Source organism: Salmo salar, chromosome 18, assembly GCF_965601325.2.
Source record: "Salmo salar chromosome 18, fSalSal1, whole genome shotgun sequence".
Taxonomy (NCBI): domain Eukaryota; kingdom Metazoa; phylum Chordata; class Actinopteri; order Salmoniformes; family Salmonidae; genus Salmo; species Salmo salar.
The window spans coordinates 22,843,235-22,908,196 of record NC_138308.1 but is presented as its reverse complement, the minus strand read 5'-3'; the positions used below and the strand labels follow the sequence as shown (position 1 = coordinate 22,908,196).

At 42.8% G+C, this 64,962-nt stretch overlaps 2 protein-coding genes across 8 annotated transcripts; one reads left to right on the top strand and one right to left on the bottom strand.

Annotated features, from left to right (window-relative positions):
• Positions 1 to 4,397: 4,397 nt before the first annotated feature.
• Positions 4,398 to 34,982, bottom strand: LOC106577048 (pleckstrin homology domain-containing family A member 1). 7 transcript variants are annotated; one of them, XM_045700872.2, is made up of 13 exons: positions 34,810 to 34,943; positions 21,661 to 21,871; positions 19,340 to 19,396; positions 19,186 to 19,231; positions 16,088 to 16,185; positions 15,574 to 15,705; positions 15,293 to 15,433; positions 15,103 to 15,171; positions 11,574 to 11,638; positions 11,421 to 11,484; positions 11,184 to 11,273; positions 10,718 to 10,788; positions 4,398 to 6,370 (listed from the first exon to the last, which is right to left on the bottom strand). In XM_045700872.2, coding segments are annotated over exons 1-13 (1,269 nt in total). In that variant the 5' UTR covers positions 34,812 to 34,943; the 3' UTR covers positions 4,398 to 6,147. The 7 variants fall into 7 exon arrangements, with proteins under 7 accessions (XP_045556828.1, XP_045556827.1, XP_014010210.2 ...); XM_045700871.2 differs by having other exon boundaries at positions 4,398 to 6,373; positions 34,810 to 34,938; XM_045700873.2 differs by lacking the exon at positions 4,398 to 6,370 and adding an exon at positions 9,263 to 9,443 and having other exon boundaries at positions 34,810 to 34,948.
• A 3,450-nt stretch (positions 34,983 to 38,432) lies between these two features.
• On the top strand, positions 38,433 to 43,587 carry vkorc1 (vitamin K epoxide reductase complex, subunit 1). Its single transcript, XM_014154731.3, has 3 exons — positions 38,433 to 38,733; positions 39,778 to 39,887; positions 40,853 to 43,587. The coding sequence occupies exons 1-3, from the start codon at positions 38,546 to 38,548 to the stop codon at positions 41,062 to 41,064; spliced, it is 510 nt and encodes a 169-aa protein (XP_014010206.1). The 5' UTR covers positions 38,433 to 38,545; the 3' UTR covers positions 41,065 to 43,587.
• Positions 43,588 to 64,962: the final 21,375 nt, after the last annotated feature.

Below are 64,962 nucleotides of genomic sequence, written 5' to 3'. Positions count from 1 at the left end.
CGGGTGCCGTGGGTGTCCTGGAGGGCAGGCAGTGTGCCCACAATGATACGTTGGGCAGACTGTACCACAATCTGGAGAGCCCTGTGGTTGTGGGCAGTGTAGTTGCCGTACCAGGCATTGATACAGCCCGACAGGATGCTTTCAATTGTGCATCTGTAAAAGTTTGTGAGGGTCTAAGGGGCCAAGCCAAATTTATTCAGCCTCCTGAGGTTGAAGAGGCACTGCTGCGCCTTCTTCACCACACTGTCTGTGTGGGTGGACCATTTCAGATCGTCAGTGATTTGTACACCGAGGAACTTGAAGCTTTCTTCCTTCTCTACTGCGGTCGTCGATGTGGATAGGGGCATGCTCCCTCTGCTGTTTCCTGAAGTCCACGATCAGCTCCTTCGTTTTATTGACGTTGAGGGAGAGGTTATTTTCCTGGCACCACTCCTCCAGGGCCATTACCTCTTCCCTGTAGGCTTTCTCGTCATTGTTGGTAATCAGGCATACTACTGTTGTGTCGTCTGCAAACTTGAGTTGGAGGCGTGCGTGGCCACGCAGTCATGGGTGAACAGGGAGTACAGGACGGGGCTGAGCAAACACCTTTGTGGGGCCTCTGTGTTGAGGATCAGCGAAGTGGAGGTGTTGTTTTCTACCTTCACCACTTGGGGGCGGCCCGGCAGGAAGTCCAGGACCCAGTTGCACAGGGCGGGGTTCAGACCCAGGGCCCCAAGCTTAATGATGAGCTTGGAGGGTACAATAGTGTTGAAGACTGAGCTATAGTCAATGAACAGCATTCTTACATCGGTATTCCTTTTGTCCAGATGGGATAGGGCAGTGTGCAGTGCAATGTCGATTGCATCGTCTGTGGATCTATTGGCGCGGTAAGCAAATTGAAGTGGGTCAAGGGTGTCAGGTAAGGTAGAGGTGATATGATCCTTAACTAGCCTCTCAAAGCACTTCATGATGACAGAAGTGAGTGCTACGGGGCGATAGTCATTTAGTTCCGTTACCTTTGCTTTCTTGGGTACAGGAACAATGGTGGACATCTTGAAGCAAGTGGGGACAGCAAACTGGGATAGGAAGAGTTTGAATATGTCCATAAACACTCCAGCCAGATGGTTTGCGCATGCTCTGAGGATGTGGGCTAGAGAGGCTGTCTGGGTCCAGCCAGACTTGCGAGGATTAACACGCTTAAATGTCTTACTCACGTCGGCCACGGAGAACGAGAGCCCACAGTCCTTGGGAGCGGGCCACATCGGTGGCACTGTGTTATCCTCAAAGCGGGCGAAGGCGTTTAGCTTGTCTGGGAGCAAGATGGTGTTTTTTCCCCCTTTGTAATCCGTGAGTGTCTGTTGTCCCTGCCAACAGTGGTGATTTTAGCATGTAAATCTTGGTGGGGCAAAAAAAATATGTGGCATGCAAGGCCACTACACAACACTAAACAATACATTATTGCACTATAACGGTGACAAACGGTGCCCACAAACTGTAAAGCTGTCCCAACAGCAGTCCCAACACCTTACCACTGCTACACCTGGCTATCAGCAGAGCCTTGTCTGGCAGCGAAACAGTTCATTCAGCCTCATTTATTGCCTTTTAAAAAAACATAGCTGATTTGGCTGACTTGCTTAAACAAATGTGGTTTGTACTGACAATTAAGATGTACAAACTACGGCATACGGGGACAACAAGCTGTAATTTCGATTAAGACATTAATGAGCAAGTTAGGACGGAAGTAGTCAATATAACTATTTGTTCAGCACTTTTGAAATGTACAGCGACAGAATTCAGAACATGGATGTTCTCCCTGTACACCAAGTCAGAACCGTAGGATAAATAAAGGGGGCATATAAGCAGACAATGAAAGCTCTTACAATATTCGATGATTACATTTCTCTAAAACAGGTTATAGGCTACATGTACACCACCAAGTCAGAACAGTAGGAGAAATTAAGAGGGGATAATAGACCAAATTATTAGGGTGAGGAATATGGGCTAATATCAGCTTACTACACAACATACACTTAGTATTACTTTCTTAGCTATGTACTATGCCAGGGAGTATACATATCTCCCTGGCATAGTACATCATTTATGCAGCAGCATACAAGACATTTTTGGACTCACCTTGTTGTGCTGTGCTCACTTGAACAGGAAGGCAACATCTGGCATTCTCTGGAATTATGGTGCTTTCAAGACAATTGGGAACTCTGAAAAAAGGTTGAATCATGATGACATCATTGATCTTCAGGTCGTAGCTCTAGAAACATGCCCGAGTTCCCGATTTACAATTCCGAGTTGGATGACTGTTCAAAACGTATTTTCCCAGTCTGAGCTATTTTTTCCCCCGAGTTCCCAGTTGTCTTGACTCACTGAAGTCTGAGATTTCCCAGTTCCGAGTTAACAGTTGTTTTGAGCGCAGTACAAATCATGCTTCATTGACAGCATGGCCAATGTTGAATGTTTATAATTTTAAACTTGGAAAAAAGACCCTTAATCCCAGACTTGGACCACACAGCCACTCCACTGAATAGCACGCTCTTCTTGAACTGCACTGTTGGTTAAGGGCTTGTAAGTAAGCATTTCACAGTAAAGTCTACACTTGTATTTGGCGCATGTGATAAATAAAGTCTGATTTGATTAGATTTGATTGCTTTGCAATGCTTGCAGTTAGACACTGATTCGTTCCAAACCACTTTGTGTTGAATTTGCGATTTCCAACTTGTTGTGTAATGTTTATGTCCAATGGTCGATGAGCACCGATACGTTTTATCTATCATTTCTCTTCATTATTTATCTTCATATGACAAGGATTAAAAAGGATTTGCCAGTAGATTGTCGGCTTGATTCATGATGATGACTGCTAGCTAAGATTTTGAAAGTATGATGTTGACACGATCAGTCCAATCAAAGCTACAGTAGATATAATGTGATTTTGCGTAATTTTATCTGTGGCCAATGACCTTACCTTGAGCCTTCTAGGATGGGCACTTCTAATGTAACTCTTCGGCAGCACCCAAGGGGCTTGAATTTTTTTAGCTCTACCCTTAGACACGGCGGTGACGTAGTGTCACCATGAGTGACAGAACACTGAGCCAATCACAGCGCAAGTAGACATTACCAACCCCCTACGCTCCGTATTTCCCACTGGCTGCCCCACCACCACAGAAAGCACTGGGCTAGGCTGAAACACCTGCATTTTGGAGCTGCCTTTCTCAAGAAAGAAAAAAAGAGACCATGTTTGCTGTATGCGGCTTCATTAACTCAAGGATTCTTTTTTGCATTATTTGCAAACTGATATGTGACACTGTTGCAGGCCAAAATAACATGAAAAACAGGCAAGCCCCCCAATTTTTTGTATATATTTTTTTTTTTTACTAAAATGTGGGGAGCCCCACCTGCCCTAAATGACAGGTCGCCACTGCCTGCCACATACGTCTCGTGTCTGATGCGTTGAATTGCGACTCCACTTTGTCTCTGTACTGACATTTTGCCTGTTTGATTGCCTTACGGAGGGAATAACTACACTGTTTGTATTCGGCCATATTCCCAGTTACCTTTCCATGGTTAAATACGGTGGTTCGCGCTTTCAGTTTTGCGCGAATGCTGCCATCTATCCAGTTTCTGGTTTGGGTGGGTTTTAATAGACACCGTGGGAACAACATCCCCTATACGCTTCCTGACGAACCCTAGTCACCGTGTCCGTGTAAACGTCAATGTTATTCTCTGAGGGTACCCAGAACGTATCCCAGTCCGTGTGATCAAAACAATGTTGAAGCCCAACAAAAGTCACTGTTGCTGGCCAATAAAAGCATATACAGACTGGGCTACCTCACCCACTTCTTACTGGCCCTGAGTCAATCCAGATGTAGTCGTTTTTGTTTTCCACAAGCAACCGTATGGCATCATCATTGGTCACTGTGGGACCCCATTCGACTAAACACAACTCATACCACCACACCCTGTTTAGACTTGACAGGTCAATGATTGGACACATAGATAATGCTGACTGACCATCATTACCAAAGTTCAGGCTGTATAGGAGTGAGTCAATAGTGGCATTTCCACCCTGGGAAGAAAGTTAACTGTTTACATTTCACCACCAGGGGGCAGAGTAGTCATACAATTAAGTGTGAGGCTACGTAAGAGCTGTTAAACCATTTCTTAATATTTAGCAGTTTATTCCAGTTTTTTATGCATTCATAGAATTGTCTGCTTTATCTGGATTTAGTCCTTGATTTTATTTCAAAATGTGTTAATTAATGACCAGTGGGAGTTGTATGAGCAACTGCTCATCTTGATTGAACTGATTTGCAATAATTAAATCAACACATGAACATTTTTAAAGTATTTCTTTCAAGTCATCCACATAATAAATAGCCACATAATTAAAATCTAGTACACAAGACAAAAAGGGTTAGAATAACTTTTATTTTTATAGAATTTATGGCACTTTAGCAGCTATATGGTTTTGCAAAACCACTACTGAGAGCTATTGAAATAAGACCTTTGAGTTGTATTGTTGGGTTAACCTCCACTACCTGGCAATACAGGCACAGGGAAGTTCAAACGGAAATATACATCTTACCACATAATTTTACAACATAAAATAAAACCATCCCATAATAAACTGTTGAACAAAACCAATGTTTTCACACACACACACAAAACAGCAGCTGTCATTGTCATAACTCAACAAATAGGGCAGCAGTCACTAAAATGGTTGAAGCCACTGTACAGTATACAGGTCTGAAGAGGTCAGGCAGGTTTGGTGACCAGTATTTATTTAAACATCATCTCTGCAAGACACTCTGGCCATCCCTTCCCTAGTAGTGACTGCTGTTAACTTTGGTCCCGTACTGAAGCCACCTTTACTCTGTCGCTCAACTCACTCCCCCACTGAAATCCTATTGGTACAAATCCGAAGATAACCCCAAAAACAGTACCCTGCAGGATTAGGCAAACATCTGTGGATCGTTGCACGAAATGAGTGCCTGTTGCTTCCCTTTGAAATGTTAAGTAAAAATTGTGCACCAACATCACATTTAAGTCTGTTCAATTAAATGAAGTAGCCTTTAATATAGACCACACAAAGAATACAATAAATCAGATTTTTTGCATCTGAATAAAGACTTGCTAAAGTTGAAAATGTGACAGAATGCTAAATAAAAGTGAAATAAATGTTTTTTTTTTCTACCAATTTATACTTCTCAAAAAGGCAGAATTGGTGGAACGACCCACATGGCTTGCTTTGGAGCTGCACAGTCCTCTCGTACCAGTCCACAGTGTGTGCCAACAACTTTCTAACTGTAATATTATGGTGTGGATCTTCAGTGGGATTGTATGTAGGTTTTAAAATCAGATAAAGACAACGTTCAATAAGAACAACAGTGAATGTATGAAATGACCAGGCATGATTATTTCTGTAGCTTGACAACTATTCCCTCAGAGAATATAGCTTGCTCCCTTAAAATATACACTCATTAGCTCACAAATTGTTAACTTAATCTTTGTGTCTAGTCATGAGTTGCAGGTAAAACTCTTCATTACATTTTTTATCTAATTAAATCTAAATGAACATTAACGTTTCATCTGAGGTGGGAGAAAGTGGCAAATGACGAATCTTTGGCGTATAACTCAGTGTGAATCCCACCCTCCCTACACACACAGACACACAGCTGATTGCATGACTTTATGTATGTGCCCACAGGCCTCGACTTCAACTGAGCAGATGAATAACAATGAAACACCAGGAGAGAACGCAACCCCCTGTCCCTGAGTGACTTTCAACTCTAATATCTGACCAGGGTTGACTAGTTGGGTTAGGTAACATGAGATGGATGGAGGTCAGACATATTATACAGTCATTCACTTTGGCATGGAGTCCAGTTCCTGCTTTCTGCCATTTCTATCCAGATGACTTCCGGTCAGTTTGGTGGAGGAGACCAGCAGCCCCCTGGTTCTGCTTCTCTTGGTTATTCAAAAGCACTCCTCTCATTTCCTCCATTATCCCTGTTGTCACACATCATCTCCTAGTTTATGGGTAGGGGTCAGACTTCACTGACCGCAGGTCGGCAGGGTCCAAGTCAAGTGGGGGTTCTGGTGGGTAGCCCTCAAAGGTGCTGCACCGTCTCCATGGCGACTCGAGGGTGGTGGCAGCGGTCACTTGGACAGGCGTGTCTCCTGCAGTGACAGTCGGGCGTGGCTGGGTCGTGGCAGGAGGCTCATGAAATGCTCGCTGTCCCACGCCAGGCTCCGGGCGTGCACCGCCCGCGACAGCAGGGCACCCTGGGTAGGGTGGCACTGCAGATATGGGCGAGCGAGGGACGGGGGGCCCCGGGTGGCTGCGGTAGAATGTGGAAGGGGAGGAACAGCCACAGTACTCCTGCTGAGAGAGGACAGAGGGGTGTGTCCCACAGAATCACAGTCAGACAGGGACCAAGGGCGGTGACGAAAATCTAATTTGGAAAACAGTTGTGAATAGAGTCAGTTGCAGACTTGTGGTGTAGCGGCTGATGCAGCAGCAGTGGTAGTAGTAGCAGACAGTAGAAGTGCTGGTAAAGCTGTGACGGTGGTAGTGCAAGCAGAAGCAGTAGTGCTTGTTTTTTTTTAAATTAGTATTTTAATGTCATTTCACTCTCTGTAAAAACAAGAGGAGGTGAAGAATAAAGAAAGAACATATCAGTGACCAGTTGGTGGTGTTGTTACAGATCCGCCCCCTTTTTAAAATGTTCGCCTAAAATGACATAACGAAATCTAAGGTCAGGCCCTGAAGCAAGGATATGTATATTCTTGGTACCATCTGAAAGGAAACACTGAAGTTTGTGGAAATATGAAAGGAATGTAGGAGAATAACATAATAGATCTGGTAAAAGATAATACAAAGAAACCAAAAAAACTTCATTTTGTATAATCATCTTTGAAATGCAAGAGAAAGGCCATAATGTATTATTCCAGCCCAGGTGCAATGTAGATTTTGGCCACTAGATGACAGCAGTGTATGTGAAAAGTTCTAGACTGATCCAATGAACCATTTCATTTCTGTTCAAAATGTTGTATTAAGACAGCCCAAATGTGCCCAATTTGTTCAAAATTGTGCACTCTCCTCAAACAATAGCATGGTATTATTTCACTGTAATAGCTACTGTAAATTGGACAGTGCAGTTAGATTAACAAAAATGTAAGCTTTCTGCCAATATCAGATATGTCAATGTCCTGGGAAATGTTCTTGTTACGTACAACCTCATTCTAATCGCATTAGCCTACGTTAGCTCAACCATCCCGTGGAAGGGACACCAATCCCGAAGAAGGTTTTAAGGAGGGAGCAAGCCAAGTAGCACGTATTAGTTGTTAACCCAATCCATTCACCCAGCAAAAACAGTTTGTGAACCTAAATAAAAGAACACCTGATTGCCCATGCTGGCATTTCAAAATGCCCCCCCATCAGTTCAAAATTATATGGAAAACATCACCAAAGTCATCATAATTCTGTACCATTAATTCAAACATGCAGCCGGACAGAGAACATGTAAAAATGTGCAGTACCAGCCGAAAGTTTGGACACCTGCTCATTCCAGGGTTTTTCCCCTTTACTATTTTCTACATTGTAGAATAATAGTGAAAACATCAAAACTATGAAATAACACATATGGAATAATGTAGTAACCAAAAAGTGTTAAACAATCTAAATATATGTTATATTTGATATTCTTCAAAGTAGCCACCCTTTGCCTTGATGACAGCTTTGCACACTCTTGGAATTCTCTCAAACTGCTTCACCTTGAAGGACTTCCCACATATGCTGAGCACTTGTTGGCTGTTTTTCCTTCAATCTGCGGTCCAAGTCATCCCAAACCATCTCAATTGGGTAGATGTGGGTGATTGTGGAGGCCAGGTAATCTAATGCAGCACTCCATCGCTTTCCTTCTTGGTCGAATAGCCCTTACACAGCCTGGAGGTGTGTTGGGTCATTGTCCTGTTGAAAACTAATGATAGTCCCACTATGCCCAAACCAGATGGTATGGCGTATTGCTGCAGAATGCTGTGGTAGCCATGCTGGTTAATTGTGCCTTGAATTCTAAATAAATCACTGACAGCGTCACCAGCAAAGCACCCCCACACCATCACACCACCTCCTCCATGATTCATGGTGGGAACCACACATGCGGAGATCATCCGTTCACCTACTCTGCGTCTCACATAGACATGGCGGTCGGAACCAAAAATCTCAAATTTAGACTTGTCACACCAAAGGACAGATTTCCACTGGTCTAACGTCCATTGCTCATGTTTCTAGGCCCAAGCAAGTCTCTTCTTATTGGTGTCCTTTAGTAGTGGTTTCTTTGCAACAATTCGACCATGAAGGCCTGATTCACGCAGTCTCCTCTGAACAGTTGATGTTCAGATGTGTCTGTTACTTGAACTCTGAAGCATTTAGAGGTACCTACCTGCAGCAGAGGTAACTCTGGGTCTTCCTTTCCTGTGGTGGTCCTCATGAGAGCCAGTTTTATCATAGTGCTTGATGATTTTTGCGACTGCACTTGAAGAAACTTGAAATTTTCCTTGAAATCCTCGAAGTCCTTGAAATTTTCCAGATTGACTAAACTTCATGTCTTAAAGTAATGATGGACTGTTGTTTCTCTTTGCTTATTTGAGCTGTTCTTGCCATAATATGGACTTGGTCTTTTATAAAATAGGGCTGTCTTCTGTATACCACCCCAACCTTGTCACAAAACTGATTGGCTCAAACGCATTAAGGAAAGAAATTCCATAAATTAACAAGGCACACCTGTTAATTGAAATGCACGCAAGGTGATTACCTCATGAAGCTGGTTGAGAGAATGCCAAGAGTGTGCAAAACTGTCATCAAGGCAAAGGGTTGCTACTTTGAAGAATCTCAAAAATAGAATATATTTTGATTCGTTTAACACTTTTTTGGTTACTACATGATTCCATGTGTGTTATTTCATAGTTTTGATGTCTTCACTATTATTCTACAATGTAGAAAATAGTAAAAATAAAGAAAAACCCTGGAATGAGTAGGTGTGTCCAAACTTTTGACTGGTACTGAATGAGCAGTTTAATTGCATGACTTGAAGCAGGCCATTCAACAGAAACACCGACACCATAACGGCCTGTGTGTGAACAAACAAAGGGCTACGTGATTCTTCAGGTATGCTAGGTCGGTTAGTTCATGAGCTTCCGAGTGTACATACACAGAGGAAGTCATCATACACAACGCAAACAAACAGCTAAACAGTTATTTATGTCAAGATGATTGTGGTTTAGCTCCCAAAGATGAAGTTTATTCTCATTTTTTTAAATAAAGTTTGAAGTTAACTGGGTTATGCAAGTCGACGGTGTGAGAGAGTAAACAGAAATACAGGCAGCGGACAGGAAGTAGAACTAGAGACAGGCAGGATGTGAGACATCTAAGACAGGTACACAGCTGCAGGAGACTGCAGAGACACAGAGAGAGCGAGAGAGAGAAAGAGAGACAAGGAGAGTGTGAGAGCACATATGAAGTGATATAGACAGAAACAGGAAACAGGTTTGTACAAACATTTTTACACAACACATCTTAGAGAGGTAGCGTCCCAATTCTCCTGAAGTGTGCATTCATACACTCCCTCCCTACGACGCATTTAAAAAGCATTGGGTGTTTCCACCATATTGTCCTTTACTTTTAAATCCATCAGGGGAAGTGAACAAGTGCACACTAAGGTAAGATTCAAATCAGGCTGGCTCCATTATACACTCATTGAACAATCAATACGAAGACCATCAAAAGGGGAAACAAGTGATTTTATACCTTTTGTAAATTGTGCTTGTACCAGAGATGCGTTAGTACAGATTTCAAATGTGTGTGTGTGTGGTAAGGGTTTTCGAAGTTGCAGAGGGATGTTTAAAAAGTTTAGTCATCTTCAAATGGTAACAGAGCCACAATAGCAAGTTATATTTTATGAATTTAGTAGACGCTCTTATCCAGAGCGACTTACAGGAGCAATTAGGGTTAAGGTGCCTTGCTCAAGGGCACAGACACATTTTTCACCTAGTTGGCTCCTAGCAACCTTTTGATTACTGGCCCAATGCTCTTAACCGCTAGGCTACCTGCGGTTAAGAGCGGGATGAGTGGGTGTGGAAGTGAATGGGAGGCAGTGACTAGCTGCAAAGGTCCAGGGAAGTTAAAGGGATACTGGGAGATTGTGGTTCTACTTAGTCAGATGAACTCTTGGATACGATGTTTATGTCTCTGCGTGCTGTATGAAGGAAGTTAGCAGTAGTATTGTGAGCCAATGCTAACTAGCGTTAGTGTAATGATGAAGTCTACAGGTACGGTAGCATTGCGAAACTACCACAAACATCCCTTACACAGAGATCTAAAAATGTATCAACGAGTTCATCGGACTCTAAATTCCAGAATTTCGCAGTATCCCTTTAAGCTACATTAAATCAAGGGAATGAGTTTATGGGACTAACCCCAGAGCTGAGGTATAGCATGAACAGGATGACAGGAAAAGCAAAGAAGCAGAGGTAGAGGAGAGAAGGTCTGAGTTGGAGTTACAGAATGGGCAGCGGGGTGGAGAGGTTAGAGCCCACACAGGGAGGTCATTTACAGTTTTTAGGGAGGCAGAGTGGTGACTCTCCAGTCCACTCCAAGACATCAAAAACCAAAGGTTAGTGAAAAACAACAGTACAGAGAAGGAGCTTTGGGGAACAGGAGCTGACATACGTGCTGCACTCCCCGATTCGGGCCGTATACCTCTGTATACAGGGGTTCGACAGCCGTCTGGCTTGCCGCATCTGCAACAACACAGTGGACAGCTGGATTAGAGCAGGTTGGGAAGGGCCAGGCTTGCCCACAGTACAGGGGGAAAAGAGAGGGAGTGGAAGAGAAAAGAGGAGATGTGGCGACTGCATTGCCTATGCTGTGCCAGGGGGGCTAACACCTACAGTAGGAGGGGGACCAACCTCTACCCTCCGTAGTGAGTACAGAAAGTGACACATACTTTACACTCCTCCCTGCATCCCCACTGTTTGTGTGTGTGTGTGTTGGGCTGCCATGAACACGTGACACAAATAGAGAACAGATCAATTTGTGTTTCTACTAAGGACCAGACAGACGGGAGACTGAACATAAGAGCCAGATGGCATGCAGTAGCCCTATAACCCCAGTGACATGGTGGGTGGTTACGTACTGTGGCTGCAGATCTCCCAGGTCCCCGCAGGGCTACGATGGCCCCAGAGACAGCCTTGATCCAGCTGTGCATCTCCTCTGGACTGTCAGCCTGCAGGGAGAGAAGAGACAGGGGACAATGGGGCAAATTGTAAAGGGGGAGAGTCAGAGGTGAGAGAAATACATATACTGAGTGGGATATTTCTTAATATTAATCTAGACATATGTCATAGAAAAAATATGTTTAATCTCTTCTCACTTGAATGTAAAAGGTCCTAGATGTGGTGACAACCTCAAAGAGATTATCCCTCATCATGATGTCACTGGAAATACAAATATAAACAGTGATCAAAGTTACATGCAAATGTAGAGGCTTCCTTCAACCATGACAATGCTGAGAGTTGTGCAGTACCTCTGTTTGCACTCCTGAACTTTGTGGACGTCCTTCAATGGAATAATTCTTAGAGGGTCCTTCTCCTGGAGGGGGGGGAGGGGGGGCAAGAGAATTTAAGAACCCAAAATGTATAACGTGTGCTATAACTCAGTTCTGGCGACTTTTTAAAAGGACATTCTACTCCAAAATGACTGAAATGCTGACAATCTAAAATATAATGTCCACCTCTGGAAATGAGCTAAAGAACATATTGGTTAAAGTATTTGTAAAAAAAATATTAGAACATAGGAGGGGGAGCAACTCTACCCTCTAACCTTAAATCCATATTAGCAATAAGCATTATCACCTGTAGCCCTACTAATGCAGCATAGTGGCTATAAATAAATAGGCTGAAACATGGGGTTGCCTATCTGCATTTGCACTATTGGGCTAATCATTAATAGAGTCCTGCATCTGTTCGGATACCCATGTTCCCGTGAGTGAGCCATAACAGTTTTTTTTAAATTGCGCCGAAAATCCCCCCCTTCGCGTTCTTCATTGCTGCAACTTGCATGCTAGTTGAGATTTCTGCTCTTCACTCCGTTGTCAGTTTAGCCTACATTTCACTGATCTTAGTAGCAGAAAGCATTTTTATCTGCAGTTTTCGGTTTGGCTATTTGTTTCAAGTGTATGTGGCGGTTCTAGCTTGTATGGGCGAACCCCCCCTTCAGCGCCCGCGCCCGGGGGCACCCCGTGCAGATGCAACCCGTACCTAAATCCGCTTCTGATTTTGTATTAGTCTATAAATAAATCTCTTTGCCAAAATTCGTCATCTCTCCCGTGTCTTATTCGACTAGTATTTTTGAAAGTGTAAGGATAATAACTCAGCCATAGTTGTTCTGAAATGTGTATTGACTGGCAACATTTTACTCCCTCCTCTACGTTTAACATAACACACATACATTAAATGATTCATTTCGGTTGCCTATCCTGACGTGAAGTTTGTTCTATTGAAAGTATTTGACTGATATTTGCCACAGAAAGTATTTGATTAGCCACAAAAGTATGGAAATTAGAAGGGGGGATTCTGGCAGGGGGGAGATTTTCGGCACAACACCGGGAACTGTCCCTTATTTGTGTGGTGCTACAGTTTTCTAATTTGTCCACGCGCAGAGCTTATTTTGACTCTCCCCACGTGAGAATACGACACATTGCCAAGTTTACTTTGCCTGGATAGACTAACTCATGCAAAAATGTCTAAAGTAGGCCTAACCGGCAAAATACATTTTGATACGGGCTGCGCAAGTGAAATACCCAGTTTGGAAGCACAACGCCGGTCAGGGCTTTAAAGTGCGATCAATTTGGCCGAATATGCAACGAAATTGTTTGCAGTGCGACCAGGAGTTTTATTTTGTGCGCACTGTTCGACTATTCAAAATATTCTCAGATAATAATTGTTGTAATGTTAACCTCATCTGCCCATTCCTGCCATTTACAGGGTTACCATGGAGATGGTGATGATTTTACTAAACCAACCCCCCTCCCCACACACACCAATTTAGCTTCTCTTTCAACATGATGTTGCGTTACAGCCTTATTATAAAATAAATTACACACAATAACTCAATGACAAAGCAAAAACAGTTCATTTGAAATCTGAAATATCACATTCACATAAGTACTCAGACCCTTTACTCAGTACTTTGTTGAAGCACCTTTGGCAGCGATTACAGGCATGAGTCTTCTTGGGTATGAAGCTACAAGCTTGGCACACCAGTATTTGGGGAGTTTCTCCCATTCTTCACTGCAGATCCTCTCAAACTCTGTCAGGTTGGATGGGGAGTGTCACTGCACAGCTATTTTCAGGTCTCTCCAGAGATGTTCGATCGGGTTCAAGTGCAGGCTCTGGCTGGGCCACTCAAGGACAAAGCCACTCCGTTGTCTTGACGGTGTGCTTAGGTCGTTGTCCTGTTGGAAGGTAAACCCTCACCCCAGTCCGAGGTCCTGAGAAGGTTTTAATCAAGGATCCCTCTGTACTTTGCTCCGTTCATCTTTGCCTCGATCCTGACTAGTCTCCTAGTCCTTGCCGCTGAAAAACATCACCACAACAGGATGCCGCCACCACGTTTCACCATAGGGATGGTGCCAGGTCTCCTCCAGACATGACACTGGGCATTCAGGTCAAAGAGTTCAATCTTGGTTTCATCAGACCAGAGAATCTTGTTTCTCATGGTATGAGTCCTTTAGGTGCCTTTTGGCAAACTCCAAGAGGCTGTCATGTACCTTTTTACTGAGGAGTGGCTTCCATCTGGCCACTCTACCATAAATGTCTTATTGGTGGAGTGCTGCAGAGATGGTTGTCCTTCAGGAAGGTTCTCTCATCTCCACAGAGGACCATTGGGTTCTTGAGCACCTCCCTGACCAAGGCCCTTCTCCCGCATTTGCTCAGTTTGGCCAGGTGGATCCAAACTTCTTCCATTTAAGAATGATGAAGGTCACTGTGCTCTTGGGGACATTTAATGCTGCAGACATTTTTTGGTACCATTCCCCAGATCTGTGCCTTGACACAATCCTGTCTCGGAGCGCTACAAACAATTCCTTTGACCTCATGGCTTGGTTTTTGCTCTGACATGCACTGTCAACTGTGGGACCTTATATAGACAGGTGTGTGCCCTTCCAAATCATGTTCAATCAATTGAATTTACCACAGGTTGACTCCAAGTTGTAGAAACATCTCAAGGATGATCAATGGAAACAGGATGCACCTGAGCTGAATTTCAAGTCACATAGCAAAGGGTCTGAATACTTATGTAAATAAGGTATCTGTTTGGTTTTTTTATATATATAAATTTGTAAACATTTCTAAAAACCTATTTTCGCTTTGTCATTATGGGGCACTGTGTAGATTGATGAGGAAAATGTGTTATTTAATTCATTTTAGAATAAGGCTGTAATGGGGAAAAAGGGGTCTGAATACTTTCCGAATGCATTGTATATTAGATTCTGGGAATTCCCTCCCTATGGCACTCGTAACTTGAATGCTCCTCGAGAGGAATATTTCTCTCACATTGAACACACAAGCTGACTAGGTAAATAGATCAACTATTTTACAATGGGGTTGTCTGATTTTTCTATTCATTACTTGTTATGTTTGCAGAGGAAAAGTAAATGTGGACTGTTCTAGCCACTTCAAAGTGTGCCTTGGACAATTAAAAAAAAGTTCAATTTTTTTAATGCACTGGTCTTTTGGACTCCTTTTCTGTTGAGCAAAATGAACTTTCAAGGCCTTATTGATACAGTATTATTTGGAACACAAAGACGACAAGGGAGAAAGACTGTCCTTGGGCACTGTTGATGATAAATAGACATGCTGGAGAAAAATATGGGCAAGCATGGAAGCTCTTCGCTGAGTGTGTGTAGTAGGGCACATAGACAGGGACATGCTAGGACATGTGTAGCAGAGGCACAAGATTCCAGGAACATGAGGTGGAGCATGCCAGGACAAGCGAGTGTGTGTGAGTAATAAGTCATTCTAGTATGCTTTCCAGTGTTGATGAAAAGGACTTACCAGATCTGATTTGAAGTAACTCATTGAGTTCTCCTCCAGTAAGAAATATCTCCTTTTCCAATTCCTCATCTGGGTAAAAGAGCATAAAAACACACATTCCTTCTTCATTCTACTGCCCCCCTACTGTAACACTCCAGACCTCAAACTAAGAGCCCCCCTACTGTAACCCACTATAGTCCCCTGCACTCACCACAGCTCCCTGCTTCACACAATAGCCAGACTTGATGACCGTCTTGTCTTGGGTCGGCCTGCCCAGGAAGTATGGCAGCTGGTTGTGGGATCTATGCAGCAACTCTCGCTCGGAACCCTCCTGGCCCTCTCCCCTTTCCTGCTTTTGGGGGGGGAGGGGGGTACACCTGAGTTGTGTAGTCCCCTAAAAATGGTCTGCAGATGCTCAAACTATCAACTGCAACTCTACTGAAAATGAACTAGCTAGGGTTAGGGATAGATAGGGGGGCTGGCCTTGCCTACCTGCATCTGGGTTATGATGGGAACTCCCCCGATGATGTCAGTCCTGTAGGAGACCTGCTTCTTGGGTCCCAGGTTGTCCAGAAGGGCTTTCTGGGTCTCCACATTCTGTTGGCCATCATAGGACTTTGGCACCTGCAAGAGAAAATGGTGTGAAAAACATTCCTAACATGTACAGGATACCTTGATTCCTCCTGTTTTACTACTTTTACTGATTACTCCTGTTTCTAGCTCTGTGGTCAAACCAGTGACCTTTCGGTTACTTGCCCAACGTTCTAACCGTTAGGAGAGACCTTTCTGGGCGGCAGGTAGCCTAACAATAACCATCCTGCCAGTCACCCTCTTGACTATCACACACACAGGAAATCTTGAGATTTTACTCACTTTACTAAGACTCTATGACTTCAGTCATTAACAGGAAGTCATAGTTTTCTAAAGAGGACTAGGCTATGTCTTCTTGTGTGTAAAACAAGTCCTCAGCAATAAAAGACAGTGCAGCATTTAGTGAGAGACTCACAGTGATTTTGGTGGCCTTGTTGAGAGCGTTCACCCAGTCCACCAGGTCCTGCTGATCATTGGCCTGGAGGAAGAATTTCCTCATGCCAGCGTTTATGACTGAGAAAGAGGAAGGGAAATACCAAGAAAGAGATGGAAGACATCAAAAATAGGCCTAATGGGGAGTGACACATTCAAAAGAGAAGAACAAAAAAATATCACAAATATATATACATATAAAAAATAAAATTGGGTCACTGGTGACAATACAGAAGTTAAAAGGCTGTATCTTAATTACAGCTGGTTGAGAGGAAATAGAGTGGATTGTCCAGCCTGCTCTCAAACTAGATGTAACATAGCAAATGTAAATCCAGGATACTAAAATTAGTATGAGATTTTCCATTTGGTATGGTTACATACATTAGACAGGTTACTTAAGCCAAAATAATAGAAAATGCTCTGACCAGGTTGGATTGTCTGCTGTTCGTAATAAGACAGGGCATAGCAGGAGCATTGGGTCCATTATATGAGAGTGGAGAATTGCATCAAGGCAATCAGCAGCCCATTCTAATGACCTTCCACCAATATGTTAACAAAAGGGGCTCAAGACTATTACAAATTACACACACCAATGACAAAGGGGTTTTAGGTCAAAGCCTGATTAGCTCTGAACCAGTGATTCTGGCACAGAGTGCTCCTTTTGGCATCTTTCATGATCTCTTAATTATTTTATCCCTCCCTCCCTTCACTTTCCCGCTCTCCCTTCAGATCGTTGGGTTAAATTACATTATAGCCTGGGTGATGGTGCAGCGAATAGCTCTAAGCACTAGAACTTTGTGACACAATGGCCACCATTCTTTTAAGTTTCTATATGAGCGTGGGTGTGCACGTGTGTTGCTTGCGCCAGTGACTGCAGGGACCAAACAGACTCACACTAGCTAGTCAAACTTGTACATGCCATAGGTTATCATTCCATCTGGTCGTGCCGGTATTGACAGCATCAAATCGATGTAATGAAGCTAGCTAAGACAACCAGCTATGTTAGTCAGCTAGCTAACTTAGCTCGCTACCAAGGCTACTTGAGGCTATTTTGACGCACTTCCCATCGTTGTCTACAATTCCATTCAAATTAAAACAGCCTACCTGATGGTTGCTCGTTGTAGCCTACTCCTTTTCATTTAACTTAATTCCGTAGTTTTTATTCCTCCTTGCATTCATTAGAGATATCCCACATTGCTTGCTACACATGGAGCCACTGACTGTAGACAGCGCCACTTTTATTGGCCGACAATAACAACAAACATGTGAAACCGGTGTAGGCTACTACGAAAGGCCTGTGTCTTTATGGGCCGCATGTCATAAAAACTACATTCAAAAAGTTTGTTTTATGAATTAAGAATTTCAAATGTCATGATATATTGTGTGTAGCAATGTCACATAGATCATTTCATTTAGACAGCCTTTTCATTGTTAAAATAGGCCAATTCATTTTTTTTCTTCCCGTAACTATTCGAATACCATCGTCCATTCGGATATTCGAATAACTATGCCCATCCCTAAGTCCCACTTGTTCTGACCACACAAAAAACCACAGTGATGGAAACTGAAAGGAGACATCGTGACCATTGACTGAACATTAATGGTGTGGAATGAATGAGTGACTCAATGAGTGGGAGATGATCAGTAAGAGGCTGGCATGCCATGGGCATTTTGTTAAACATACTGAGACAACGAGATCATGGGAAAAGAAAGACGAGGCTATAAATCAATCCATTAGTGACAGCATTGAAACAAGAAGAAACCAAAATCGTACCAATGTGGCATACACGGGTGTGTATGCCACATTAGCACGTACAATTTACCCCACTATAAACTGTAACAGTCTGGCTGAAGGGGTGTGTAGACCAAGTGGTGGGGGCTCTCAAAGGAAGTGAATAATAAGCTGGGAGGGCGATATCTAAGATCTGACTCACAGCTGCGATCACACACAAAACATGTGTGTTGTTGAGTCACATAGCTGGGCCGCAGCATCAGAGCCACACACATACACGGACATGAATCATAGCTTGCCACTCTGATCCTTGTTTTACTGTAAGCATGACAGCCTTTCCCAAATGACTTTTCCTGAAAACACCAATTAAGAGCTACTTTTAAAAGACATGGGAGTTAGGAAGGGGTGCGATGGTAATAAATGTGGAAATCAACAAAACATGGCATGCAAACAGTGGTTTAAAAATATCCCAGACTTTTGAGAATGGGTTCCGATTCGGATGCCAGCATCCTGTCAAAACCCCAACACACACACACAACGGTGTGGTGATGACGGGGGCAGTTCTGTCACACACACTAGTGTTTCCTTCTATTGAGGGCGAAGGGGGGAATGCTGACACACACACACACAGGCCAAAAAGAGATTGTATTTTAAAATAATAATTTCAAACCTTTTTATTATATTGAGACATGATCACATAGGCCTATGTCTGTTTTTTTGTTCATGGGAGTACTTGGGAACAGAAAAAATAAAATTGGTCTGTGGGCCGCCAGTTGATGACCCCTGATGTACAGTATCCTGATCAGCTGCTATCCTGCATATCTCTTTTGGCTAAACAGCTGAAGCTATGCAGGGTTATTCGTAGCGTGGAGACAAGCCACATGAAAATCAGGCTGAGATGAGAGAAGGGCAAGAAGGATGCATTCCTCCCTTAGGTTCAAGTCAATCTAAACGACCCAGCCTTGTGTACATGGTGGCATCTGTCAGGGCAGACCTTGAACTGAGAAAGTCTGGCTCTTTGAGATGTCACTGTCATGTCAATCCTGAAAAAAGCTGGATTTATTGCTGAACAGAAACATGGACTCACCTACCCCCCATATCATTTAGTCATTTCAACTCATGCAAATGGGAAAAAGAGCCCATGGTCATATAAATAACGGAACGTTTGGTGTCCACTAACATTCTAAATCTAGAAACTAAGTTGGCCGAAATCTGTATATCTATAGCTGTGGTTTGGTATGAGTTTAAAAATACTGAAGGTCATGAAAAGTTGAGCCAAGTTACAACCACTTCCCTATTAATTGAGGAGAGGAACTGAGAGGAAAGAGAATAGTTGTCCTCAATCTTACCGAAGCAAAACTCTGCCTTTGGTCTCTGCTTAGTGGCGTCGCTGACCTACGAGGCAAGAGAAGTACAAAAACCTCAATTATTGAATTTAATATCCCTTTTCCAACAAGCACCTATAAAATCAATTATATGCATATTCTTCAGCAAATCTCTTACCTTGGAGATGTAGGTGAGCTTAAGTGAGCCAACACAGTGGGCACTGATGGGCAGGTTCTATAAGGGAAAAATGTGGGTGAGAAACTATTAGATACCATTGAATACTGTCCATTGTTGCAAACCCTGACCTTATAATATGCGGGGTGCTCCATATTATGTATTTGGATTACTCTAAAGAAGAGTGACTTGGTGGTTGGGGGGGACTGGATGGGGGTGAGAACTTGAGTAATCAATTCAAGGTTATTCCATTGTTAATAATCTAATACAAGAACAAATTTTTTTTGCAGATTCAATTTATAAGCACTAACAGAATTTCAAACTCTAAGATGTGTTTATTATTTGTGGAGTGTCAGTGCAGTGGAAATATATGAAGTCATTTTCAGAACCACCAGTAATTGGAACAATGGCATACTGCTAACTTTTTTTGCCTTCAGCCCCGTTTCACACCAACAAGCATACTTAACATTATATGTATACGAAACAAAAATAAAACATAACATGTAAAAGGTTGGCCCATGTTTCATGAGCTGAAACCAAAAAAATCCCTGAAATGTTCCATACGCACAAATAGCTTATTTCTCTCCAATTTTGTTTACATCCCAGTTAGTGAGCATTTCTCCTTTGCCAAGATAATCCATCCACCTGACAGGTGTGGCATATCAAGAAGCTGATTAAACAGCCTAATCATTACACAGGTGCACCTTGTGCTGGGGACAATAGAAGGCCACTCTAAAATGTGCCGTTTTTTCACACAACGCCACATGTCTAAAGTTGAGGGAGAGTGAAATTGGCATGCTGACTGCAGGAATGTCAACCAGAACTGTTGCCAGCGAATTGAATGTTAATTTCTCTACCATAATCTGCCTCTAACGTCATTTTAGAGAATATGGCAGTACATCCAACCGGCCTCACAACCACGCAAGCCCAGGACCTCCACATCCGGTTTCTTCTGAGACCAGCCACCCGGACAGCTGATGAAACGGAGGACTATTTCTGTCTCTATTTCTGTCTCAAACTCCTTTTGTGGAGAAAAAAACTAATTCTGATTGGCTGGGCCTGGCTCCCTAGTGGGTGGGCCTATGCCCATCCCTACAAGTAACATCAACAAACCTGGGTGATTCTCATGTTGAAACCAGTACCCTATTTTTTCAATCCTAGTTATATTAGCAACCCATGCTAGTTGTTGCATCTTTAGAGCTCCACTCTTTCTAAATTTCTAACAGATATTTTAATCTGTCACATGAAACTGCTTGTATGTGTGCAGTGTGCTTTTGACAACAGTGTTTTCCCACTAATTGCATTGTACCTTGTTGATCTGTGCAAGAAAATAGCCTATTCCAAACAGACTCTGGGACAATAGAGCCCATATTCATACAAGCAGTAGGCCTTGGCTACATCAAAAACAAACTTTAAAAAGCAAATGAGGCTGACGCAATCGATCACAATGTTTTGCTGAAAATGTTGATCAACTTATTTCTTCACGTTATAAGCGCAGCAATGCGCACAAGGCAGTAGACTACACACAAATGTTCATTCCATAATGCAATTAGCGGGAAAACACTGTAGTCAAAACCACACTGCACATACAAGCGATTTCATGTGACAGAGATGAACCTATAGACAGATAAGCATGACCGGTCAAATGTATTTCTATTGACTGGTATTTCCATCAATGAATAGGCTACAAAGCATTATTTTGCAATGGGATTTTTTCCCCCATTATAGCGGACAATTGGTCGGCAGCAGTTTTACTTATCGGCTTTTCATTTTTATTACCGGCTAATGGAAACCCTGGTACAAACACTGTCTGAGGACATGAGTCTCATTACGTAAAACACATTTTCAAGTTCCTGTAAAAACTCCAATCAGTTTTTAAATAACGTTTTATTCACCTATGATGCATCATCTAGAGTAGTAATAGTTATTCTATTCGCTTATATGCCTTCAGAATGGGGTTCTTATGTTCAAAACACCCCTTTACCCCACTTGGCCTTCTCATCACCGAAACGGCAAAGAAGCTCAAGTTGGGGGAAAAAGTCTGATTTAAAGTTATAATAATGTTACTATTTTATTTGGTTTTATGTTTACCTCAGGACTTTTCTTTAGGAGAGCAATGTTGAAAAATATTTGAAATTGATTTGTGTATTACTTTTTTGGACTGTTGCATTAATGACAATGTTGTGGAAATTGTGGTCAAATGCATATTATCTGATCAATAAACGTAATTATGAAATAGATAAGAACATATGCTAATCTCAGTAGTGAAAAATGACAGTTTTGTGAGAGTGACCCAGCTAATGCTAGCCATCGTACTGTGTTACCTGAGGGTTGTCCATGTACCACACCAGGCTGCCCGGTTGGGTGTCTAGGATGAAGTAGCGGCGCAGGAACTTCCCACTGCTCTCGTTTTCCTCGATGTCCAGGAAGCCACAGATCCGGTTCTGCCGATCCACGTAAGGCATCTCCCAGCCGGCACATTCCCTGGCCCAGGGGCCGGGAGATAGGAGGGGAAGAGGGTAGATGGAGGATAGCCTGGAGGGAGGAGAGAGGGGGTACTGAAGAGTTGCAGTGTAGTGTTAGAAAGCCTTGCCTGCCTCTGCTACTCTGCCCCCTGGTACTAGCTACACTCGGGATCATGTGACAAACTTCAACCCCGCCTCCTTTATCCCTTTCCATCTAGCCTAATCAGTTTCCCTCAGTCACCCATTCTACCATCCCCCTCTGGCTCCTTTTTTCTCCTCCCTCCCTCTGGCTCTTCATTCACATCTGGTAAGCCTTTGCAGTCTTCCCAAGCCTTTCCTTCTTTAACCTCCACAAACTCAGAGCTGAGAATTATTAGCCCAGGTCTACTTAAGTTATTCATTCATTTCCTAGAAGGTAACCCGACTGAGAACACAATTTCATTTACACTACAGACCTGGAGCTCAGTCATCAACACAACAATCAAATACTCTGAGGAGCTGGGGTGAGCAATATTTAACCCAAAGACTAAGCAGCCAACTAACTCACTGACATCTCCTGGTGGATAGAATTGTATTACGGATATCAGCTCTTATGTGGGGGCATAATATTGTATACATTGCTGTAATTTCTGATTGAAGGAATTGGAGTTAATAACAGACCTTTGAGTCCATGATAAAGGACCCTCTTTCTCTCCCTACCTCTGCCTCAGATAAAGAGGCTGGGACATTATGAGCATTGTGTGGGAGGATAGGGGTAAAGCAAAGCTGGGACAAAAGACCTGCTTGTTGGGCATTGTGTAAAGGGGTGACGACATCAGGGCTAGCCCCCGCAGCCCCTGGAGTCATTCAGTAGACACACGCACAGACGCTTGACGAAACACTGTCAGGGCTGATCCTGAACATTGATTTTAAAGAGTATATGAAGGGGAGGTTCAGACTAGCTGGAGATGCTTCTTGGTCAACAGTGACTGGAGCATGTGTACGTACACACTTACACAAGAGTGCCATAAGATTTTCAGGGGGAGATTTATATAGTATTGCAACATGCGAGGCCTCTAAATCCAACTGACACTTCGACTGTCAGGCAACATAGAAAGTAGGCTTTCCATGTGTGAGGAGAGGGAGAGAAAGAGCTCAAAAACAGACAGAAGAGGGGGGCAAGCGACAGACTACAGAACCACCATGTTAGAAAGGTCAAATAAGAGAAGGTTGGGGGGGGGGGGGGGTGAATCAAATCATGGACTATGGGCTTGGTCCCAACTCAAACATCAGTGTCCACATTCATTCCTCGTATAAATGCAAGAGAACGGCTTTGTCCACCACTGGCAACCAACGGCCGGGCAATAAAACTGAACAAAATGAGAGGTGTAGAGAGGGAGGGAGAAAGAAAGTGACAGAAAAGAAGGAGAGATCATTGGGAAGTGAGACAGGAGAACGACAAACAGTAAGGGAGTGAAGTGGGATGGGGCTTGTGATGAAGAACAATGGCTACCTACTGTGTCATCGTGAGTAAGGGAGGGCGAAGGTTAACTTTGTGCGACTTTCATCTAAACATTTTTCACTAGTTCGTGTAGGTCAAATTAATTCCAGTCTCACAAAAAGATTCTGCTTCGAGTTTGTTAAGATTGCGGCAGATAAGCCTAATATTTAGGCTTGTCCCAGGCACCTACTCTGCGTTCTAGCAGAGCAATCAGTGAAGAGACTTGTCCAACTGGGGGGTCTTTCCTTGATTTGAGGGGTAAAAATGTAATAGAAATGTTTATACTGATCTAAAGCAACGCATAAATCAATGATGCTTTAGGCTAGAAACAAGCGATAAAATGCCCTAGGAAGACGCAACTGATGCACATTGGAATATCTTTGGTTTGTCTCTATGAGCTACGACCTTCTAAAGTGAAGGAGTTAAAGAAATTGGACTTTGTTGGGAAGTAATCTTATTTAATGTTTGACTGTCGATATCAATACTTTTTGACTGTACCACTTTGATTTCAACAAAACTTTACATACATATTTGCCCATGGTAGAAGTGGCCTGAAAGTGACATTTTGAACCTGAATGCCAAAACATTCATTAGATAGAGGCGCTGAAAGTTCACACATTTTGCTTACCCCACCATACAATGAGACATCCATGTCTTCATCACTGGAAAAGATAAACGGTTGAGTGTGATGTCGTTTAAAAGCTTACATTCAGGTTTAGCAAACTATTTGATCATTTCTTGAAAAATTCTACATTTTAGCTTAGATCCTAATTTACATAATCTGAGGTGTTTGTGTGTTGTGCCCGCCATCAGTTGAGACACAGCATGCTCTTGAATGTTTTGGCATTCAGGTACAAAAAGTAATTTTCTGACCACTTTTACCATGGGCAAATATGTACGGCAAGTTTCGTTCAAATCAAAAGGGGTGCAGTCAAAGAGTGATTGAAATCAAATGGAACAATCCCATAACCAATCTCTCACTCTGCCCGTCTGCTGTGCATCTGCTCAGACTAGCCTTTTAGGCTATATATATTCTTTTATATTTATTTGCCTCTCCTTCATGATATGCTCAGTCTCAGCACGCCTGGTGAAGTCAGACCAAAGGTCCACCGATTAAGTAACAGATAGTTAAGACAATGCTACTGACAAGCCTGTTCAAGCTCCTGCTGGCATGCACCATTATCTGCAGCTTGGTGGGGTTTCAAACAGGAATCGACCAACAACCAAGTCAAGCGCTTCAGTCCACCCACGAAACATTAAAACCATAGCCGGCCAGTCTCAAAATAAACTATAACAGCATAGCGTGTGTTTGTGTCAGTATGCACTTATGAATTCCTGAGGCTTTGAGCAGAAAAATATCACCTGTCGGACAGAACAGCTGGATAAGTTGAGTCATTGCACAACAATTGTAAATGCAATCGCATGTTAAAAACATAGCCACGTTTAACAAGAGGATCCCAGCTTTATATAGCTACCATTCTTGTTTCTCAACTCCTAACTGAAGCCCGTCATCCATTAGCGATTCTAGTGCATAGGCAGTGCGGTAGGCAGGCATGTCACCCGCCACCTTGCAATTAGAGGCAGCAAGCATTTTGAAAACATACAGGATACTTAACTGTTTGAAATCTGAAACGTTTTACTTCATATTATGAGGCATGTCTTACATTGCATCAAAATAGCCAGCCTAGCCAAAATAGGACCATAGAAACCACTATTTCTCTCCTGTTCTATTGGTTTTCATATCAACTTTCTTTAGGTTGTCCAGAAGCCAGAGGCACAATCCTTATCATATTAGCAACCCATCCTAGTTGTTGCATCTTTATTCCCTCTCTAAGTTTCTAAAAGGAGATTTTCATCTCTGTCACATATGGAAACGTTTGCATCAGGTGCCCCATGTAGAACAGAGAATTCCATTTTGCCAAATGTTTGAAATGATGTTTTACATTGGCTGCTTAATTACAGTAGTTGTATTTTCAATAACTTAGCCTTTCAGCTGTAAGACAATTGGCTTGATGCTATTGCATGTTTCAATTAAGCTCTATAATGAAAAAAGTATGTTTCTTGTATGCACGCATAGTATTTTCTGTGGGTCACAATTTTACTATTTGGAACAAATTCAACTGTTTGTTAACCGGTTAATGAGGGTTGGTAAGTCAGCAGGAAAATTGACATCCCGAGTTGACAATTTGCATCTGCAATATCCGTGGCTTGGCACTCCACTGTGTAAATGAAATGTACAGGTCAATTCAATTCTGTTTGCCGGCTAGCTTTTATTTTATTTTTTGTCACGCTTTACAAAAGGCCTGGGCTTTGCACACTGTTTGATACACAGTTTCCCTGTAAATTGGATGATGTGGTCCATCACATACACTAGGCAGTACTTGATGCAAGACCATATGATGCAAGAGTAGGCTACATCACATGCCTAACAGGTTGGTTAGTAATAGCTATAGAAACAGAAAAGGCAGTATTCTCACTAAATCAACGTAAGTTCTATTGGATTGTTTTAATACTAGGCAACACAAGTGTAATAGGATGTTTGAAAGCCCTCCTAGCAAAGCCCAGTCAGAAGGAGCACGCCCCCATCCACATGGACAGGGCCGCAGTGGAGATGGTGAAAAGCTTTAAGTTCCTCGGCATAAACATCACTGACAATGTGAAATAGTCCACCCACACAGAGAGTGCGGTGAAGAAGGCCCAACAGCATCTGTCCAACTTCAGAAGGCTGAAGAAATGAGTCTTGGACCCTAAGACCCTCACAAACTTTGACAGATGCACCATTGAGAGCATCCTGTCTGGCTGTAACACCAACTGCATCATCCGGTCGGGCTGTATCAGCGCCTTGGATTGATTTACTACAATTACAAAATGTTTTTAATTCTACTCCTGCTCTGAACACACAAGCTTGTTAGCTAGCTAACGTTTGCTCTGGTCCAACGTTAAACCAACTCGGCAGTTCAAAGACATTCAAAGTTCCGCGATAGAAGCCTCTTCTCCGTAGGTATAATACTGTGGGCCTAATTCAGATAATGCATGTCATAACAAGATGCCCAGCGCTTCAAGGCAAGCTTCCATCACTCTCTTCACCCTCAACATTTGGTGCATCTCACGCTCTACACTGTGACTGGCAAAAAACTTCCCGTTTCTCTTTTATTATGATTAAATCATGCTGTTACGGCAAAATACAATTTGCTGTTAACGACTTTCCTATACATTTTAAATTATTATTATATTTCTTTAAAATCGCTTACTCGCTCCACAGCTAGCTGCTCTATCCACACTGATTGGTGAAGTAATTTAACGTCAATCTAAATGTAAAAAAATATATAAAAATAAAAAAATGCAGCGGTTTAAAAAGGAACGATATAAACGGGTATTGTTTTTAGTTCGAACTGGTTTAGAACCTTATTTTGTTGGTCGGAACAGTGGAACTGATCAAAAATAATTTCGGTGCCAACCCCTGTATGAAACATACACTATGGAAAACATACATCACACTCACTCATAATGGATTGGAAATAATTTGGCACAGTCAACTTTTAGAAGGTTAGGCAGCTGCTGACTTTTGAGAAGTCATCTGGTTTATTGCATATCACATTGTATACATTTTGCCAAGCTGTTAGAAAAGATTGTAATGCAAGCTACACTACTGGTCAAACGTTTTAGAACACCTACTCATGCAAGGATTTTTCTTTATTTTAACTATTTTCTATATTGTAGAATAATAGTGAAGAAATCAAAACTATGAAATAACACATATGGAATCATGTAAAAACAAAATATATTTTATATTTGAGATTCTTCAAATAGCCACCCTTTGCCTTGATGACAGCTTTGCACACTCTTGGAATTCTCTCAACCAGCTTCAACTGGAATGCTTTGCAACTGGCTCTGGGTAGGTCAAATATAAAATATATTTTGTTATGTTTAACAGTTTTTTGGTTAGTACATGATTCCATGTGTGCTATTTCATAGTGAAGCTATAAAAACTATTATTCTACCATGTAGAAAATAGTACAAAGAAAGAAAAACCCTTAGTGGGTGTTCTAAAACTTTTGACCGGTAATGTATACGTGCAGGATATGCCATTTTGGCAAATATGCATATGCAGCTGTAGTTTTTAAACCTCCACTCTAGCATTCATGACACACATCTTTCTATCTTCATACTTTTATTTGGGTTTTTATGCAAAGTATATGATTGAATGTTTCTTTGACCCGTTTCAGGAAAGTAGGCATATGTCGCGGGTCACTACTTCACAGGAAAGCCATTTGAACGTAAACTAGATTTTTTATCAAAATACATTTTTTGGCAGAAATGCCTTCTCGAACATGTGAACTTATGTGCCTTAATTACAAACGTGTATGCCATTTGTAAATACAAATACAATTGTTAAATTACGAGCCTAGTTGGTTTAGCCACAGAAAAAGACAAAACTTCCCGCTAGCCATGATTGGCTGAGATAATTAGTGGGCTGGACATGCCAAGAGATGAGTTTGGATTGGTCTGCCATTTAGCATCCTTCTGTCTATTTGAGCTGGTCAGTATATCTAGGTAACCCTGTCTAATGCAGCTTTAAAAATGTATCGCGTAGTAAAACTGCATAAGCCTAATGTCAAGTTAAAGTGTACTGTTAGCTAGCTAACGTTAGCTGGCTGGCTCGCTAGCTAACGTTACGTCTATGCTCTCCACTTTCTGGAGGACAGTTTTGAAATCAGTGGAATTCAAGTATGATAGCTACGGAGATGGAGAAAACACCTGTCTTCGGATTACATCTTCAAACTAAGGGCAACCATGGCATCTGACAGGAGATGCGTCCATCCAAGATAGTCTAGCTACATTTTCAGAAATTACACGTTTCCAATTTTGACAGAAAGTGGTTTCATTTCAAGTTAAAGTGTACTGTTAGCTAGCTAACGTTAGCTGGCTGGCTCGCTAGTTAACGTAACAAATATTTTTTGCTCATATAATTTAAATACACGTCGTTAAGTGTAGGCAAGGCCATAAGCAAACAGGTATAGTGGGATAAAACAAAAGAGTTAAATCGTGAAGATGTTTCCACAAATGGACAGGTATTTTCATATCTATGGTAGCAAGACGTTATCTATTTTTGCTAACTTTCTATTACAAACTGTTTTGTAGTGAGATCATTTATTTAGGGATATGAGTACTAAGTATGTACACTTCAGACCATTTTATTGGAAAACTACAAAATAATGTTAATTTTTTTTATGTGATTTTGTGATCCAATATGCAATAGCATAATTTGGTTGTAATGTACTGTAAAAATTATTTACAGTATGTAAAATATGATATTTCAAAATAAGGTATGTTTTTTTTATTTGTAATATATACAGCTCAAAAAAATAAAGGGAACACTTAAACAACACATCCTAGATCTGAATGAAAGAAATAATCTTATTAAATACTTTTTTCTTTACATAGTTGAATGTGCTGACAACAAAATCACACAAAAATAATCAATGGAAATCCAATTTATCAACCCATGGAGGTCTGGATTTGGAGTCACACTCAAAATTAAAGTGGAAAACCACACTACAGGCTGATCCAACTTTGATGTAACGTCCTTAAAACAAGTCAAAATGCGGCTCAGTAGTGTGTGTGGACTCCACGTGCCTGTATAACCTCCCTACAACGCCTGGGCATGCTCCTGATGAGGTGGCGGATGGTCTCCTGAGGGATCTCCTCCCAGACCCGGACTAAAGCATCCGGCAACTACTGGACAGTCTGTGGTGCAACGTGGCGTTGGTGGATGGAGCGAGACATGATGTCCCAGATGTGCTCAATTGGATTCAGGTCTGGGGAACGGGCGGGCCAGTCCATAGCATCAATGCCTTCCTCTTGCAGGAACTGCTGACACACTCCAGCCACATGAGGTCTAGCATTGTCTTGCATTAGGAGGAACCCAGGGCCAACCACACCAGCATATGGTCTCACAAGGGGTCTGAGGATCTCATCTCGGTACCTAATGGCAGTCAGACTACCTCTGGCGAGCACATGGAGGGCTGTGCGGCCCCCCAAAGAAATGCCACCCCACACCATGACTGACCCACCGCCAAACCGGTCATGCTGGAGGATGTTGCAGGCAGCAGAACGTTCTCCACGGCGTCTCCAGACTCTGTCTCGTCTGTCACATGTGCTCAGTGTGAACCTGCTTTCATCTGTGAAGAGCACAGGGCGCCAGTGGCGAATTTGCCAATCTTGGTGTTCTCTGGCAAATGCCAAACGTCCTGCACGGTGTTGGGCTGTAAGCACAACCCCACCTGTGGACGTCGGGCCCTCATACCACCCTCATGGAGTCTGTTTCTGACCGTTTGAGCAGACACATGCACATTTGTGGCCTGCTGGAGGTCATTTTGCAGGGCTCTGGCAGTGCTTCTTCTGCTCCTCCTTGCACAAAGGCGGAGGTAGCGGTCCTGCTGCTGGGTTGTTGCCCTCCTACGGCCTCCTCCACGTCTCCTGATGTACTGGCCTGTCTCCTGGTAGCGCCTCCATGCTCTGGACACTACGCTGACAGACACAGCAAACCTTCTTGCCACAGCACGCATTGATGTGCTATCCTGGATGAGCTGCACTACTTGAGCCACTTGTGTGGGTTGTAGACTCCGTCTCATGCTACCACTAGAGTGAAAGCACCGCCAGCATTCAAAAGTGACCAAAACATCAGCCAGGAAGCATAGGAACTGAGAAGTGGTCTGTGGTCCCCACCTGCCGAACCACTCCTTTATTGGGGGTGTCTTGCTAATTGCCACCTGTTGTCTATTCCATTTGCACAACAGCATGTGAAATTTATTGTCAATCAGTGTTGCTTCCTAAGTGGACAGTTTGATTTCACAGAAGTGTGATTGACTTGGAGTTACATTGTGTTGTTTAATTGTTCCCTTTATTTTTTTGAGCAGTGTATTTTCAGAAATCCTGTTTTTGCCTTGTCATTTTGGGTTATTGTTTGTAGATTGATGAGGATCAAAAACAATTCAATCCATTTTAGAATACGGCTGTAATGTTCAAAAATGTGGGAAAAGTCAAGGGGTCTGAATACTTTGCGAGTGCACTGTGTGCAGTGGTTCGTAGGGGCAGGGGGTTGTGCCACCTTCATAAAGCAAGGACTTCATTACAGGATGCTAGGGCAAGGGTATTGAACAGGAATATATGGTAGTGGTGGTGGTGGTGTGGCTGAGAGGGGTGCTAGTGGTGGATGGAAATGGCCAAGTGGTTGAAAATCTGATAGAAATCAAAGACCTGGTGTGCCTGAATGATGCCGAGGGACCAGGATGGATGTAGCCAAAAGGAATGTCTGGAGGAAAAAGGGGGAGGCTTGCAAGCCGAAGAACACCATCCCAACCATGAAGCACGGGGGTGGCAGCATCATGTTGTGGGGGTGCTTTGCTGCAGGAGGGACTGGTGCACTTCACAAAATAGATTGCATCATGAGGCAGGAAAATTATGTGGATATATTGAAGCAACATCTCAAGATGTCAGTCAGAAAGTTAAAAGCTCCAAAGTTGTGGAAAAATGGCTTCAGGACAACAAAGTCAAGGTATTGGAGTGGCCATCACAAAGCCCTGACCTCAATCCTGTAGAACATTTGTGGGAAGAACTGAAAAAGCATGTGTGAGCAAAGAGGCCTACAAACATGATTCAGTTACTGGGCCAAAATTCACCCAATTTATTGCGGGAAGGTTGTGGAAGGCTACCCGAAACATTTGACCCAAGTTAAACAATTTAAAGACAATGCTACCAAATACTAATTGAGTGTATGTAAACTTCTGACCCACTGGGAATGCAATGAAAGAAATAAAAGCTGAAATAAATCATTCTCTCTACTATTATTCTGACATTTCACATTCTTAAAATAAAGTGGTGATCCTAACTGACCTAAGACAGGGAATTTTTACTAGGATTAAATGTCAGGAATTGTGAAAAACTGAGTTTAAATGTATTTGGCTATGTAAACTTCCGACTTCAACTGTATCAGACACACTACCGTTCAAAAGTTTGGAGTCACTTAGAAATGTCCTTGTTTTTGAAAGAAAAGCAACAAAAAAAAGTCTATTAAAATGACATCAAATTGATCAGAAATACAGTGTAGACATTGTTAATGTTGTAAATGACTATTGAAGCAGTATTTTTTTGTGGTTGTTGTTGGATATAACAGACTAAAAACACCAAGAAATCAGCTCCAAGTGATTTTAATTTAAGAAATCTGTTCAAGTATTCCCATGGATAATAAAGAGAAACGTGTGATCATATAGAAATGTAAGCAAGGTTTGAAATGGAGTTTTAGTCAAACACATCCTTTGTGCTTCTATCGGTCAATTTGCTGTCTACAAATTATTTGTAATTATTATCATCATCATCATCCGGACCCCCGACCATCCATTCAAGAAGAAAATATAAAAATAAATAGTAATAGAATTGTCCTGCTACTGAATTTAGTTGATGATCGCTGCAGTATAGTGTATAATTCGGCAGCCCAGATCTCACTGGAAAGACTAGATATCATACAGGGGCAAGGACTCCGAATATGTAGTAGGGCGTTTCAGACCTCCCTAGTGTCTGGACTATAGATGGAGATGGGGGATATGCCATTGCAGAATAGGAGACAGCAGCTGGCCATTAATGATTGGGTCAACCTACTGGGACATCGGGTGTCTCATCCTGCAAAAGGAATTCTACAGGCATGCTGAGAACATGAACAAGGACAGAACACGAGCTTTGGGTGGATGGGTAATACTCAGGCGAAGGGAGATGGGACTGTATGGAAGGAAGTTTAGCTTCACGGTAGCTATTCCTGTGAACCCACTATGGCTACTCCCGCCTCCAGTAGTTGATCTAGAAGTGTTGGAGAGACTACGGAAAGATAAGGAGGGGTTTGATCCATCTGATTTGTTTAATAGACGTCTGGATACTGTATATCAGGATTTTGTGGCCATTTACACTGATGGTTCAAAAGATCCAAGGACAGGACGCACTGGGCCAGCATTTGTAGTGCAGAAAACTGGGGTGGCGGACAGGAAACCTATTACAGATCACCTGGCTGTATATATGGTGGAGCTGATGGGTGTACTGTTGGCCTTGCAGTGGGTGGAAGAAGGCAAGCTATACAGAGTAGTTACTTTCTCTGACTCATGTGCAGTGTTGATGAGTCTGTAGTCCTGTAGCTCACGTAGCAGACAAGACCTGCTGTATGAGGTACTAAAAACCCATGGCAGGGTTAGACAGATAGGTATGCAGACAAGTTTTCTTGGGTCCCAGCCCATGTGGGGGTGGAGGGGAACGAGGTAGCTGGTGTACTGGCTAAACAAGCACTTAGTAGTGGGGATGTGGATGTTGTAGTTTCAATGAGCAAGGCAAAAAGCTTGATATGGACAGTGATGGTGCAGAGATGGCAGGAGCAGTGGAATAGGGACACTAAGGGAAAACATATATTCCAAATACAGAGATAAGTCAGGGAGGGGAGGACGGCAGGAAGAGAGGAGGCTATTTTTACAAGACTACGGGTGGGACACAGCCGGTTGAATAATACTTTAAATGTTATAGGAAAACATCCAACAGGAAAGTGTGATTATTGCCAGGAAACAGAGACAGTGAAGCATGTATAAATGTTATACTGTAGGAAAGCATCCAACAGGAAGAGTGTGATTATAGTAGGGCCGGCAAACTGTGACAAAATATCCTCCAAACGGCTTCAAGGGCAGTATCACTTTTATACAACTGTTTACCAACATATTCAAATAATGATTGAACATTTATGAATTTATTCATACTATTTCATCCTTCCACAAGATATAGTCCTGGCCCAAATCTAGGGTTTTTACCTAAGCCGGCTGGTCGTTCGCTCTATCGGTTCGGTGGCTAGAGACGCGACCCAGTTGTTCGTTCTAAATGTTCCATTCCCATAATGGCTGGCAACGTTCTTATCCCACGCTTTCTAGCTAGGCAACTACAGCTAACTTACAGTCACGTCAAAAAGTGCAGCCAGAATAACAGCAAAGTAGCTGCATTTGTTTAAGCTGTTTTCTAGTGACATTTGTGTGGAGCTAATGAGGTGCAATTTTGCCTGGCATAGAAAATGTGCTCACTCGTCAGGACACTGTTGGTCAGAGGAGCTAGCCAACAACACAGCTAACACAATCACTTCAAACTGAAGCTGGAAAGACTGCAAACTAGCGACACTCTGTTTCATTTGACCTTTTTCCAAATTACATTTCTTTGTGTATATATATATATCCATAAAAATGATGCCAGCTGATTCATGATTTCGACTAGCTAAGAAACGCTGCCCATCTTTCTTGTCCAGACATGTTCATTACTATGGGACAGCTGGAGATCGAAATTGAATATTGAAACAATGTTGTAAATGTCGGGGAGACAGACAGTAAGGTTTATACAAATCTCCGCTGTTGAAAACTAAATGTTAGTATAAAAAAAATGTAAGATAATGTCTAGATGCTTTTTATAGTGATCAAGTTTATAAAGTGCCTGGGTGGGGCTGATGAGACAGTGGATTGCACAGTCAGATGGAACAGAGTAAATAGGCATTTTAAGGTCATAGATTTAGCAGGTGGTAACTTGTGGAATAGACACCAGCTGGAACACGGTTTTAACCCATCAGCATTCAGGATTAGACCCACGCCTTGTATAAAGGAGCATACTGAGTAGAATGTCATTAGATACAGTTTCAAATATGTTGTTATATTTTTTTTAAGAAATGGGTCTGGCTGGCTGGATGTAGTATCTCCCAGTCTCTGGCCCACAATCCTGTACAGTAGGTGGCGGTAATCCTGAGTGGCGCAGCGGTCTAAGGCACTGCATCTCAGTGCTTGAGCCGTCACTACAGACACCCTGGTTCGAATACAGAATGTATCACAACCGGCCGTGATTGGGAGTCCCATTAGCGGCGCACAATTGGCTCAGCTTCGTCCGGGTTTGGCCTGTGTAGGCCATCATTGTGAATAAGCATTTGTTATTAACTGACTTGCCTAGTAAAATAAAAGGTTAAAGAAAAAATGTTTAAACAACGTTGGATGCTAACCACCAATAAACCCCACCGAAGAATTAACTTAGTAGTCGTTTGGCTAAACAAACGTTATAACTAATTGTTGTGGCTTTTATTTAGGAAGTACAAGGCTAGTTAGCGCTAGCTTAGCAGCTAAAAACACAACACACTTCTCATGTAGTGATAGTTCTACTTTGCAAACTTCTGCTTTACCTAGTTAACTAAGCACAGAATGTAGCGGACTGACTTTTTTCTCCTTCACTAACGTAGTTAGCAAACGTTACTGGCCTGGCACAGAATGAGCTCTGACAACTAACTCTAGTTAGCTAATTTGCATAACTTTAGCTAACCCATTCATAGACGCTAACTGCTACAGATCAGAAGGGTTTTCGAAAGGTTAACGTTAGCTAACAACGCACGGGACGTTCAAAACGCACTTCAAATGTTCGCCAGCTTCACGTCAAGGCTTTAACTATAGCTAATACTTAAGTCTCGAATAAACGTTTACATTTATATTTGGCGACTTGCAACCAGTGCAACTCACTCAAGTTGTCTTCACACAGGAGCTCATTGATTCAGCCTCTCCTCTTGTTACGCTGGGTTGGATGAGTTCCCCCACTCACTGTATAAAACGTAGCTAGCGTACTAACTTTAGGCTGCTACTGTGTGTGTGTTAAACATGGATTTTATGCCCCATCTAGCGGCCACAATCAGAACTGCTTTTTATAAAAACAATTGCAAAGCGAAAAACTTTATATTCTGCATAATTTCCTGCTAAAGTACGCTCGTAGCTCCTTTGCCTGATCTAATTGCCATCACATCAACTAAGTGACGTGTAGTCATGGATGGCCCCAACAAATTACCAAGAAAAATAACAAAATAATGTATATTTCGTCTCTGTGCGTCATCATTTTCCTTCAATTCGCAAGAGGCTGAATGGGTGCTGTCTGGTGAAAAATTATATGATATTGCAGGCGCCCATAGCATTGAATAAAGGGAAGCCGGTGAGCGTTTGACCTCCCTTGATAAAAAATAATAAAATAACCAATCAGTGTTGAGCTAAACTGAGCGAGCTCAACTGTGAATGGTCCTGGAGCACCAAAAAAGGTGTCATTGGAAGACAGTTTGGATTTGGCTTCACACCATTCACACCACACCAAAATCCCAAAGTAATTTACAGAAAAAAATTGAATTGTTGCATCTCCTTTTGTTGTTGTCTTTTGGTGGCTAGCTAGCTAGCTAAAATTGTCCCTTTCCTAAATGAACCGTGGATGGAGATATATATTTGGACTTCATTCTCTGTACTGGCCAATGATTATAATGGCAATTTGGATCCAACCACAAATACATACATTGTGCCCCTGGCCTGAAAGTTCAACATGTAGCTAGATGTAGTAGGCTAATGTTAACTCTCGAGCGGCACAGCGGTCTAAGGCACTGCATCTCAGTGCTAGATGCGTCACTACAGACCCTGGTTCGATTCCAGGCTGTATCATAACTGGATGTGAGTCCCATAGGGTGGTGCACAATTGACCCAGCATCTTTAGGGTTTGGCCAAGGTAGGCAGTCATTGTAAATAAGAATTTGTTCTTAACTGACTTGCCTAGTTAAATAAAGGTTAAAAAAATTAACTAGCTGGCCTGGCATTTTAGACAGGTAGCCTAGGACAACAAAAACTAAAAGTGTGTACTGTATGACATAGTCATAGACTTTTACGCAACGTGAAAGAGGAGGGTGGCATTGACGTTTCTCTACAAGTAGGGTGAGTCAACACTACCTGTACATACAGAAATCAGTACCATGGACAGCCACGTCATATTTAGCTTTGTTGTTTGGACTAAATAGTTTTTGGTATCTTTTAGTTGTCACTGTTTTAAACTAAGCATAGGTGATTAGATGATGTTGCAGTTGAAATGGCGCAGGAATATTGGAGGCAGTGCCAGTTCTTTGCAACTTGCAGTAACTCTCCCTGGTTCTAAATCAATAGTTGTTTAGTTGGCCGAAAATCTCGGAACCAGTAACTTGCTTGGCCATACTGTAGGTCATGTAAACTGTTTGTTATATTAAATATGTTTTGTGGACTTCACCGACAGATGTTGCTCTCCGGTTTAGTGAAGAAACAAAGCTGTGGTTCAATTTATTCTGCCACTGTGTCTTATTGTCTCGGCCTTAGGCCTATATATCACGGTGTCATGGCATATGAAGTAACAGGTTATAGAGCAAACAATGCAATTATCACAAGACGGATTGTAATAAGGCTTTTATTCCTGGCTTGGCTTTTTCAGTGGTTTTACCCATGCACCGCTACTGCGTCAACTACAGACACAGTATATTATGGCATGTACAACACAGGCACAGCCCTCTTTCTACCTCCGAGTCAGCATCATCACTAACACACAAATGCTTACTCGGCTATCTGGGGCTCACAATAAACAGCGCATTGGCAAAGTAGAGTGAACCGTATTTACTCATTAGTGTGATCGTTCACATGAAAACAACTAGGCCTAATAATTTAATCAGTAAATCGAAAGCGCCAATCAATGATTTTGTGCTTGAAAAAAGAGTCGGCTGCGCTGTGTCCACTCCCCCCCCCCATGTGAAAAGCAAACGAATAGTAGGCTGTGTAAACGGCCCACATCTCTGCTACAGCTATCCAAGTCCGCAACCTTGAGGCAGTGGCATGCGAATGTTTATTTTCTTTGTGGAATTCTGGACCACCTCTGGCGTAACATCTGCAATGCCGTCCAATTGACCAGTGTGTTGTGAACAACATTGGCGTGAGCAACGATAGCGGAATCGATTGTTCATTGTCAAAATAAAAGTCCCCACTGAAACTGATGCAAACGGATAAAAATAGCAGAACCATGCCACACTTGGACTAGATGTTATATACATTTAACAAGACAATTATTAGTTCATTTGAACCCCCGAAAAGTAAAAATCGGTTGAAATCTCACAGATTTGCATTGGGGGCATACTTTATTTATTTAATTTATTTATTTAACCTTTATTTAACCAGGAAGGGTTACAGTACAGCCTAACCTATGGATTGTGCATGAAATGGGGTATCAGCCTACTCAGTGACACTCACAGAACACAACTGTGTAGAGTTTACACAAATATTAGTGCCTTAGCTCTTATTGTGGAACTCTAAAACCACTGAAATTAGCAACATTAAGCTCACCATTCAATCTGTGTTTTGAACATTCATATTGCAATGTACAGCCCAACATATGGATTGTGCACCCACCTATGGATTGCACAATCAAATTGCCATCGATAAAATCGAATTGTGTTCATTGTCCATAGCTTATGCCTGCCCGTACCATAACCCCACCGCCACCATGGGGCATTCTGTTCACAGAGTTGAAATCAAGAAAACCGCACGCCCACACAATGTCATACAGTTGGTCTGCAGTTGTGAGGCCGGTTGGACGTACTGCCAAATTCTCTAAAATGACGTTTGGGGCTGCTTATGGTAGATAAATTAGCATTCAATACTCTGGCAACAGCTCTGGTGGACATTCCTGCAGTCAGCACGCCAATTGCACACTCCCTCAAAACTTGAGGCATCTGTGGCATCTTAGAGTGGCCTTTTATTGTCCCGAGCACAAGGTGCACATGTGTACCGATCATTCTGTTTAATCAGCTTCTTGATATGCCACACCTGTCAGGGTGATGCATTATCTTGTCAAAGGAGAAATGCTCACTAGCAGGGAAATAAACAAATTTATGCACAAAATTTGAGAAAAATAAACTTTTTGTGCGTATGGAACATTTCTGGGATCTTTTCGTTCAGCTCATTTTTTATAATTTTTATTTAACCTTTATTTAACTAGGCAAGTCAGTTAAGAACAAATTATTATTTACAATGACGGCCTATGAAACATGGGACCAACACTTTACATGTTGAATTTATATTTTTTTCAGTGTATATAGTTTACACAAATATTAGCGTCATAGCTAGCTCTTGTTGAAGGAATTTTAATTGTTTACAGTTGTGTTGAATTTATATAACAACATTCCAACATTGTTCAGCATTATCTAGGCCAATTGTGGCACGATTCCACAACTTCTCACCGTTTGCGTCAGTTTCAATGGGGGACTTTTATTTTGAAGGCAACCCGCTGATTCCGAAAATGTTGCTCACACTGTCGTTCACGACACACACCGACTCTCTGACTGCCGACCAGCCGGGATTGTCCATAGTAGTCTATAATAACTTAATTGAAAGGCAATAGAACATGGCATCGAATAGTTGCAGTGGAGTTCCCAAATGGGAGAGAAAAACACGTTTGTTTCTTTGTATCTTCGGTTTGTTTTTGTCATTCTATGCTCTGCACGTTGAGATTTCGCGAGAGAGGGACCCTGAGTATCGGGCGATGTGCGACCTGGGAGATTCTGTGAGCTGCTCTAAAGTTTTCACCTCAAGGTAAAATAGTGGTGAAGGTATTTTCTTCATGCATAGGCCTATAGTTTATTGGTGTGTTTTGAAGCCTTTTCCATATTTATTAGTAGCCAAGGCCTATATGTGTGCGATGTTGGGTAGTGAACGCACTTCTATAACTCAACCAGCGCGCTAAACACAATTATCGCAGTTCCGTGGCATACGAATAGACAACGTTGTTCATAGAATTCCTAGGTAAAGATGATCTATTATATTTCAAAGATAGTCGAGTGACCACTCTAACAATGTAAATACATGTCCTCAAAGATGGGAGGAGAGATCAGGTGGAACCATTCTAGCCAATGACAGGGCAGATACGCGAGTGAACAAGGGGCACAACTCCGAAATAAAGTCTTTTTTTTTTTTAAGTTGCTGAAATGCCACGTGCGTCTTCTTATCAGTGCATTCGTAACAACCGAACCATTACGAACCTTCTATTCGATCAAATAAGCCTCACGTAGCAAATTAGCAATTACATTTGTTGTTTTCCAAATTCAAAAATTCCTCACTTCGTGGTTATTTTCGTAAAACCTCTTGCTTCGCCTCTTCCTCTAGAATCTCCCACCCCCCTCTCAATGCCACGTACAGCCTACATTTTTATCTGGGCAGCACTAATTGCACTGCACAGGTCCTTATCCGTTTTTTTTTTTATTTTGATGACCTGCAACACATGTTAATCATTTAAAAGCCAGCATTTTTATTTTTGTTAGGTGAATCTTAGTCAAGGCGATACCAAAGAAAGTCAATTTTTCTATCGTTGTTATGGCATAGTTATTATTTTCTGTAGTTTGGGTGTGTGGTTTAGTCTTTGGTAGAATCTTGAATTAAATTGTGGCATTCAGATTAGACAAACAATTCACACATGACAGATGGGATACAGTGCATTGTAGTATTTATAAAAATAGGCCTACAGTCACAGTAATCCATTTTCATTTAAAAGCTGCACTGATGCCACATAATGACATGCTTGTATCATACTTATCACATAATGCATGACAAAGCGTTGTGTTTTGCCTCTTTTTTTGTCAGATGGGGACGTGGTTTTGGGCTTGTACAGTTCTTCTTTGCTAAAGACAGTGTACTGAATCAACCCAACAGTCTGTTGGGGATCATTTTCTACACATTGCAACTGGCTCTGGGTAGGTCAAATACTCTATGTAGGCTACTCTCTTGTGAGTTGAGATGTCTGTTTCTGATCAGTTACGGCTAACTTTTGACCAACACAATACAGCTCAACTGACCCATTGTCACCCCCCTTTGGATTGTCATTAGCTGACGCCATGATGACAGCTAATCTTACTGGTTTAGGGGTCCATATATATTTTAGTGGTTATTATTTTGAGTTATCACTAGGCCGTACACGAGAAATTCTTATCAAGTGCTTTCTAGGGTTGGGTTTAATTTCAATTCTTGAATTTTGTCATTAAGTGGAGAATTTACATTGAGTTGAATTTGAAGATTGTTAAAACGTAAATTCTCCATTTAATGAGCAAATTCAAGAATTGAAATTATGGAATGGGAATTGAATTTGTAAAAAAAAAATGTTTTATTGGAATTCAATATTTGTATATTTAATTGAATTAATGCACTTAGTATAAAAAAATTGACTGAAAGATTTGTATTAAATTATTTCAACTTGTATTTCTATATTTCCAGTACAGCTAGGCTGTCTGAACAGTGACGTGATCAGCCTGAAAGCCCGGGGGAATTGAATTTGAATTTGAATTACTAGAGTTTACCTAACGTTGGAGTTGAGAGGAATTGAATTCTCTCTGAATTCAAAGTATGACATGGAATTTACAGGGAGAGGGAATTGAATTACAATGTAATTTGTGGAATTAACCCCAACCCTGTCATATACGATTATACAAAATTTCAGACACCCAGGACAGTTCCCCATTTTTATTATTTTATGTTACGCAGGGATGCTATGTCTCCTTACTCACTGGCTGCATCCCAAATGGCACCCTATTCCCGTTTTGCACCACTTTTGACCAAAGCCCTATGGCGGCCCATAGGGCTCTGGTCAAAAATAGTGTACTAAATAGGGAATAGGTTACCATTTGGGACACATACCAACATTCACTGTCTCTTTTGTCTACAGGTCAGTCTGTGTCCAGTAGGGCAGCGTTCCTCCTGGTCTTGGCCTCCTGGGTGTCCATGGCTGGATCGCTGTACCTAGCCGGAGTACTTGCCTTCATTCTGGGAGATTTCTGCGTGGTCTGCGTCTCAACCTATGTGGTTAACTTTTTGCTGCTCTTCACCAATCTGAAGAGGAGGACGGGACTAGAAGCAGTCAAGAAAAAGACTGGCTGAGAGACTATCTTTGTGTGCATCTCAATAGTCTAAGTAGTTTTTTTCCCCCTTGCCTTCCATCCTACTGCACTGATAATATACAGCGCATTTGGAAAGTATTCAGAACCCTTGACTTTTTCCACATTTTGTTACGTTACAGACTTATTATAAAATTGATTCAATAGTTTTTTCCCCCTCAATCTATACACAATAACCCATAATGACAAAGCAAAAATACGGTTTAAGAAATGTTTGCACTTTTATGAAAAATGGAAATATGACATTTACGTAAGTATTTAGACCTTTTACTCAGTACTTTGTTGAAGCACCTTTGACAGCGACTACAGCCTCGAGTCTTGGGTATCACACTACAAGCTTGGCACACCTGTATTTGGGGAGTTTCTCCCATTCTTCTCTGCAGATCCTCTCAAGCTCTGTCAGGTTGGATGGGGAGTGTCGTTGCACATCTATTTTCAGGTCTCTCCAGAGATGTTCGATCGGGTTCAAATCCGGGCTCTGGCTGGGCCACTCAAGGACATTCAGAGACTTGTCCCAAAGCCACTCCTGCATTGGCTGTGTGCTTAGGGTCGTTGTCCTGTTGGAAGGTGAACCTTCGCCCCAGTCTGAGGTCCTGAGCGCTCTGGAGCAGGTTTTCATCAAGGATCTCTGTACTTTTCTCCGTTCATCTTTCCCGCAATCCTGACTAGTCTCCCAGTCCCTGCCCCTGAATAACAACACAGCATGATGGCGTCAGGTTTCCTCCAGACGTGATGCTTGGCATTCAGGCCAAAGAGTTCAATCTTGTTTCATCAGACCAGAGAATCTTGTATCTCATGGTCTGAGAGTCCTTTAGGTGCCTTTTTGGCAAACTCCAAGCGGGTTGTCATGTGCCTTTTATTGAGGAGTGGCTTGCCATTCTATCATAAAGGCCTGATTAGTGGAGTGCTGCAGAGGTGGTTGTCCTTCTGGAAGGTTCTCCCATCTCCACAGAGGAACTCTGGAGCTCTGTCAGAGTGACCATCAGGTTCTTGGTTTTATTTTTTTATTTAACTAGGCAAGTCAGTTAAGAACACATTCTTATTTACAATGACGGCCTACCAAAAGGCAAAAGTCCTCCTGCGGGGGACGGGGGCCTGGGATAAAAAAAAAAATACAATATAAATATAGGACAAAACACACATCACAACAAGAGAGACAACACAACACTACATAAAGAGAGACCTGGTAACTTCCCTGAACAAGGCCCTTCTCCCCTGAGTGCTCAGTTTGGCCCGGGAGGCCAGCTCTAGGAAGAGTCTTGGTGGTTCCAAACGCCTTCCATTTAAGAATGATGAAGGTCACTGTGTTCTTGTGGACCTTCAATGCTGCAGACCTTTTTTGGTACCCTTCCCCAGGTCTGTGTCTCAACATAATCCTGTCTCGGATCTCTATAGACAATTCCTTCGACCTCATGGCTTGGTTTTTGCTCTGACATGCACTTTCAACTGTGGGACCTTATATTGACAGGTGTGTGCCTTTCCAAATCATGTCCAATCAATTGAATTGACAACAGGTGGACTCCAATCAAGTTGTAGAAACATCTCAAGGATGATCAATGGAAACAGGATGCACATGAACTCAATTTCGAATCTCATATCAAATACTTATCTAAATAAGGTATGTTTTTTACTCTGAATACATTTGTAAAAAATTCTACAAACCTTTTTTCCCTTTGTCATTATGGGGTATTGTGTGTAGATTGATGAGAATTATTATTTTTTTGTCCATTTTAGAATAAGGCTGTAACGTAACAAAATGTGGAAAAAGTCAAGAGGCCTGAATACTTTCTGAATGCACTGTATACAGTTATAATGTGCCATTTAGTAGACACTTTTATCCAAACTGACTTACAGGCATGCGCGCATAGATTTTTTGTATAGGTGGCCCAGTGGGAATTGAACCCATCATCCATGGGTTGCAAGCACCATGCGCTACTACCTACTGAGCCACACAGAACCAGCACTAATCTTGACTGATTAAAGAACTGGACAGGTAAAAGCAAATCCCCCAATAGACCTGGTACTTATTGCTTTTCACCAGTCGACCAAACCTTTTCAAATCAGTGGAAACAGTGAGGAAAGGAGATGAGGTGAGGCAGCCACTTAACATTGTTGAGATGCACCCTGCAATCTTATTATGTGGCCGCAGGCAGTTGAATTGGGTACAAAAAATTGGTTACTGGCAAAGAAAATAAGCTAAACGGATCCTGTGAAAATTAAGCATAGGAATCTTTCAGACCTGGTTTAGCATTACTTAGGACATTGATGCATCAGTGACAGATCAGTCGTAATGTTCTTGCATTGGGTGCTCTTGGGACTGGTATAAAGGATTGAGTACATTATAATTATGATACTACATACCTCTTTTCTGAAGTGAAAGCAGTTATTCCATCCACCTTTATTGACCAAATCACATTGTACTTACATCATCCAGACTGTTACAGATAAATGGTCCATTAATTCAATGTCTGTTTCTTTTAATAGAATAAAATCATGTGTTCTCTCATAGCTGCATGTTTCTTCTAAGCTGTTCAGCTAGCCAAGCTTGTAATACATGTTTACAGGTACAAATGGTTTATTTGAAGGGGGTATGCACACCACCTTTATCAACCAGTCATAACACCTTTGAGTGTTGCAGTATCATTCATAACACCGCCTTTAAATAAGTCCCCTTTTAGATCCTTATTTATCCATTGTACCACGGAAATGTGACACGCTATTCAAGCAACAGGCTGGGAGCAGCAGTGTCAGCGTTCAAGCATTACCCTTGTAGCAGTTTAGAGGTAAAATGTCTTGCTCAAGGCCACATTGGCAGTAGTACTTTAAGGAGCTGTGCCTTTTTGGGAAGTAACACAGTTGGCTATGTAATATTTGTCAATGCACCCTACGTAGGTAGCTCTTATGTTATCCTTTATACACCATTCATACAGTATGATAAGCGTTGATGATTTGTGAAGCATCTATGTCATGCTAAATAAGTAGTTTAATTTAAAGTGGTACCCAAATGTCCACCTGAGGTCCCTGGACTGAAAACACACACCAGAAGGGATTTTAAGATACCACTAGAGATTCCAAAACCTTTATTTTTGCACATGGTGATGAATAAGCAACTGAACTGGTACACTTGTATGTCGTTTGCTATACTATACTGGACAAAAATATACAGTTGAAGTCGGAAGATTACATACACTTAGGTTGGAATCATTAGAACTCGTTTTTCAATCACTCCACAAATTTGTTGTTAACAAACTATAGTTTTGGCAAGTCGGTTAAGACATCGACTTTATGCATGACAAGTAATTTTTCCAACAATTGTTTACAGACAGATTATTTCACTTATAATTCACTGTATCACAATTCCAGTGGGTCAGAAGTTTACCTACACTAAGTTGACTGTGCCTTTAAACAGCTTGGAAAATTCCAGAAAATGTTGTCATAGCTTTAGCAGCTTCTGATAGGCTAATTGACATCATTTGAGTCAATTGGAGGTGCACCTGTGGATGTATTTCAAGGCCTACCTTCAAACTCAGTGCCTCTTTGCTTGACATCATGGGAAAATCAAAAGAAATCAGCCAAGACATTTTTACATATTCATTTACGTCATTTAGCAGACGCTCTTATCCAGAGCAACTTACAAATTGGTGCATTCACCTTATGATATCCAGTGGAACAACCACTTTACAATAGTACATCTATATCTTTTATGGGGGGGGGGGGGTTAGAAGGATTACTTTATCCTATCCCAGGTATTCCTTAAAGAGGTGGGGTTTCAGGTGTCTCCGGAAGGTGGTGATTGACTCCGCTGTCCTGGCGTCGTGAGGGAGCTTGTTCCACCATTGGGGTGCCAGAGCAGCTAACAGTTTTGACTGGGCAGAGCGGGAACTGTTCTTCCGCAGAGGTAGGGGGGCCAGCAGGCCAGAGGTGGATGAACGCAGTGCCCTTGTTTGGGTGTAGGGACTGATCAGAGCCTAAAGGTATGGAGGTGCCGTTCCCCTCACAGCTCCGTAGGCAAGCACCATGGTCTTGTAGCAGATGCGAGCTTCAACTGGAAGCCAGTGGAGTGTGCGGAGGAGCGGGGTGACGTGAGAGAACTTGGGAAGGTTGAACACCAGACTGGCTGCGGTGTTCTGGATGAGTTGTAGGGGTTTAATGGCACAGGCAGGGAGCCCAGCCAACAGCGAGTTGCAGTAATCCAGACGGGAGATGACAAGTGCCTGGATTAGGACCTGCGCCGCTTCCTGTGTATGGCAGGGTCGTACTCTGCAAATGTTGTAGAGCATGAACCTACAGGATCGGGTCACCGCCTTGATGTTAGCGGAGAACGACAGGGTGTTGTCCAGGGTCACGCCAAGGCTCTTAGCACTCTGGGAGGAGGACACAATGGAGTTGTCAACCGTGATGGCGAGATCATTGAACGGGCAGTCCTTCCCCGGAAGGAAGAGCAGCTCCGTCTTGCCGAGGTTCAGCATGAGGTGGTGATCCGTCATCCACACTGATATGTCTGCCAGACATGCAGAGATGCGATTCGCCACCTGGTTATCAGAAGGGGGAAAGGAGAAGATTAATTGTGTGTCATCTGCGTAGGAATGATAGGAGAGACCATGTGAGGATATGACAGAGCCAAGTGACTTGGTGTATAGCGAGAATAGGAGAGGGCCTAGAACTGAGCCCTGGGGGACATCAGTGGTGAGAGCACGTGGTGCGGAGACAGATTCTCACCACGCCACCTGGTAGGAGCGATCTGTCAGGTAGGACGCAATCCAAGAGTGAGCCGCGCCTGAGATGCCTAACTCGGAGAAGGTGGAGAGGAGGATATGATGGTTCACAGTATCAAAGGCAGCAGATAGGTCTAGAAGGATGAGAGCAGAGGAGAGAGAGTTAGCTTTAGCAGTGTGGAGAGCCTCCGTGACACAGAGAAGAGCAGTCTCAGTTGAATGACCCGTCTTGAAACCTGACTGAGAGAGATAGCAAGAGAGCTGGCCAAGGACGGCACACTCAAGAGTTTTGCAGAGAAAAGAAAGAAGGGATACTGGTCTGTAGTTGTTGACATCGGAGGGATCGAGTGTAGGTTTTTTGAGAAGGGGTGCAACTCTCGCTCTCTTGAAGACGGAAGGGACGTAGCCAGCGGTCAAGGATGAGTTGATGAGCGAGGTGAGGTAAGGGAGAAGGTCTCAGAAAAGACCCCAGAAAAAAAATTGTAGACCTCTACAAGTCTGGTTCATCCTTGGGAGCAATTTCCAAATGCATGAAGGTACCACATTCATCTGTACAAACAGTAGTACGCAAGTATAAACACCATGGGATCACGCAGCCGTCATACCGCTCAGAAGAAGACGTGTTCTCAATCCTAGAGATCAACTTACTTTGGTGCGAAAAGTGCAAATCAATCCCAGAACAACAGCAAAGGACCCTGTGAAGATGCTGGAGGAAACAGGTACCAAGTATCTCTATCCACAGTAAAACGAGTCCTATATCGACATAACCTGAAAGGCCGCTCAGCAAGGAAGAAGCCACTGCTCCAAAACTGCCATAAAAAAGCCAGACTACGGTTTGCAACTGCACATGAGGACAAAGATCGTACTTTTTGGAGAAATGTGTGATGAGACAAAAATAGAACTGTTTGGCCATAATGACCATTGTTATGTTTGGAGGAAAAAGGGGGAGGCTTGCAAGCCGAAGAACACCATCCCAAACGTGAAGCACGGGGGTGGCAGCATCATGTTGTGGGGGTGCTTTGCTGCAGGAGGGACTGGTGCACTTCACAAAATAGATTGCATCATGAGGCAGGAAAATTATGTGGATATATTGAAGCAACATCTCAAGATGTCAGTCAGAAAGTTAAAGCTTGGTCGCAAATGGGTCTTCCAAGTGGACAATGATCCCATATAAATGATATAGCAGTTTTATTGCAGAGCAAATACAAAAGTATGTGGACACCACTTCAAATGAGTGGATTTGGCTATTTTAGCCACACACGTTGCTGACAGGTGTATAAAATTGAGCCCACAGCCATGCAATCTCCATATAAATATTGGCAGTAGAATGGCCTTACTGAAGAGCTCAGTGACTTTCAACGTGGCACCGCCATAGGATGCCACCATTCCAACAAGTCAGTTTGTCTAATTTCTGTCCTGTTAGAGCTGCCCCGGACAACTGTAAGCGCTGTTATTGGGAAGGGGAAACTTTTAGGAGCAACTCGGGCTCAGCTGCAAAGTGGTAGATAACACAAGCTCATGGAATTGGATCGCCGAGTGCTGAAGCAAGTAAAGATTGTCTGTCCTCGGTTGCAACACTCATTACCGAGTTCCAAACTGCCTCTGGAAGCAGCGTCAGCACAAGACCTGTTCGTCAGGAGCTTCATGAAATGGGTTTCCATGGCCGAGCAGTGGCAACGCATTCTCTGGAGTGATGAATCACGCTTCACCATCTGGCAGTCTGACGGGCGAATCTGGGTTTCGGCGGATGCCAGGAGAATGCTACCTGCCTCCAATGCATAGTGCCAACTGTAAAGTTTGGTGGAGGAGGAATAATGGTCTAGGGCTGTTTTCATGTATTCGGGCTAGGCCCCTTAGTTCCAGTGAAGGGAAATCTTAACGCTACAGCATACAATGACATTCTAGACGATTCTGTGCTTCCAACTTTGTGGCAAACAGTTTGGGGAAGGCCATTTCCTGTTTCAACATGGCAATGCCCCCGTGCACAAAGCGAGGTCCATACAGAAATGGTTTGTCGAGATCTGTGTGGAAGAACTTGACTTGCCTGCACAGAGCCCTGACCTCAACCCCATCAAACAGCTTTGGGTTGAATTGGAACGCTGACTGCGAGCCATGCCTAATTGCCTAACATCAGTGCCCGACTTCACTAATGCTCTTGTGGCTGAATGGAAGCAAGTCCCCGCAGTAATGTTCCAACATCTAGTGGAAAGCCTTCCCAGAAGAGTGGAGGCTCTAATAGCAGCAAAGGGGGTACCATCGCCATATTAATGCCCATGACTTTGGAATGAGATGCAGTGTAATCGTTGAGTTAAAGTATTCAGTAAATTATTAGCCAACATTGGAGTCACAATTAATGATAGTTCTAGAAGTTGGCAGCTAAGACATGAGGTGAAGCATATTCAGATAATAATCTGCTGCCATGGATAATAAACCTCACTATCAGGCACATTTATTACATCTCAATCTACTCTTTTAATGGCACCTCAAGATTTCTACTGGCATTGTTTCTGATGGTATTTCTACGGCATTGTTTCTGCTGGCATTTCTACTGGCATTGTTCTCAGTGAATTTCATAAAAATACTGGAATATTTTTTTTTAAAGTTATCCTTTTTAGATAAAACTATACTAAATATATTCACATGTCACCAAATAATTGATTAAAACACAGTTTTACAAAGAAGTTCCACAGGAGCCTCAGCAGCACTCTGTAAGTTAATACCATGGTGTAGCTGGAGGACAGCTAGCTTCTGTCCTCATCTGGGTACATTGACTTCAATACAAAACCTAGGAGGCTCATGGTTCCCACCCCCTTCCATAGACTTACACAGTAATTGTAACAACTTCTGGAGGATGTCCTCCAACCTATCCGAGCTCTTGCAGCATGAACTGACATGTTGTCCACTCAATCAAAATATCACAGAATGAATCTAGTACTGAAAACATAAGATTCAGCTAACTAGCACTGCAGTGCATAAAATGTGGTGAGTAGATGACTCAAAGAGAGAGAAAGACAATATTTGAACAGTTTTGAACAAATTAATTTCTTCCAAAATTGAGACCCAAGAGATTTTTTTTCAACTTTCACACAGCTAGAAAATGCAGCTAGCTAGTTTAGCCTACTCAAACACCCAGCTCAAACAGAGAGGGATGCTATGTTAGCTAGCTGGCTATGGCTATCCAACGCTAGAACTCTTCCAAGTCAAGGTAAGCTTTTGGTTTCATTCATTTATTGCCACCGGGGCCCACTTGTGTAACTGCTAAATTGCTTTCTGACTGTACGCTGTACTGTATGATTGTAGCTAGCGAGTTTACTAATGCATTAGTTCTAGTAGCTATATTAACTATGACGTGACAACGATGTAGGCTGTGTGCAGTTAGCGGTCATGATGTAAATGTTTGGTATAGAAAGTTATTTTTTTGCCTGGTCACATACTGATGTGTAGTGCACTGAAGTCCACAAGCAAAAAGAGAAGGTGAGAACGTGAGAGGATGAGAGCACGTAGATAGTTGCGAGAAGGAATTATATATACAACAAGCAAAGTGTTCACGCTGCTATGAAAAGCAAACTGTGTTTGCTTGTGATCAGGGGTGTATTCATTCCACCGATTAATGGTAAAATGTTTCAGAAACGTAAGCAAACGGAATGAAACAGAGATAAAAATACCTGAATTTGTCCAACAGAAATTCAAATTTGCAAGTGTTGGACTACTGATTACTCCCTAGATCAGCTAGATGCAGGTAAGTGTGCACAATGCGGTATTGAATGTGTCACTGTCTGTCCCCTTGAATACTAAATGATCTACGTTGTAAACTTTCATTCATAGGCTAGGTTGTAGAAATCTCATGATGGGTATGGGGAAAATGTTAGTATCATATAGTAGCCTAAACTTAGCGATGATACATTGAGCTGGGTGAATGGAATATGAATAACAGTCATCCAATATGTTGTAATTGAAATAAGGCCATGCTTAAACTGCATTGACCACCACTGGTGTGGGTATGGTCAAATACGCAAGCAAGTGTGCCTTTCTCCACATGGAATTCAAAAGTGAACAGAATACATATACATTTTAGAGACCAAATTTTGCACAGTGTTAGGTTGGACACGTTACATTTTTAACTATGCTTTTTCTGATAAAACTGGTTCATTACATCCGCTGTGGGGCCGGTTTCATAATATTACCATAGGTCCCAGCTGCTTGCCGTAGTTCTGAAGTAATCACGAAAAAACAGGCCTTATTTTAGGGCATTTTTCACCCTGCCCGCTCCTACTGTATTAGTTCTATTGTGCACCGTGGCACCAACTCGCCCCGAACGTTCCATTCCCAGTTTATTGTTCTACGTTACAATGCCTGCTTTGCTATTGATGGCAATGAGACCTGCCCACGTTGCTGGTAGTTAAAATGTAAACAACAACAAAAAATTACTCATAGAACTCTGAGGTCGTCCCATTGTTTACTATAGGGAAATATAGGTATGTCTGTCTATTTTGCCAAATATCTTGCAATGTGTTTATTTAGATTTGTTCAAATTGTTCCCCATTTTCAACATGATAATTGTTATGTGTGTAAGATGGCATAGTGATGCCATCTGTTGGTAAATGTTAATTACTGCAACTCCAGTGTTTTTACCGGTGTGCTTGAGATACCCGGAGGTATTGCAATGTACTGAACAAGACTGGTTACTCGCATCAATGCCGCTGTCTCGTCATTTAACATTCAAACATGGTGTCAGAGTCGGATAACTATGATTTCTGCAAATTAGAGTCACCTGTTCTGGTTTACAAATAAAATGCTTATTTGAGTAAGATTTTGCCGGAATTGACCGTAGCTAGTGTGAGTTTGCTAGTTAGCAGTTAGTTTCAGTGTTGTTAGCACCGGTTAGACATGGCAGCGAACATTCCCCCTCCCGCCAACTTATCTACGAGCGTTATGTTTTCGGTTGTTGCAAACAGCAGGACGGGGAGTCCATTGACAGCTTTTTCACCAGGGTAAGGGAAAAGTGACTATGGTGCTTTAGGAGATGAACTGATCAGAGATAAGATAGTGCTTGGCATAACTGATGAGGGCACACTCAGACGTTTGCTGAGAGAACGTGACCTGACGTTGGTCTTGGCAGTGGAGACATGCCGTGCAGCAGAGTTTACTGATATACGGATAAGGTCCATGGAGCTAGAAAGGCAACATATGGACAATGTCAATGCTACATTCAGGCAGCCAGTAAAGAAATGCCACAGCTAATGCTAATACTACAGCCAACTCTGCAGTAGACAACCCCAATACATGCCGATGTTGTGGCATTTCTCATGGACAGGGAAAAGAACACTGCCCAGCCTGTGGAAAAATATGCAAATCCTGTGATACAGCTAATCACTTCGCAAGGGTCTGCCTGAAAATCAAGAGAAAGGAGGGTAAAGTGCACTCCATTGAAACAAACACAGATGAAGGGAACAACAGCACTAAGGATGTATATGCTAGCGAGTGCATAGAGGCAGTGAGGGCAAAAGGAAAATAGTGGTTTGTCACTACTACTTAATAATAAACCACATAAATGCCAGCTAGATTCAGGGGCCACATGTAACGTTATGAGCCTTAAAGATAAAAGGAGGCTCGCGCCCAGAGACAAACTCACACAGAGTAGCACCAAGCTGAAACTGTATTCAGGACAGTTCATGACCTCTTTAGGCCTGTTTGTGACGGATTGTGTTTTACGTGGCCAGAAACACACCATTGAGTTTGAAATAGTTGAGGTTAGTCAACAGCCATTACTGTCAGGTTCTACATGCGAGCGCCTTGGGCTTATTAACTTCACCATCCCAGCAGACCTTAACATTATAGACAAAGTCCAGGCTAGGCCCCTGAGCAAGGAGACACTCCTAAGCAAATACCATGATGTCTTCAACGCACCGGTCGAGTCAGTTCCCGGCGAAGTGCACTTTGAGTTGGACGCAGCAATCCAGCCTGTCCAGTGTGCACCCCGCAATGTACCAGTGGCCATGAAAGCAGCTATGAAGGCTCAGCTTGACAAATACAAAGCAGATGGCCACATGATATCCGTCACAGAGCCTACAGACTGGATAAGTAATATGGTCATCATCAAGAAACCAGACAAGCTACGGATATGCATTGATTCTAAACACCTCAACCGGGCTCTGCGACGTTCAGATTACATTATGCCCACGTTGGAGGATGTTCTTTACAAGCTCCCGAAGGCCAGAGTCTTCTCGCTTGTGGACGCCAGAGATGCCTTCCTGCTTGACGAGCCCAGCAGCTACATGACCACCTTTTGGACACCCTGGGGTAGGAAGAGGTGGTTGAAGCTCCCATTTGGGGTCACTGTGGCTCCAGAGGTGTATCAGAGGAAACAGCACGAGCTGTTGGTGGGACTCAGTAGTGTGGAATCCAGAGCAGATTACATCCTCGTAGTGGGCTGTGGGGACAGTGATGAGGAGGCAGAATGTGACCATGACACCAACCTGCTGGCCCTGATGGTCAGATGCAGACAGGTCAAGCTAAGGCTAAGCATAAAAAAGCTTCAGTTTAAAGTGCCAGAGGTCCGCTTTCATGGGCACATCTTGTCCTCCACTGGATTGAAGGAAGTGAAGGCTGTCTTGGAAATGCCCCCCCTCCCCCCCCCCCCCCCCCCCCATCTGACGTGAAGGCAGTGCAGCGCTTCGTCGGATTTGTCACCTACCTGGCCAAGTTCCTACCGTGGCTCTCTGAAGTGTGTGAGCCACTAAGGAGGCTCATGGACAAGGACACCATCTGGCATTGGCTCCCAAATTACGACGCAGCAGTGAGGGAAATAAAACAACTGGTCACCCAGACACCTGTACTGTGATACTATGAAGTATCAAAACCTGTCACGAATCAGAGTGACTCGAGCCAGTATAGACTTGGCTGTTGCCTCATGCAGGAGGGCCAGCCTGTGGCATTCACCTATAGGGCACTCAATCCAACAGAGCAGAACTATGCCCAGATAGAGAAGGAGTGCCTCAGCATTGTGTTTGCATGCCAACGCTTCCGCCACTACCTGTACGGGCGCGACAACATTACCACAGAGACAGATCACAAGCTCCTTATTGCTATATTCAGCAAGTCTCTCCTGAATGCCCTGAAACAACTGAGCATGCTATTGGCCCTACAAAACTACTACCTCAAGGTGGTGTATAAGCCAGGGCCAGAGATGTATGTGAGTGACACGCTCAGCAGGGCTACTGCATGAGGCACACACACACATGCTCCATGCATGAACAACACGCAGTGTGCAGCTTACAAACAGAGCAAGTGGATGTTGAACACATCAACCAGGCTGACAACCTCAATGTTACGGACCAGCGCCTTATACAAATCAGACAGCACACAGGCGAGCAACTCCGGGCATTGAGGTCTGTGATTCTGATGGGCTGGCCCGACTGCAAGGAAGAAACTGCTTTAGCCGTCAGAGAATATTGGCCAGTCAAAGAGGAGCTCAGTGTTCAAAACTGAGTAATATTCAAGGGTCAGAGAGTCGTTATTCCCCGGTCTCTGCACCCTGAGATGTTGGCACGCGTGCACTCAATTCACATAGGAGGTTAGGCCTGTTACAGGCAAGCACGTGACATACTGTATTGGCCAGGAATGCAGAGTGAAATCAAAGACTGTCAGTAAATGCACAATCTGCAATGAATACGCTATTGAGCACAGTGGCAAAGACTTTCTGCTGGTAGTCGATCATTACTCAGACTTCTGGGAGATTGACCTCTTCCCCGACCTCTCAGCAGAGACAACGATCAAACGCTGCAAGGCTCAGATTACCTGCTATGGCCAGCCAGATAGGGTAATTTCAGATAATGGACCCCAATTCTTCGACAGAAGGCATGGATAGCAGCCCGGCCCAGCGCCTCATGGCACGGTGCTTAAAAGCAGCTCTGCCAGTAGCCAGTACTCTCCTGGAGCCATGTGTGGTGACAGACGTGCTGGTGAAGCTACGTCACAGAAGACAGGTCTCCAAGTTCATCTACAACAAATCAACAAAAGACTTACCTGAGCTTAGGGTGGGTGAAACAGTGCGAATTAAGCCACTACCAGGGGACCGGATGGACCTCTGGAGACTCGGATCCTGTATACAGAAAGTGGCACCACGCTCCTATCCTACTTGGTCGAAGTGAATGGATCACTGTACAGTCGTAACAGGGTTGACCTTCGGATTGCTGAGCCAGCATCTACTCAGAACCCTGATGGTCATAGTAATGGTCATAGCATGACAAAAGACGGAACCCCAGCAAGTCACATGGGGCCTGAGGCACTGGGTGAAGAGCCAGGGGATCACAGGTCGGCCGCTCCCTGGCCCATCAATACTCCCCTTAGACAGTCAGGTGACACGATTGTGCGGGAACCCGCAGTATTCGCAGACAAGCCCCCTGTCTTTTCACGCTGTGGGCGTCTGTCCCAGCCAGCAAAAAACGTAATCTGTAGCTTTCCCATTAGGGATTGTTGACAGACAGAGATAAAAGTGGAGAGAGAACACATTTTGATAAAGTTGTTACCTGAAAAAAAAAAAAGAACTAAACTGTTCATGTTGGAAATTATTACTAGGTTTGTTTTGTTAGTGGAAAAGCTGCAGCAGACAGTCTTCGTACACAATGTACTTCCTCACTGTGTGAACAGGTGTGTCAGGGACTCTGTAATATTTATAAGTTGCCGGTATGAGGTACGCTTTTCACTGTCTACATGTAGTATTTTGGCACAGCAATACAGTTCACTGATCAAATGGGTCAGTACAACAATGGCCGGCCCGTTCATTAGGCAGGATTAGGCGGCCACCTGCGGTAGCTGATTGACAGGGTGGCATTTTGTGAGCTAAACTGTCTACAACAACACATTAAACCTCACATAATTCTGCCCCAAAACAATGAACATTTCTCTCAGAACATGTGTAACCCCACCAGCCCAGGACCTTCACATCCGGCTTCTTCACCTGTAGGATCGTCTGAGACCAGCCAGCCACAGCTGATGAAACTACGTTTGCCAAACTGAAGAATTTCTGCACAACAATGCAAAATTAGCATGTTTGGGATGCTTTCAAACTTCTGTTTGTTTGGATTCTTGCAGAGACCCCAAAACACCTGCAAGAACATAACATATCTGCAGGTGTTTTAGGGGCTCTGCAAGAATCCAAACAAACTGAAGTTTCCTGCGGCGTCCATGTTTTTCCAAATTGATAACTCGAACTGCCATGAACGCACTGAGGTCGGAAATGTTCTAGTCGGAATATCCAAGTGTTGGAAGAAGAGAGAAAATGCTTAAAGTGAGAATGTTTTTTTTTCAATAATCTACTTAATGCCCATGTGTTATTTGTGGTATTTCTTACATTTTTCCTTCATCTATTTCAGCCCCAAGTGCCACTAGAGGGCACTATAATATATATTAAAAAGAATATGACCTAACAGGAATACTAGTGCCCTCTGGGGCTACCTCTATTGCAGCCACTCGCGGGCCTATTGCAGTGACATTTTATTCATAGGATTAGGCTACATCTGTATCATTCATATTTCATCCATTTGGCCTTTGTCAGGATTACTGTCATTCTCTGACATGATAAATGTACTTGTAATGACAAAACAATTCAAATTCATACATTTAAAGCTAAAAACCAACGTCTCAAAATTCATGTCGTCACTGAAACTGCCCTTTAATTACCCTTAGGAATGCAGTAGCCTTCCAACTGAGATGTAGCATTCCACATGTACTGAAAACTAGGACAACATGGTCTTGCTGTCTCCGCCCTTGCTGTCTCTGCCTGGCCGGTTCCCCTCTCTCGCCTGGGATTCTCTGTCTCCAACCCTATTACAGGTGCTGAGTCACTGGCTTACTGGTGCTCTTCCATGCCGTCCCTGGGAGGGGTGCGTCACTTGAGTGGGTTGAGTCATTGACGTGATCTTCCTGTCTGGGTTGGCGCCCCCCCTTGGATTGTGCCGTGGCGGAGGTCTTTGTGGGCTATACTCGGCCATGTCTCAGGATGGTAAGTTGGTGGTTGAAGATATCCCTCAAGTGGTGTGGGGGGCTGTGCTTTGGCAAGGTGGGTGGGGTTATATCCTGCCTGTTTGGCCCTGTCCGGGGGTATCGTCGGATGGGGCCACAGTGTCTCCCGACCACTCCTGTCTCAGCCTCCAGTATTTATGCTGCAGTAGTTTATGTGTCGGGGGGCTAGGGCCAGTCTGTTATATCTGGAATATTTCTCCTGTCTTATCCGGTGTCCTGTGTGAATTTAAGTATTCTCTCTTTCTTTCTTTCTCTCTCTCTCTCTCGGAGGACCTGAGCCCTAGGACCATGCCTCAGGACTCAGGACTGATGCTGCTCCAGTTTCAACTGTTCTGCCGGCGGCTATGGAATCTTGACCTGTTCACCGGACGTGCTACCTGTCCCAGACCTGCTGTTCAACTCTCTAGAGACAGCAGGAGCAGTAGAGATACTCTGAATGATTGGCTATGAAAAGCCAACTGACATTTACTCCTGAGGTGCTGACCTGTTGCACCCTCGACATCCACTGTGATTATTATTATTTGACCCTGCTGGTCACCTATGAACATTTGAACATCTTGGCCATGTTCTGTTATAATCTCCACCCTGCACAGCCAGAAGAGGACTGGCCACCCCTCATAGCCTGGTTCTTCTCTAGGTATCTTCCTAGGTTCTGGCCTTTCTAGGGAGTTTTTCCTAGCCACCGTGCTTCTACACCTGCATTGCTTGCTGTTTGGGGTTTTAGGCTGGGTTTCTGTACAGCACTTTGAGATATCAACTGATGTAAGAAGGGGTTTATAAATACATTTGTTTTGATTTGGCTGCAAATGGATGACCACACCTTCAGGAGACATCTGTTACCCACGCCCAGTTTGACAACCTTACCATCCAACTGAAGCAGCAGGAGCTCGATGACGCACATCAGCCTGAAGGTTGCCCTAAAGTTCCTCTGATCAAAAAAGTCCTGGGGGCTCATTTATGAATCATGCATAGGCACAAATCTGTGCATAAACCATGCATGGGGTTATTTTCACTCGAAGTGTGAGTGTGCATACATTTACGCACAACTATGACAATGCATACGCACAGTGCCAAGTAGTGGAATAAGGGAACTGCTTGTCAAGCGTAGAATGGTGACAATACTGTATCTGTTGAAAATCTCTGAAATTGTAAGAGTAATGAAATATATATATATTTTTTCTATTGTGAATTCATGCAACATAACTTCACAGGCTATATCATATAATTTGACCACAGTGAGTGCATTTGTTATGTTAAATCCATACAAAGTACAGTCATTTGTTGAATTTGAGGCACGTGTGAAAGTGACAAACCATTGATGAAATACTATAAAAATGTGATAATGGGAAATGGAATGAGAGATGGCTGATCTTCCTCTGGTGGAAGATTTGGCACACGCTGCAGAGAGCAGGGTTTTGGAGACAGGTGGGACTTTTTTGCATAAAGTACAGATTGGTTTTGGGAAACAGGATTTAAGACCAGCTTTAGAAAAGTAAATGCGTGCTTTTCCAGTGCACTTCCAAGTGCTATCCATCCTCGGGTTTTTGGCAATGGGCACTTTTCAGCAGGAGCTTGCCCATCGGCATCTCACAGCCCTCAATGAGGCAATGTTTTGCATGCAATCATCAGCAAAACGAACAGTATCATACAATTTCCATACACCATTATACAACAGGTTGAAGTCGAGGGGTTTCTTTGCCATCAATGGGTTCCTAAAACATTAATGGAGCAGTGGCGACCTGTCATTCAGTGCAGGTGGGGAAGAGCCCCACCTGTTTCGCAAAAAAATATATTACAATCATTTTTTGTTGTTGCCTGTTTCACATGTTATTTTGGCATTAATACGTGTCACATATCAGTTTGCAAACAATCCCAAAAATATTTTATTAAGTTAATAAAGCCGCCTACAAACATGTCTCTTTTTTGCTTTCTTGAGTAAGGCAGCTCCAAATGCAGGTGTTTCAGCCTAGCTCAGTGCTTTTTGTGGCTGAAGGGCAGCCAGTGGAAAATACAGAGCATAGGGGTTGGTAATCTCTAGTTGCACCGTGATTGGCTCAGTGTTCTGTCACTCATGGGGACACTGTCACCAAAAAATCTTCAGGGAGAGCTAAAAAGTTCAAGCCCCCTTGGGTGCTGCCATAGATTTACAGTAGAAGTGCCTATCCAAGAAGGCTCAGGTCATTGCAAATAAATAAAATATCTACAGTAGCTTTGGTTCAACTAATGTCAAAATCTTAGCTAGCAAGCTTGACAAGCAGTCATCATCATGAATCACGTCGACAATCTACTGGCAAATCCCTTTCAATCCTTGTCATGTGAAGATAAATTGTAGCTAAAATGAATCGGTGCTCATCGGCCATCAACATTACATAAGTTGGAAATTGCAAATTCAACAATAAGTGGTTTGGAAGGAATCAGTGGCTAACTGCAAGCTTTTCAAAGCGATCACTATTTTTCTTCCCCTGCATGATCTTTGGTGGAGAGGGTGTGTAGTCAAAGTTTGCGTTTAAGGCTCTCTTTTTCCAAGCTTAAAAGGATAAACATTCACACTCAACACAATTTGGCCATGCTGTCAATCCAGCATGATTTCTGCGTTCAAAACAACTGGAAACTCAGAACTGGGAAATCTTAGACTTCAGTGAGTCCGAGACAAAACGAGCTCCAACTGGGAAAATACGTTTTGAACGGTCATCCAACTCGGAATTCCAAGTCGGGAACTCTGGACTTTCTAGAGCTCTGACCTGAAGATCAATGATGTCATGATTCAACCTTGATTTTTTCCTGAGTTCCCAGTTGTCTTGAAAGCACCATAAATCCAGAGAATGAGAGAGACTTTGATGAAAGTTTCATGACAAAATTTGCCCACAAGTAGGAACGCCGTGCCACCTTCCTCTTCAAGTGAGCACAGCACAACAACGGTGAGAAAAATGTATTGTATGCTGCTGCATAAATGATTAAATATGACAGGGAGATATGTATACTGTAGCTAAGAAAGTAATACTAAGTGTATGTTGTGTAGTAAGCTGTTAGTAGCCCATGTGCCTCACCCTAATAATTTGGGCCCTTTCCCCCTCATTACTTAGCCTACTGTTCTGACTTGGTGGTGTGCATGTAGCCTATAGCCTTTTTTAGGGAGATGTCAGCATCGAATTTTGTAAGAGCTTTCATTGTCTTCTTATATGCCCCCTTTATTTGTCCTACGGTTCTGACTTGGTGTACAGAGAGAATAATGTAAGTACGGCCCATGTTCTGAATTCTGTCACTGTACATTTCAAAAGTGCTGAACAAATAGATACAAATCAAATCAAATGTATTTGTCACATACACATGGTTAGCAGGTGTTAATGCAAGTGTAGCAAAATGCTTGTGCTTCTAGTGTGGCGGATGAATCAGAATTAGTTGGGTAACATAGATAATTAAGATGTTTTATTAGCATAATATGTTTATGTGAGATACTTGTCATTAGAAAGTATCCCTTTGGACTCTGGTGTCTTTTAATTGCACTTTTCCCTTAGCTGGGGCTCAAAGGGAGTTTACTTGAGATGGGAGTATCTAGAGTTGACAATTGATATATGCCATTGGATGAGATGGTGGTTTTGTACTATGAAGTTCCAGGAACGAGATTAGAACCTCATCATTAGGGACCAAACTGAACGATAATTTATAGCGAATGTTATCTGGCTAAGGGATACTCCTTTCTAAAGTAGAAGGTCCCTTTGTGAACAGTTCCTAAGATCTGTTGTTCGTCATGTACGTTGAGAGGGGTGGATCTTGGGTATAAAAGATCTTTGTACTTTTGTGTAATCACTTTTTCAATGGTTCATTAGAGATAGCGCATCATTGAAAGTCAAAGGGCTTTTGCAAAAGCATCTTAATTATTAAAGATGTAGTTTACGTATAACTCTGACTGGTGTGTGAAGTTTGTAACTCCTCATTTGGTAATGCAGAAATTAGCCACCACACTAGTTCCGACCATGCAGTGATATCTAACAAGTAATATAACCTAACAATTCCACAACAACTACCTTATACACACAAGTGTAAAGGAATGAATACGAATATGTACATAAAAATATATAAATGAGTGATGGCCGAACGGCATAGGCAAGATGCAGTAGATGGTATAGAGTACAGGATATACATATGAGATGAGCAATGCAGGGTATGAAAACATATGAAGTGACATTGTTTAAAGTGGCTAGTGATATCTTACATCAAGATGGCAAGATGCAGTAGATGGTATAGCGTACAGTATATACATATGAGATGAGCAATGTAGGGTATGAGAACATTATATAAAGTGACATTGTTTAAAGTGGCTAGTGGTACATTTAATTACATCAGATGGCAAGATGCAGTAGATGGTAGGGTAAGTAAACATTATATAATATAAATTGGCTAGTGATAAATTGATTACATAAATGTTTCCATTATTAAAGTGGGTGGAGTTGAGTCAGTATGTTGGCAGCAGCCACTCAATGTTAGTGATGGCTGTTTAACAGTCTGATGGCCTTGAGATAGAAGCTGTTTTTCAGTCTCTCGGTCCCCGCTTTGATGCACCTGTACTGACCTCGCCTTCTGGATGATAGCGGAGTGAACAGGCAGTGGCTCGGGTGGTTGTTGTCCTTGATGATCTTTTTGGCCTTCCTGTGACATCGGGTGGTGTAGGTGACCTGGAGGGCAGGTAGTTTGCACCTGGTGATGCGTTGTGCAGACCTCACTACCCTCTGGAGAGCCTTCCGGTTATGGGCGGAGCAGCTTCCGTACCAGGCGGTGATACAGCCCGACAGGATGCTCTCGATTGTGCATCTGTAAAGGTTTGTGCGTGTTTTTAGTGACAAGCCGAATTTCTTCAGCCTCCTGAGGTTGAAGAGGTGCTGCTGCGCCTTCTTCACCACACTGTCTGTGTGGGTGGACCATTTCAGTTTGTCCGTGATGTGGAACTTAAAACTCTCCACCCTCTCCACTACTGTCCCGTCAATGTAGATAGGGAGCTGCTCCTTCTGCTGTTTCCTGAAGTCCATGATCATCTCCTTTATTTTGTTGACATTGAGTGTGAGGTTATTTTCCTGACACCACACTCCGAGGGCCCTCACTTCCTCCCTGTAGGCCGTCTCGTCGTTGTTGGTAATCAAGCCTACCACTGTAGTGTCGTCTGCAAACTTGATGATTGAGTTGGAGGCGTGCATGGCCACGCAGTCATGGGTGAACAGGGAGTACAGTAGAGGGCTGAGAACGCACCCTTGTGGGGACCCATTGTTGAGGATCAGCGGGGTGGAGATGTTGTTACCTACCCTCACAACCTGTGGGCGGCCCGTCAGGAAGTCTAGGACACAGTTGCACAGGGCGGGGGCGAGACCCAGGGTCTCGAGCTTAATGATGAGTTTGGAGGGTACTATGGTGTTGAATGCTGAGCTGTAATCAATGAACAGCATTCTTACGTAGGTATTCCTCTTGTCCAGATGGGTTAGGGCAGTGTGCAGTGTGATGGCGATTGCGTCGTCTGTGGACCTATTGTGGCGGTAAGCAAATTGGAGTGGGTCTAGGGTGTCAGGTAGGGTGGTGATATGGTCCTTGACTGGTCTCTCAAAACACTTCATGATGACGGAAGTGAGTGCTACAGGGCGGTAGTCATTTAGCTCAGTTATCTTAGCTTTCTTGGGAACAGGAACAATGGTGGCCCTCTTGAAGCATGTGGGGACAGCAGACTGAGATAAGGATTGATTGAATATGTCTGTAAACACACCAGCCAGCTGGTCTGCGCATGCTCTGAGGACGCGGCCGGGGATGCCGTCTGTGCCTGCAGCCTTGCGAGGACGTTTAAATGTTTTACTCACGTTGGCTACAGTGAAGGAGAGCCCGCAGGTTTTGGTAGCAGGCCGTGTCAGTGGCACTGTATTGTCCTCAAAGCGAGCAAAAAAGTTGTTCAGTCTGTCTGGGAGCAAGACATCGTGATCCCGTCTTAGCTCGCTCATCCACTCATCGTTCCCTTATGCTATAGTTTGTACATCTCAATTGTCAGTAGAAACCACATTTACATAAGAAAGTCAGCAATCTCAGCTGTTTTTTTAAATGCAGTAAATGAGGCTGAATGAAATGTTTCGCTTCCAGACAAGGCTCTACTGATAGCCAGGTGTAGCAGTGGTAAGGATTCACTCCATGGTGCTGAAAAGAAAGCCCTTCTTTTGGGACAGCTTTATATAGGCCCTAACAGTTTGTGGGCACAGTTTGTCACCGTTTTAGTGCAATTAATGACCAAGGCCCTTCTCCTCCGATTGCTCACTTTGGCCGGGTGACCAGCTCTAGGAAGAGTCTTGATGGTTCCACACTTCTTCCATTTGAGAATGATGGAGGCCACTGTGTTCTTTGGGGCATTCAATGCAGCAGAAATGTTTTGGTACCTTTCCCCAGATCTGTGCCTCGACAAAATTCCACATGGCTTGGTTTTTGCTCTGACATACACTGTCAACTGTGGGACCTTATATAGACAGGTGTGTGCCTTTCCAAATAATGTCCAATCATTTGAATCAAGTTGTAGAAACATCTCAAGGATGATCAATGGAAACAGGATGCACCTGAGCTCATTTTCAAGTCTCATAGCAAAGAGTCTGAATTCCTTTTTAAATAAGGTGTTTTTTAATTTTTAATAAAATTGCAAACATGTCTAAAAACCTGTTTTCGCTTTGTCATTATGGGGTATTGTGTGTAGATAGATTAAATAAATCATTTTTCTGATCAATTTTAGAATAAGGGTGTAACGTACTGTAACAAAATGTGGAAAAAGTCAATGGGTCTGAATACTTTCCGAATTCACTGTACATCAGTGGACATTTCTTGAGCAGTTTGAGCTGACGTTGCAGGCCAGCTCAGTGCTGCCACCTCTCATTGAGCATCTCAAGTTGAAGGCCGACCGGTGTACTGTAGGCTGCCAGTAGTAACTAAACTATCCTTCTTGTGTGCTTTTATTTGATTTAAAAAAAAAATCGGTTTAAGGACATACATCTGGTGCAATAGAATAAATGATTGGTAACAGGAATGAGTTTTAACACGAATATTGCACACGAAGATGGCCATCTCCCCATTCACTATATTGGGGATCCTGATTGCTGAAAACAACAGCCTGCAGTAGTACCCTGGTCGGTCTTGAACTTCAAGGCTTCAATGAGAGGGTGCAGTTGTTCTCCCCTGGTACCATTGCTTATATGTGAATTAGAGTTTTGAGCAGACTGACCGCACATTTGATGCTTTTAATTTTGTTCCCTCGAAGAATCTTAATGCCAACCTACCATAAAACTACATTTGTGTTCTCTACGGGTGACCATTAATGTACCGGTATATAAATTGTATGTCGGCCGTTTGGGGGGGAAACTCAGAGGTGTACCAGTAATTTTCGACACTGGTGTATAACAATTCTGAATTAGAGATTTTATGACCTAACCCATCATTAAGTCATTTTGTTTTGATTAACTTACAATTCACAGCATGTCAGGAGCATGCCAGGATTGGGTTGGAGGCCGTTGGATAAAATTTCCCCGGAGAATCTTATGTTCTAGTTGGTTAGGCCTCCTTCACTCGCCGTGGGGTCTTTAGGAAGCAGAAAGCGGATGATTCCGGTTTTCAGGGACACAGTATTTTCAAACTAACTTCCGTTTCCCCTGAAAAAACGTATGTGGGGACTTCGCTCATGCTCTTTTTATGCCTGCTATGCTAGGTTAGGACTCCTCTAAAAATCACAAGCCAATCACCACAGCGTGAGAGTGTTCCCAAAGCACATCGTTGATGCCACGTAGGGACAGACCGCACATCTCAGTTCACAATGCATGTATCATCTCAACAGCTCAAAACTTTTTTCTTGCGACAGGTACATTTGCTGCAGCATAGCCTACAGCCTATAGGCGACAGTATTAGGCCTAATATATTGGAATTATATATTCATATCAATTGCATCTCCATCTTTCTACACTGGTCCCTTCTGCAGATTCATTATTATGGCTAGTGCTACCGTCGGCTTTTGTGGGTCACCTATTTAAAGATGATTTTTATAAACCACAGCTGCAGAGTTTTTAAAACTGCCTATCAATCGAACACACACACACACACACACACACACACACACACACACACACACACACACACACACACACACACACACACACACACACACACACACACACCCAGGAGGCTGTTAAGTGGAGGACGGCTCATAATAATGGCTGGAATGGAGTGAATGGTATCAAACACATGGATGTGTTTTATGCGTTCTATACCATTCCGTTTATACCATTCCAGCCATTACTAAGAGCCCGTCCTCCCCAATAAAGGTGCCACTGATAGCGCTAACATGCATACTGGCGCCACACACACACATACTTTCACACTCACCACATATGCTGCTGCTACTGTCTATTATTTTGCCTAGTCACTTTACCCCTACCTGTATGTACATAGCTACCTCAATTACCTCGTATCCCTATACATCGACTCGGTACTGGTACTCACTGTATATAGCCATGTTCATTTTACTCTATATTGTTATTCACCGTGTATTTATTACTTGAGTCAGTATTTCTACTTTTATTTTATATCTTTGACTCTGCATTGTTGAAAAATGACCTGTAAGTAAGTCTACACCTGTTGTTTACGAAGCATGTTAAAAATATTATATTTTGATTTGAAAACCGTTGCTTTAAATTTCTCTCTTAATCAAGTTGATTTAAATTGCGTTTAAAAAAATGCTGTAGATAATCCTCTACAAGATTGATATTTAAAGGCCTTGATGTTCTACCTCTTTGGGCACCAGTCCATTTTTCCGGAATTTTTCTCCCTTGTCAAATCAATGTCTTGATTATTAGGCCTAGTCTATTTTGCTGAAGTGGTTAGCCTACTGAGAAAATACCTGATAGATATTTGTCATACTCGTGAAATATCCATGATGCACTGGATCATTTATTTACAATGATTTGAATAGGCCTACAACATCAGTTATATTTAGATACATTTTGCTTTAGACCCATTCAATCCTCATGAAAAGCACCTTATTCTAGTCATAAATTGGCCCATTGGGACAGTGACACATTTTTTTATGTTTTGGCTCTGTACTCCAGCACTTCGGATTTGAAATAATACAATGACTGAGGTTATAG

What these genes read in the sequence shown, in the direction of transcription:
- LOC106577048 (XM_045700868.2), bottom strand. An exon ending in AGCTCACCTACATCTCCAAG is followed by an intron (nt 19,232 to 19,339) that starts GTAAGAGATTTG and finishes CTTGCCTCGTAG; the next exon opens with GTCAGCGACGCCACTAAGCA. An exon ending in ACAAGGCCACCAAAATCACT is followed by an intron (nt 15,706 to 16,087) that starts GTGAGTCTCTCA and finishes TTTCTCTTGCAG; the next exon opens with GTGCCAAAGTCCTATGATGG.
- vkorc1 (XM_014154731.3), top strand. Translation starts at nt 38,546, where the DNA reads ATGGCATCGAATAGTTGCAGTGGAGTTCCCAAATGGGAGAGAAAAACA. An exon ending in TCTAAAGTTTTCACCTCAAG is followed by an intron (nt 38,734 to 39,777) that starts GTAAAATAGTGG and finishes TTTTTTTGTCAG; the next exon opens with ATGGGGACGTGGTTTTGGGC. An exon ending in CACATTGCAACTGGCTCTGG is followed by an intron (nt 39,888 to 40,852) that starts GTAGGTCAAATA and finishes TTTTGTCTACAG; the next exon opens with GTCAGTCTGTGTCCAGTAGG.